General features: G+C 49.2%; 1 protein-coding gene across 2 annotated transcripts; it reads left to right on the plus strand.

Annotated features, from left to right (window-relative positions):
* Nucleotides 1-504: 504 nt before the first annotated feature.
* Nucleotides 505-55436, plus strand: PHF2 (PHD finger protein 2). 2 transcript variants are annotated; one of them, XM_058812850.1, is made up of 22 exons: nt 505-916; nt 24786-24871; nt 31059-31173; nt 33489-33649; nt 34135-34276; nt 36558-36744; nt 37321-37483; nt 38333-38420; nt 38953-39059; nt 39353-39444; nt 39844-39933; nt 40673-41035; nt 41803-41922; nt 42525-42643; nt 42975-43153; nt 43360-43433; nt 44587-44744; nt 49050-49327; nt 50345-50440; nt 51345-51454; nt 52610-52871; nt 54396-55436. In XM_058812850.1, exons 1-22 carry the CDS (start codon nt 819-821, stop codon nt 54482-54484), a joined length of 3177 nt encoding a protein of 1058 aa, XP_058668833.1. In that variant the 5' UTR covers nt 505-818; the 3' UTR covers nt 54485-55436. The 2 variants fall into 2 exon arrangements, with proteins under 2 accessions (XP_058668833.1, XP_058668834.1); XM_058812851.1 differs by lacking the exon at nt 52610-52871.
* Nucleotides 55437-70719: the final 15283 nt, after the last annotated feature.

The following is a 70719-nucleotide window of genomic DNA, read 5'->3' on the forward strand; positions in this document are numbered from 1 at the left end:
ATGCGGACCGGGCGCGCTGTGTGTCTGGCCGCCCCTCCGCACACCCAGCCGGGCGTTGCTCCCGCGGCTCTCTCCGCACTTGCGGCCACTTCTCGGGGCTCCCTCGCCCTTGGGGCGGCCCGGAGCGCCCCGCTCCCCGCTGGGCTCTGCCCGCTGTGGCAGACAGACACCCCGGCGGCCCGAGCGGGGTCCCCCCCTCGGCACAGCCCCCGAGCGCTCCCCGCTCCCGGTGGCCCCGCACCGCCCCCCAGGCCCCCCCCGGCTGGGGGCAGCTCCCTCCCGGCAGGCGGGGGTTAACAAAAACACGCGCGTTCCGCCGAGCCCCCGCCGCGCCCCGGCCCCGACCGGGGAGCCCCGCTCCGCCGCGCTCCGCTCCGCCCGGCCCGGCCCCGCTCCCTCCGGGCTGACGCAAGGCCGGGCCCGCCGGGGAGGCCGCGCCGGGCTGTCACCAGGGGGCACCGCCGCGATCGCCGAGCACCGGGAATCACCATCCTGGAGGGACAACAACAACAACAACAACAGAGAGCCCCGGCCCGCGGCGCCGGCGGGCGGCGGGACCTGGCCATGGCCCCCGGCTCCGGGCAGCGCTTCCCTGTCCTCCGGCACCGCTCGCCCGCCCCTCTGGAGCCCTAAATCCGCTGTCGCTGTTTTATAGCGTTTTTTATTATTTTGCATTATTTCTGTTTTTCCGCTCTCCCCTTCCTCCCCCGTGCCGCCCCCCTCGGCGCCTCGGCCCCGCCGCGCTCCGCTCCGCTCGGCCGGGCGGGCGGGCGGGCGGGCGGCCGCGAGCGGAGCGGATCGGCGCGGTCGGCGCGAACATGGCGACGGTGCCCGTCTATTGCATCTGCCGGCTGCCCTACGACGTGACCCGCTTCATGATCGAGTGCGACGCCTGCAAGGACTGGTTCCACGGCAGGTAACGCACCGCGCCCGGCACCCCGAGGCCGGCCCCGGCCCCGCCGCCCCCGGTGCTCCCGCCGCCGCGCTCCCTCCCGCAGGCCTTCCCGGAGCGGGGAAGGAGGAGCCGCGCTTCCCGGCGCCGCTCCCGCGCTCCCCGCGCGCTGGTTTTGTGTGTTTTGTGGGCTCGGGGCCGGATTCCCGACACAAAGCTGCTCCCCCCGGGGTGACACCGGAGCCCCGGGCTGGCGGGGGCCATTGTGCGCGCCCGGGGAGGGGATGGGGCCGCCCTGCGCCGCCCGCCCGCGGCTCCGCGCCGCGTCCCTCCCGGTGCCGGGCCCGGGGCGGGGAGCGAGGGGCCGCGGCGGCTGCGGGGCTCGGCCGCGCTGTCAGCGGGCTCGGCCCCCGCGCCTCGGCCTCCCGCCCGGGCAGGGCTCGGGCACCGCGGCTCCCGCGGGGTTCCCCGGTGCCGGGGAGGGCCGGGGGCCGCGGGGAGCGCCGCCCTGGCAGCAGCCCCTGGGCGCCGGGGCCGGGCGGGGCGGCGGGAGCGGGCGGGGGAGCCCTCGCTGGCGCAGCGCCCGCCCCGCGGCCCCGCCGGGCAGCGCCCCCGCCCCCGGGGACCCCCGCGCACCCCCGGCCCTGCCCCGAGCCGGGGCCTGCCGTGGCGGGGCCGCGGGCAGGGGAGCGGCGGGCAGGCCGGGCGGGGCGCAGGACTCGGCTTTTCGGCTCGTTTCTCCCCAAAGCGCCTCCCGGCGCGCAGACAATGGGCGGCCGCGGCGGAGTTGCGGCGGGCGGCGGAACTTCGGTGGCGCCTGGTGTGATGAGGGCGAGGGCGGCGACTCGGGGGGCACCGAGAGCCTCAAGAGCCACCGCGCCGCCCGGGCAGCCGTGCCGGCGGAGGGGTCACTGGGCTAAAGGGGGTACACGCGGGGACAGCCCCCCGACAGGACCCCTCGCTCCCTTCGGATGTGAAGGAGGAGGAGGATGGAGTGTCAGCGGCATGGCAGCGATTCCCCAGGAATGATTGAAGTGTAAAAAGTGCGATTAAAATCAGGTAAATCACCTGGATGAGCGCTTTTTACGCCAGGGGTCCGGTCAGGTTGGGCTGTGCTCTTTCATGGCCAGCAGAGTCCCCGCACAGCTGGCGGACGAGGCGGCGGCGAGCGGCTCTGCCCGAGCGGGCACCGGGGCACCCGCGGATCCGCCGTGCGCAGAATAAAGGACTCCAGACGCTTGGCTGTGACATTAGGAATGATGTTCTACCCTTTACAGTAGGAGCTGTGTAGAAGCAGGAAGGGAAACACAGAAATAGACAGTGGCGGTGCTGGCGGAAGGGTGCTCCGCACGGGGCTCCGGGACAGGAGCTCGCAGGAATCGCGCTGGCCCGTGCCATCGGGCACAGACGCTGAGGTGAGGCTGGAGAGAAGCCTCAAGCATGTGCACCTGAAACTTAGACACTTTAAAGACATGAAAATATTACGATTTTCAGGCAAAGTAATGGCAGAGTGAATTGCTGAAGAGTAAACAGCGGCAGGAGGTAAGCTGCCTGCACAGGATGGTGAATTTCCATTGAAACTGGCAAAGAGACCTTGCTTGTAGCTGATCAACCAAATTATCTTGTTGTGGGCAGCTCAGGGTCAGCAGCGAGAGGAAAGGTGTTTAATTTTGTGGCATAAGGGACGGAAATGATTTGTAGTGCTGCTGGGGCTGGGGGGGGGTGTTGTACTCTTTTTTCTTCGTTTATAGTAGTGCCCAGAGATTGATTTTTAGAGAAAGAAAACTGAGTTTACTTCTCAAAGTGTCAAAGCCTGAGATAATTGTATCAGAGAGTTTCATGGAGTATTAGGAGCAAGCAGTTTATCCATGACACTGTTTGCTTTTTTTTTTGTAATGTATAAGTAAATAAATAGAAAAAAAATCAGGATTTAATTGTATTAAATCGCGTCTGTCCCAGACACTCAAAGCACTGATGTTAACATTTACACAAAACTGCAACAAAAATATTCAATGTTATATAGTACTGCAACAAAAAATACAATGTTACATAGGTTCGGCAACCAAACATGAGCCAGTGTGCCCAGCCGCGCCGTGCTCGGGAGGATTGCCTGGTGTTTTAATCACACTTCTGTTTCTTTTTAACATGATGTACAGTGTGCAATTCAGAAAAAAAAGGTGTCATTTCTGGTTGGGTTTTGTAGAAGCAGATCAGGTGTTTTAATGTTTCCCTTCTGACATGAGTTCCCAAATATCTAAAATAAATATTTTTCATGGGTTATCCCTGCAGCAGTCGCAGTCTCCCTTTCATCTAAGGCTGGGCAACGTCTCTGTGGCAACTTCAGCAGTTCTGGTGGCAAATTGATATTTTAAAGTACCTAAAGTGTGTTAAGCTTGTGTGATGTAGTTTAGAAGTTGGGCACAGGGCAATGGAGCCCTCTCCCCTTCTGGGACAAATGCGCTGGGGGCTCTCGGACACTGCTGAAGTGTGCTGAGCCCTGGAGCTGCTGGTGTGTTCACAGAGCCCTGTGACTTCTTGTGGAGCTGAGGTGCGATGATTCCTCTTCTCTCTGTTTGCCTGAGCTGCTCCCACTGTCTGGCAAGGCCAGAGATGATCTTAGAGGCAAAGGACAGAGATGCCACAGTGGGCACAGGGCTGTTTGTCCCCTGTCCGTGTGCGGGTCAGGTGTTCTCTGTTTGGGCTGGGGAGGTCTCACACGCCTCAGTGCTCGGCTCTGAGCAGCCAGGCTGGTGCTCTGGGATGTCCTGGCCCCTCCATCGCCTCTGCTGGCTCCTGTCCCCTTGGGTCCCATCCTGAGCAGGGGTCCTGGTGTTGTTCTGCCTGGCAGCAGTTCTGAGGCAGCAGGGACAGCCAGGGTGCCCACTGGTTGGCATGGGAACTGGCTCTGTGAGGGCCAGGGAAGGAGGAGGAAGAGGGAGAGGTCCTGATGTGTGAGGAAGCTGACATTGAGCACTGCCACGGGTCACTGCTGCCTCAAGGGTCGGCCTGGCTGGATGCAGGGACTGATGCCAGCTGTGCCACAGGGTCCCCGGGCAGCTGCTGGGGCACAGGGGGTGTGGGACAGGGGCGCTCAGCGGTGTGCTGGGGGGAGCTCTGCCTTCTCCTCAGCTTGCAGGTGTGCTGCTGCTGCAGGTGATGTGCTGCAGGTGGTGCTGCACAGGTGTGCTGCTGCAGGTGATGCTGCTGCAGGTGATGCTGCACAGGCGATGCTGCACAGGTGTGCTGCTGCAGGTCTGCAGGTTGTTCTGCAAGTGTGCTGCTGCAGGTGATGCTGCTGCAGGAGATGCTGCTGCAGGAGATGCTGCACAGGTGCTGCACAGGTGATGCTGCTGCAGGAGATGCTGCACAGGTGCTGCACAGGTGATGCTGCACAGGTGCTGCACAGGTGATGCTGCTGGCTGTCCGTGCTGTCCACACTCCTGAGCCTGTGCAGGGGCTCCCTCCATTCCCCCTCCCTGGGGGCAGCTTCTGGGTGCTGGGAAAAGCTGCGCATGGTGACAGCTCTCCAAGTGCCTCATGTGCAATGGAAACTGCGTTACAAGGTTACAGAACCCTGTATCCGAGACAAGGCAAGCCTTTTTGTACCGGTTTGTTCAACTAGAAATCTGTACGGGGCTACTCATTACGGCTGTAGGTGAGGGAAGGTAAATTATTCATTTTCTCTGCAGTATTTTGTTACCTGTTCTTATAACCCACACCTGGTGCTGTAGGGTGGGATCGCGCTCACTAAATGAGATAACAAGTATGGATTTTATTACCCCGTGTATATTTAAACTTTGAACCTTCTTGCTCCAGGCCTAGCAGTGGTCAATAACTCAGTTAAAGGTTTAGTTACCCAAAAGCAGCTCGTGCAGTTGTGAGAGCAGCCCAAAGTGATGGTGGGAGTTACTCAGGATGCCCTGGCACACAGAGTGAACGTGGCTGGGTTAAGAAAAGCTCTTCTCTGCTACACTGCAAGGCTGAACTCGGTGTGTGGGCAGATTTTATGCTCATAACAGAGCATTCAGCATTTTCCCTTTCAAAAACAGGTCTGATTTTACACAGCAGCATCTAGTTCCACTCTTTTACGCAGGCTTATCACTAGCTATGGGCAAATTTGGAAATTTGGGTAAAATTTGAAGATGAGGATATCCTAAAACTAGAATGCTATTTGCTTTGGTTTTCTCACAGCAGAGGGAATCCCTGAGGTTAATCAAGCTGTGCCCAGAATGATTTCCTTTCATGTGCTGAGTTCAGATAGGACCAAAGTGTGTAAGTCTTTCAAATAGCTAAAAATCTCAGGTTATTTCAATTTTTCCTGAAGAGTTAGTTGGGGTGAATGACAGGCTCAGTTTTTCTGGGGGCCTGCCCACAACAGGGATCATGAACGAGCCATGCTAATGCCTGTACTAGAATGCTTTGGAAAATCCAAGTCTAAGTAATACCAAGAGTGGACAGTAGTGTGGAAAGGCCTGCATGAACCTGCTGGTACCTCAGAGCCAGAACAGATCACAGAAGATTTTTGTATATAAAGATTCTTCTAATTCTAGAAGTTCTTACCCAGCTTTTACCTCTGGAAGGATAAAATGTTAGAAATATTAATCACAATTCATGTTTAATTTAAAAAAAAGGACAAAATGCTGTGGTTTAATGAGTTCTGTCCAGCAGCCCAAGCCTTCAGGTGCTCTGTTATGTGAGCAGCCCTGTGGGCACCTGGGTACCTGTTGAGCTCAGTATCAGTGGGATGGCAGCGTTATCAGCCATGTCACAACAGAGAAATGAGTTCTGCAAGCAAAGGTGAACTTTTTCCTTAGTGCTGAATACCTCCATAATAAAGGAAATGGGTAAAGATGTCTCGATAAAAATTATCAAAGGGATGTAACTACATATGGGGAGATACCAGTGAAGAGAAAAAGCCTTATACAATCACTATAAGGCTTTCCAAAACTCAGAGACCACCATCTTTAATATTACCTTAATGTATTTCCTTCCTTCTGACCAATACAAATTTTGTAGTAGCAGTGTAATGTATTTACACTGAAAATGGAGTGTGTTCTCCTTGCCCACATAGCCCTCTCTCGTATGGCAGCCTGTGGGTCTACTGTTCTGAAAATATTTTATTGAAACATGGTTTGTGGCATTGGGGGTGTCCTATAAAGGTGCTCTGAAGCAGTGCTGGAGGCTTGTTTGGGCTGCAGGTGAGCTGATGCTTTGGAATCACGTGGGTTTTTCATAGTGACCATGTCATGCATCTTATCAGTGACTGATAACTCTGTAACGTGGGTGTGCATTATCAGATCTTACACTGGCTGATGGATACCAATAGTAATTCCTTTCCAGTAATTCCTTTATCTGAAAAAAAATAGCCTGTTCACAGTCCATTTTACAACTTTATGCATGGCTATTTTTAGATGTTACTTGGCTGTTGCATCCAAGTCCCTCTGGTATACAATATAATGGCAATAATGTGTTTGGCCAATCTCACCAGGTCTCTCATGAAGATTTTTCCTGGGGTATTGGTGCCCACCCTGTGTGAAGGCTGAGCATCTCCCCAGAAGGGACAGGGCTGTCCTGGGGACCATGGTCTCCAGCAGTGTGCTGTGACCAGGCTGCAACATCTTGAGGCAAATGGCTTCAAGTTGTGCCAGGGGAAGCTTCTGTTGGATATTGGGGAAAATTTCTGCATCAAAGGGGTTTTCATGCCTGGCACAGGCTGTCCAGGGCAGTGGTGGAGTCACCATCCCTGGATGGATTTAAGAGAAGTTCAGACTGCGGCATGTTAGTGCTGCACTTGGCCGTGCTGGGGGGATGGCTGCACCTGATGATTTTAGGGTCTTTTCCAACCCAAACCATTCCATGAGTGTTGTATTCCATATTTCTCAAGTGCCATACTGTACCAAGCTGTTCTTCTCTGCAGCACAGTTCTTCATGTGTCCTCTCAGGGGCTCCTCCTGGGCTCTCGACCCACCCCTGTTTATTCCAGTTACCTTCACGAGCTGCAGCTGCTGCCCAGCCAAGGACTGTGCAGCTGTGGCTCGTTTGGAGTAACTGGGACCCACACACAGATCTTACAGGGACTCTCTCCATAAGGACCCACTTATTTAATACATAGATCTTACAATACATAGATCTTAACAGGGACTCTCTCCATAACAATACATATATTCAGGCCCCACATTCCCCCCCTTTTCTTTTAACAATTATAATATACATACAGTCCCAGCTCTCAGGCTGCCACAGCTCTCAGCTGTCTTGAACACATACAAATCCCTAGATGTTCCAAGGCTCTTTTCCTTAAAGGCCATATTCTTACAGCTTTCTGCTGTTACAGCTCCTTAATTCAAAGGCCATATGATATTCTAAAGTCCCAGCTCTCTGGCTGCCACAGCTCTCAGCTGTCCTATCTTCTGTGATGTCAAGGGGTTCCATACCTTCTTTCAACGTTTGGCTGCATGTTCTTCATCACGCCAGGGTCACCAGTTGTTGTGTTCTTGTTGCATTCCATATTTCTCAAGTCCCACACTGTACCAAGCTGTTCTTCTCTGCAGCACAGTCCTTTGTGTCCTCTCTGGAGCTCCTCCTAGGCTCTCAACCCACCCCTATTTATTCCAGTTACCTTCACGAGCTAAGGACTTCACAGCTGTAGCTCGTTTGGAGTAACTAGGACCCACAGATCTTACAAGGACTCTCTCCATAACAACACATATATTCAGGCCCCCACACACGACCTCCTGCTTTGTTCTGGTGCTTGGTGCTCTTCAGCCCTGGGACCACAGCCCAGGACATGCAGGGATGTGCAAGTCCCTCCTTGTTGCACTCTCCTGGGCCTTTGGAAGAGGCTGACAGCCTGTGCACGGCTCCCAGCCTGCAGCCCATGGAGGAGCTCCTTCTTTTCTTCTCAGGCACATCCCCAAACCTGACGGCTGCTGCTCCTCCAGGTGAGGGCTCAGTCTTGTGCCTGCAGGCAGAGCAGGAGTGGGGGTGCTGAGTTTCCCTGGGTGTAATTGTGCTTCCCAGCCAACCAGGATAGACTTCTCCTGGGATATTCAGCAATTTTTAGTGCTTCATCCATTTGTTTTAGCAAGTAGTCAAGACAAGCAGAAAGTTAAGCAATAGTGTATTTTGACAGGAAAAAAATAAACCAGAATTGCAGAAACAAAGATATTTTTAAGTTTCCTGTTTGCAATTGTCAACCCAGTAATCTGGAACTTTGTGAGAGCTGCCTTATTGTTTTTATGGAATTGCTCGTGGATTTCATAGTGTTTTCCTCTTTTTGCAAAATACACAGTACATTTACTCTCAGAAGCAGCAATTGCCTCATCTGGCAGACTGGAAGGATGTAACAAGTAAAAAAAGAAGTGAAATATTTCTGCTAGATATCAGTAGCTGTGATTTTTTATTAAACCTCCATTATTGCTGTTAGCATCTCAATGGAAGGGAATGGAAATGTGGAAATTGGCTGGAATGCTGTTCCTGTGCCATATGTGCTGTGTCCCTTGTGGCAGCAGCAGCACACAGAACAGCCCAGGATCATTGTACAGGAGCACAGTCCCCACAGCCAGGTTGTAAGTGAGATTTAATGTCTTTATGGAGCCTCTCAGCAAGGCCTGGCTTGGGGCAGGCGGGGGAAGCAAAAGGACTTGCAGTGCTGTTAACAGGGACAGTGTCTCCTGATCACCGTCCTGTCCACCTGGGGTTTCCTCTCCATTCTGATCACTAAATGCCCTCGCATTGATTGCAGCAGTTACTAAGGAATCTGGAGGCTATCTAGTGTACTCTTATTTAGCCAGAAGGAGCAGTTTATTGGCCAGGAGCAGGCAGGACCTCTGGAACCCTCAGCTCCTTACAGGCCATGGGGACAGCGTGTGAGCAGCATATGGGCTCCTTCACACCCCAGAAATGTTTCCCAGGGAATTGAAGAAAGAAAAAAAAGAATTTAAAAAAAGCTGTCCGCCTGATACCTGAATGAGGAGTCATTGAGTAAAGAATGGCAAACACGTGGGGCTGCTGAGTGTTTTGTTCCATGGTCACTTCAGGAATCTGAGTCACAGAGGTGCCAGCAGCAGCCACAAGAGAGCCCAGGTGCCGAGGCTGGGAGGGCAGGAGCCCCCTCTGACCCTCTTCTCTCATCCCTGCTCCTGCCTTGGAGCACTGAGGTGCTGCTCTGCAGCTGGCTGCTGATAAGGGATTCATCATCCCAAAGACTTGACTAATTCCTGCTCTGGCATTGCCTCTCAATGAAACTTCCACTGGAAGGTGAGAAGGTGGGTGGAGGGTTGGAAAAGGTGAGGATGCTCTTTCCTTACAGGTGAATGTGGGGCTTGTTCTAAAAGAGGTGGGTTTGCTCTTGTTGAGATGGCTGAGGAGGTCTTAAAACACTTGAATGTGTTCTGAGAAGATCCTATGAATTCACAGCTTTTACTGCCGAAGTGGTTCTTGGCAGTATTTGGAACTCTTATCCACCAACTCTCTTGCATCAGGACAAACACATTGGCCAAATGAAAGCACAGATGCTCTTGAGGGAAAGGCAACACATCCACTTATGATTTGTCCCAATGTTTATTAGTTTATTAGTTTATTAGTCTAAGAAATTTTTAGACTATTGCACGGGACTGTGACAAAGTTCAGCCCGGTGGAATCACAAGGCGCCTGCGGTGGCTGCACAGCAGCTCCTGCTGAGGGATGCCTGCCCACAGCTCTGTCCTTCCAGCACTCATGGGAGCAGGCTGCACCTCAGCACAGGCAGCACATCCCTCCTGCACAGGCTGCACCTCAGCACAGGCAGCACATCCCTCCTGCACAGGCTGCACCTCAGCACAGGCAGCACATCCCTCCTGCACAGGCTGCACTTCCAGCCCAGCAGCAGCACACTGTTCCCTGCACAGGCTGCACCTCAGCACAGGCAGCACATCCCTCCTGCACAGGCTGCACTCCCAGCCCAGAGCAGCACATCCCTCCTGCACAGGCTGCACTCCCAGCCCAGCAGCATCACGCTGCTCCCCAGCCCTCAGTCCCAGCCTCCCCAGCACAGCCTCTCACCCTGTGCTCAGCTGGCACTGCTGCACAGCCCCAGCTCCAGGTGCTGTGGAAGGAATGGGTGTCTGCCCATGGATGCAGCAATGTCCTTAGAAATCAAGCATTGCTGGAAGGTGTGGGAGTGAAACTGCAGGAGACTATGAGCAATACCAGAGGGGAGAAATGCAGCTGTGTGTGAGAAACTGTTACTATTCCTGATGCTGCTTGTAAATCACAGACTGGAGCACAGAGGCAGAGGCACAGTGTGTCAGGACACTTTGCTGGAAATGGATGGAGAGGGCTCACAAGGACTCAGATGCATTTTTTTTCCTTTATTCTTTGGACACAGCCTTGCACAGGACTGTTAGGAACTGAGCAAATGCTTTCAGAGACACCCCAGCCCCGCTCCTGGGCCCCGCCAGGCTTTGCAGGACCATTCTCCTGCAGCACTGGCATTTTCCAGTTCTATCAAGTTTTACCCTCTTTTTGACATTGCACCAGATTGGCCAGAGAACAGGACAATTGTGCCCAAACACCTCCTGTAAAAGGCAGAGTGCTGAGGCTGGCTGCACAGCAGTGATTCCTGCTCAGCCCCACAGAGGAACACCTTAAATCCCAGGTACCCTGGGGGTTTGGGTGTGACCAGCTGTGTGCTCCTCCTGCACTGTTCCTGCTGCCCATGAGCAGCTCACAGGGAATGTGGGGACATTGCTTTGCAGGCAGGACACAGCCCACTGCCTCTGTGGGATGCTCTGGGAGTTACTGAAATGTGGGAGCTCATGTTTCAGGTTCACTCGTGGCGTTTGCAGACTGCATGGAGAGGGGAGCAGGTCAGGAAAAGTGCGCTGTGAGTGAGGAGATGGTGTGAGGAGCAGTCCTGCACCCAGGGTGGTGCTGGGCAGAGCCTTCTGCTGCCAGGCACCATCTGGGGCTGCCCTCAGCTGCTGTTGGCTGCTACCTAAGTTACCTCAGATTTAAAAGTATACATTAAAGTCCCTTTTTACCATACTGCTAAATTTTTCCATTTAAAAATTGCTGAACTGAAGTAGGTGCTGGAATTCAGTTACAGTCCTACTCGAAAAATACCCAAAGGGCTGGAATGAGCTGGAGCTGGGGTTGTTCCTCATGCTTCCAAAGCAAGAGGCTGTAGGGGACGATCCATTCAACATGTCACTTGCAGTCAGGGCTGCTGCTGCCTGTAGTGTTCAACAATGAGCCAAGATTTCATGTTTTTAAGTTCTCAGACCTAAGCTTTTTCCCAGGAGGATTTCTGCAGGGAGGGTGGGCATGTTTTGTTGTTTAGTTGGGGGTTTTTTGGTTGCTTGGGACTTTTTATTTAGAACAAGAAAAACTGTTGTTTTATGCTTCGTTGCAAGGAAGTTTTTCAGATACAAAGCTCTCACAAATGTTCTTCAGAATAATTATTTCTTCTTTTTTGTGGTGTGAGAGTTGGTGAATGGTTTGAGGAAGGAAAACGTGTGTCAAGGAGGTGTTTCTGAAGAGCACTTACCTGGAATCTCACAGTGAATGGGAGCAGAGCCTGTCTGGCTGCCTGCAGTCACAGCCTCAACCTGCCAGCCTTTGCATGGTTCCTTCTGAATTTTGTGTTTCTTTGCATTCTTGGAACTCTGAAATCCCTCTCAGAGCAGAACTGATTGCTTGAACTGCAAACCATGCTGATGGGGAGGCTCAGTGGCACTGGCCTGCTGGCATTCCAGGTCCTGCTCATGCCACAGGGCTTCTGTGGGACAGAAATGTCACAGAAAATGCCACAACCATTTTTTAAAGGAAGGATGTCTTGTGGAGGGCTTTTAAGGAGTGTCTTATGGAGCACATCCTGCATGGGCTGGAAGGGTTCAGTCAGGTAAGGTTTTCCCTTTGAGAAGAGCAGGGCAGAACTCTAATTTTGTGTTGATAAATCACAAGCAGTGAAAGAATATTAGCACTTCATGTGGTGTTTGTAAAAAGGCAAGAAGAGTATCTGGAGAAAAAGAGGAAATTTATGATTTCCCACAGAATCCCAGAATCCCAGAATGATTTGCACTGGGAGGGACCTTAAACCTCACCGTGTTCCCACCTCCTGCCGGGGTGCATTGATGTGCAGATGTCTGAATCGGCTGAAGACAAGAGCACTTTACATCAGCAGAACAACCAGCAATCTCCACTGCTAACTCACTGCCAGTGGCACTGGGTGGCACTGGGTGTTTATTCTGAGCTGTCGCTGCTCCTCCACAGTGCAAAATCCTGGCTGATAAAGAAATCTGTTGGGGTTTCCCTGTCAGTTACCAGGTGGAGCAAATCCTTACACGTCCATGGACGGAAGGACATCATTTCATACCAGCCCAGTGCCCAGTCTGAATGCCTTATCCAAGGGCACTCATGCGATCTATGGCTGTTGCTACCATGGTTTTCTTTCTAACCACACAGGTTCTCTTTGTTTCTCTCTACCAAGGATGTTGTCCATCACTCCCACACACACATGCCATGTGCTGTGCCAAGCGTGATGGACCATCCCCACCATGGCTGAGTTCACATGGGGCAGCGCTGAGCACGCCGTGGGCAGGGGACCCTTTGCTGTCACCTGGGTTGGTGATGGTGCAGAATGGCATGGGAGGAGCACACAGAGCACAGCATGGACGTACAAAGCCAGTTTGCATCTTGAAATAGGAATAAAATGTGATAAAGCTGTAATTGGGTCATTTGAAATTTGATGTTAATCTTTTGGAACTGTAGTTGAAGTGCTGAAATGAAATTAAGGTACAAGAGCGGGTTATGTGTGTCAACAACAGGGACAGCCAAGAATGGTTTGAAGGTTCTGTTAATAATTTATCATTCTTTAATTGTGTAGTTGTTGGGTTTAATATAGTAAGTTCTTTGTAAATATGACAGTGAAAACCATTCCTGTTCCTTCTCCCTCCTTGTTGTACTATCTGCTCATTTTGGAGCTTCCCCTGTGAGCATTGCAGTTGTTGCAGTTGGTTCAGAGTGTTTGCCATGCAAAACAAAGCATGAAAAGATAACTTTGGGGTACTATCAGGATTGCCATGTGTTTATATGCTTATATGTATCTATAAAGAATACATCAAAATGGTCCTGTGACTGAAAAGGACAACCAACCTGACCAATATTGATCAGTATTTTTAGCAAGATCTGAGCATGCTTATGCAAATTACAGTGATAAGTTACCTCAGATTTAAAAGTAAGTTATATAAATGGGTGTCACAATTAAAGCAAATCAAACACACACAGTACTCAGATTTGTATTAATGTGTATCAATACATACATGGATGTGTAAGTACACAGGTACAGGTAGTTGTTGCTGTACAAAGTCAGTGATGTCTGTGGCTTTGCTGGTGTTTAGTTTATTTGCATTTATCTGCCATTTAGTCGGACACTGCCCATGCCCAGCCTGCTCCTGCTGTACGTGTGGTGTGGATGTGACACGCAGGGGGAGCAGATGCTCAGGAGGAGTGAGAGGGAACATGAAAGCAAAGGAGTGGTGTTGCTCAGAGTGTTGTGGCTTTTGGAGGACAAGTCACAAAATCAGGAATTCCAGAGGGATCCGTGTGTTGCAGGTGTGGGTCTGTAACAGGCCAGTGTTACAGGGGTTTGGTGAGCTGTGTGTCCTGCACAGCTGATGTTCCAGCAGTGGCATTTATTTGCAGTAATGTTCCTGTTGGAGGGAGAAGTGGAACAACAGGGTCAGGGCAAGGCTGCAGTCAGTGTGTAAGGGTTTGCAGGCCGATTTCCTGGAGTGTATGTGCTCATTTTTAAAGGTAATTCCTGGAATTGCAGAGGGCAGAGCATAAAGAATGTTTTACCGAGCAGTGCTTGGTAAACACAGGTTTGCACTGCAGCACAGCTGATCCTGGCTGCTGCTCCTCAGGGCTTAGGTTTAGCCCAACTTTTGGGATTCCCTCTGCTGTGGGGCTCTCCCAGAAAGGTGGCCTGCCTGCCTTGCCACTTGTGGGGTGCCATTCCTGATAGAGATGCTTATAGTCTTCAGATGCTTGGGCCAGCAGAGAAGGCTGAGGTTGAATCCAGTCTCATTGGCAGTGCTGCCACGCTGGGCTGTGGCTGTCAGGGCTCACTCTGCCATGGCCACTCTGCCTTGGGAGTTGGCTCTGTTGGTCTCTCGGGTTCTGATACATCCTGGTTAGAGAGTTGGCAGCTTGTGATGTGTTGTACTGAAACTTGAAACTGAGACCTCATTCTGTAGAGTCTCAAGGAACTGAGCAGTGAGCCCTGGCTGATTTTGGGGGTTCTGAATTCCAGCTCTGAATAACAGATTTGTTGCTGGCATGCACAGGTTCTAGTTAGGCCACATAACAGTGTGATGCTGGCAAAGACTTGGGCTGTGCAGTAGGTGCAGGTTGCTGCAGTCTAGAAACTTCATTTATTTCTGTTTGGTTGATTTCTTTTTTTCCAGGGTGGGTGATATTTCTTTTATACAATGTCACTGGTTGGTTTTTGCTGAGGAACAAAAGGCACATGCTAATAGTAGATATTTTTGTAAAGTAGTTTGACCTGTGCTTGGGAAGAAGGTGCCCTGTGAGTGAAAACACATGAAGCCTGGATTCCAGCACTTCTCTGTGGAGGATGAATTGTGCTGGGTTTGTACAAGGCTGGTCTGACAGGGGGCTGTTCCCAGGGGCTGCCTCCCGGAGCTCTCGTGGAGCAGTGGGCAACAGCTGAGGTGACACATTGCCTGCGGAAGGAGTGCTGAGACACCAATATCACAGAGTTTTGTTGGTCATACAATAATTCAAGGATTATTTTCCCTGAGACAATTCTCTTTCCTACTCCCTTCTGCACTGGGCAGAATACAGCCTGTGGCTTCTGAAGTGCTCATGAAAATCAGTCCATTCCTGGGATCTTTTGCTTCCTGCTGTGCTTGCCTCAGTGTGTGTGAGAGAATCCACTCCATCACTCCAGCCTCCAATTATGTGCAGCAGATAAACGAGGATTTATTTGATCAACCCAAGCACTAATTCCATAGAGAAGTTTTGCAGTATGTTTGGAGATAGAAAAGGAGGTTTTTAGGGGTGTGGAGAGTTGTCTGTGCAGACTGGGATGAGCTGGGAGCCGGAGGGAGGAAGGGTAAAGGGCAGTTTTGTGCATGAGCCCACTTTCCAGTGTGTGGCCACAAACCTGGCACAGTGTTTGCACCTAGGCAGAGCCCCAGGGCAGGACTCCCCTTGCAAGTGCCCTTTGCTCTGTAAAGCTCTCAGTGACCTCGGCAGCAGAACCTTGGTGTGCACCCCATTTGTGTGTAGATCTCAGCCATGGGGAAGCCCCATGGGAGAGGTTACTCTGCTGGCAGAGGCTCTGGTTGGGAGTGTCCTGTGGGGATGGCAGCCTGAGGAGATGGAGCTTGTGAGTGTCAGGCTAGTCCATGGAGCAAACTGGCAACAGCCGCCAGTGCTATGGGCTCCATCAGGGTGTGGAGCTGCTGCTTCCCTTGGGGTGGAGCAGAAAGGCTTTGGGGACATTGATTGGTGGTGGCACTGGCAATGCTGGGGAACGGTTGCGCTCCATGTCCTTCAGGTTCTTTTCCAGTGTAAGTGATTCTGTGATTCTGTCACTCTGCTGGGCCAAGGGTCCTGTGCGGGCCATGGGTGGAGGGGCTGCTGTGTTGGTCCCGGGGCTGAGTGCCTCAGGCTGGAGAGATGAGCTGTGGGCAGGGCCCTGCACTGCCCCTGGCTGTGGCTGAGCTGGGATGTGTGCTGCCTGCTCACTGGCTTTGTTTCTGAGCTCTGCCGAGTGCAGTGTGTGCTCAGGTGCAGCTGTGTGGAGCTGTGTGGCAGCAGAGCCGAGCTGTGTGGATGGTGTCACCCTGAGTGGGGTGGGTGTCAGCTCTGCTGCCTCTGTGGCCCTGGCTGACACCTGCGTGTCAGTTGAAGATGAAATAGAAACCGTACACAGAGAACAGAGGGTGGCTGGTGAAAGGAGTGGGAGAGAGGAAGAAAGCAGCCGAGACAAGGCATGTGCAGACCAGTTCACTTCTCACACCTGCAGCCTGTTGGCTCAGCCCCTGGCCGGGAGCTCCTGCAGCACCTCAGGGCCCGGATGGGATGCCCTGGCCTGCACAGTCGTGTCATCTGCTCTGTCACCTGCCCTGCTCCCAGGCTGGGATGAGCCCTTCTTGCTCCCTGCAGCAGCAGTGTGGCTACCCAGCCTGGAAACAGTTTTGCATGTGGCCAGATTTCTGTTGTGGACCAGTGCCACTTCTTTGAGTGAAGTTACACAAGGAATAAATGAAACCTAACAGAATGATTTTGAGAGGAGAGATATTTTTGTTCCGTTTGTTTAATGGACTTCTTGACCTTTTGGGTCAAGAATTTGGGACCTTTATTTTGGGCTTGGCAATTTTTTCCTTCAGTTTTGTTTTATTCCTGCTTTTTACCACTCTCTTTCTCTGTTTCCCTTCCTCTTGGCTTATTTCCCATCTGCTTTTGGGAAACCCAGTGCTGAGAAGGAGAACAAACATCAGGGCAGCTGTAACCACACAGGGTTGAGCAGGTTCTCTGCTGGACAGGCTGAGCCCAGTTTGCAGCAGCAGCAGCAGCACCTGGCACAGCAGTGGCTCCACAGGTGTCTGTGCCCAGCTCAGGTCTTTCACGTGCCAGAGGATGGGGCTGGCACTGCCAGGGGATAGGGCGGGAGATGTGTTCCTGTGCAAAAAAGGGCATGGGACATTCTCCCCAGTCAGTGGTGAAGGTGTTCACCTCTTCAAGGTGTTGCCTCTGAGGTCATTGAGGATGACAGGCATTGCAGTCAGCTGGAATTGTGTGATGGATTGTTGGGGTCACTCTCTAAGTCTTTAATTATTTTCAATTACATGACAGCAAGTTGAATAGAATTTTGAGTTGACATAAAATAATTAGGGGGAAAAGAGTCTCATCCAGCACTTTTCTACCACGTGTGTTTCATGAGAGAGTCATCTGCCAGCAGTAGGGATCAGGATTCAGAGTGGGCTTCACTTCTGCAGCAGGGTGTTTTTCCTTGCTCTGTACATTCCCTCAGTGAGAAGAGCTTGTTGGAAAATGTAATTCATTCTAAACTAAGCAGTAATTCTCCTTCAAATTATATCTTAATAAAAAAGATAACATCTTAGGTAGTCTGATTTAGGCACACTGCATTTTAAATCTGTCCTAATTATAGTACTCATCGCTTAACATTCCTTTAATGAAGATCCTCATTTATAAGGACAAGGTTGGCAAATAGGAATTAATGCCATTATAACCCGTGAGTCTCCCAAAGGAAACAAATCAAAAGCTCTGTGAAGGAAATGAAACCTTATTATTTATAGCAAGGCAAAGCACAGAGTCACCAGCTGTACCTGTGTGTGTGTGGCTCAGGGGCCTGCAGCAGATGTGCTTTGGAAAGGACAGAGCCCTGCTGCCGTGGGCATCTCCCCAGCTGGGACACAGCTTCCCTTGAGGAGCCCTCAGCCCAAGGCTCCTGTCCTGTAAGTGGACTTTGGCTTTGTTTTGGTCTCAGTTTCTGATTGAAGACAGAGCTCCTCTCGCCAGCCCCAGAAATAACCATAGTGGTTCACCAAGGCCCAGAAATAAGGATGGAAGGAAGACATCCCAGTTGTCTTGGTGGATCTGGAATGTTGTGGTGGATGCACATCTTTGCTGCTGTTGTTTCACCTCATGCTGGTATCAGAACTGCTTGGTTTGAAGGAGCATTGTCAGATTGTCTTTGTAGCTGTTGATTTCGACACACACAGGAGATGGCTCCCTAAAAACCTTGGTCATCCTGAACAGTGTTTCACTGGTGGAATTCAAGTGATGGCAGTGAGAGTTATGTACCAGCCTGAGAGCCCTTAGAGCAGTGCAGACTTGCAGAGGCCCCTGCAGCCCTCACAAATATCTCCTTACTTATTTGGAGGCTCTGAGTCTCTGGTGACTTGAGGGAACAGCTGGAGCTGTGCCAGGGAGGGTCAGGGTGATCTCAGGGCAAGGTTCTTCCCCCAGGGGGTGCTGGCCCTGCCCAGGCTCCCCAGGGAACGGGCACGGCCCCGAGGCTGCCAGAGCTGCAGGAGCCTTTGGGCAGCACTGCCAGGGATGCCCAGGGTGGGATTGCTGGGGGGTCTGGGCAGGGACAGGGGCTGGGCTCCATGGTCTTTGTGGCTCCTTTGAGCTGAGGATATTCCGTGATTTTATGAGGCCTCTGAAAGCCGTCTGTGTGGGCAGCAGAGCTCAGCTCTTGCACAGAGCTGGACATTTCCAAAGCACTGAATGAGAGTTTGTCCATTCCACAGCAGCAGCCTCGGGCCGTGGGGCAGGTGCTGGTGGGGCTGCTGCCTGCAGGGGGGAAACCGAGTCAAAAAGCTGAGCTCATTTCCTGGGATGAAAAGCAGTTCAAGCAATCTGATAAGCAGTGGGGATTGTCCCTGTGCCTGCATCCAGGTGTGGCTGAAGCTGCTGGGCTCCTTGCAGGGACTGTTCAGTTTGCAAGAGGAGGCCTTTTCCCTTTTCCCTTTTCCCTTTTCCCTTTTCCCTTTTCCCTTTTCCCTTTTCCCTTTTCCCTTTTCCCTTCTCCCACCCCTTTCTCTCCACATTTGTGTTTCTGTGAGTGAATGAGAGGTGATGTGAAACCCTGTCTGTCCAGTACAATGAGTTCTCTCTCATTTAGGCCTTAATTAGAGACATCCATGCAGGGCACGCTCAGCCCTGTGCCCACACCAGCGCCTGGGTTCCTCCTGCTCTCCTTGGTCTTGGGTCTCCTGCTGGAGTAACACCAGCTTGTGTCCCTGTTCTCCTGAATGACTCCTGAGCTCGCTGCTTTGCTTTAACCCTAGCTGACAGCAGTCCTCAGCTCTCCAAAATCTCTATTTCATGAAAACATGTGACTGATTAGATGAGACAAATCCTTCTGCTTAGGAAAAAGCTTGTTTGTTTGCTCTGGAGACACTGGAGAGCACACAGGAGAGAGCTCTGGTCAGAGTTCTCTCTCACCCTGTAAAGCCACCAGGACAACAGCCCAGAAGACATGAACTCATGGAACAACTAATTTCCTTGCTCTCAAAACAGCCTCACTCTTTCCCCTTTTGCTCTTTTATTAACTTCTCTTGTTGGCTGTTGCATTTCTGGGTGCTGGGATGGACACTTAACTTTGGCCTGGCATCAAAACATGAAGTGTGAGCCTGTCCACTGCTGGACAGTGCTGCTTCCTGCAGCACCTATGGCTTTGTCCAGGTGATAGGGGCTCCTGGAACTGGACAGGTGTCTTCTGTAGAAATTACAGAAGTGAAATTGCACCTTGTTAAGGAGGAGCGTTATTGTGCACGCTGTGACTGGTGACACACCCAGGGACGAGCCCAGGGTAATCACTAATTGGGACCTGTAAAAATGCTGTGAGCTCCTCTGAGCTTCAGAGACCTTTGATGATTTGTCCTCATGAGCTGGGATGGAGAAGGGAAGGGAAGGGAAGGGAAGGGAAGGGAAGGGAAGGGAAGGGAAGGGAAGGGAAGGGAAGGGAAGGGAAGGGAAGGGATATTAGCCGATATTTTTTCTTCAGCTCTATTTCTGTTTTTCTAGATTGGATTTTCTTCCCCATCTAAGAGTCTTTTTCTTGTTTATTTTATTTTTCATATTTTTCTATACTGTCTTCTGGTTAATAATGGAGGTGACATGGTTTGGATAGAACAGACACTATGTGGGTTAATTTTTCTCCTGAAGCTACTTAAAATGTCACCTCCCTGCAGATGACAACCCAAGGTTGCCAGAAACATTCATGCTGTAAAACCAGTTTAGTTTACTTACCTTTTATTAGTGTTGCCTGCATAATAAAAAAAATCATTGTTAACTTTATCAGAATATTGAAACTTGAACATCTCTTCACTGCAAACACAGAAGCAATTTCATTTTAAAGTGGCAAAGGGCAGAGTTTCTAATAAAAATGTAATTTGTAGCCTCTGACTGCAAAAGCTTCTAATGTGCTAATTCTCCTTTAAGTCTGTGTAACGTGGGTGAGATATCAGCTTAAACAGCTGCAATATCAAAGCCTTTACTTGTCATTATTATTTTTTTCCCTACAACAGTTTTGGTGAAATTTAAATACAGTTTTAATAATATTTCCCTTTTATCTCATTATCAAATTAGTCTTACACTCCCTCAACATGAGTTAAATCACTTAACGACCATTTAAAAATCAACCATTAGGTTGGTTGAAATTGTTCCAACAAGATTCCTGGATGCAGGACAATTAATCTCTTAGGCCATCTTTGCTGTGTTTGGGCAGAAAGGCTCTTTGAGCTGTGAGAGGTGGTGGTGGCTGCTGCTCCAGCATCCCGCATCCCTGCCCTGCACTGCAGGCGCATCCCCAGCTCCTGCTGGCAGGGCTGCAGCCCCTCAGGCATCAATGGCCACGGCACAGCAAGGGAGGGGCGTTGTGGGGTGTCTGGGAAGGGTTTTCTCTCACAAAAGAATTATCCAGCCCTGGCACAGCTGCCCAGGGCAGTGCTGGAGTCCCCATCCCTGGGGATTTAACAGCCCTGTGGATGTGGCTGCTGGGGACATGGGTCAGTGCTGGCCTTGGCAGTGCTGGGGAATGGCTGGACTAAAAGGTCATTGAGGGCTTTTGCAACCTAAACAATTCCATGGCTCTGTGGTTCTGTCCTTAACCAAGCAAATTTTTTTTCCTTCTAACTCAACAGTACTACTGAGAGCTTTTCTCGGTTCTTCCCTGACAGTGGTAATGCACCCAGGTCCTACACTGACACTGTGGGATCCTGCTCCTGAGCACACTGCCTGGATCCTGAGCACACTGCCTGGATCCCAAACACACTGCCTGGATCCTGAGCACACTGCCTGGATCCCAAACACACTGCCTGGATCCTGAGCACACTGCCCAATCCCAAACACACTGCCCGATCCCAAACACACGGCCCAATCCCAAACACACTGCCCGATCCCAAACACACTGCCTGGATCCTGAACACACTGCCCGATCCCAAACACACTGCCCGATCCCAAACACACTGCCCAATCCCAAACACACTGCTCAGGTCCCAAACACACTGCCCGATCCCAAACACACTGCCTGGATCCCAAACACACGGCCCAATCCCAAACACACTGCCCGATCCCAAACACACTGCCCAATCCCAAACACACTGCCCCATCCCAAACACACTGCCCGATCCCAAACACACTGCCTGGATCCCAAACACACTGCTCAGGTCCCAAACACACTGCCCGATCCCAAACACACTGCCTGGATCCCAAACACACTGCTCAGGTCCCAAACACACTGCCTGGATCCCAGACACGCTGCCTGGATCCCAGACACACTGCTCAGATCCCAAACACACTGCCCAATCCCAAACACACTGCCCGATCCCAAACACACTGCTCAGATCCCAAACACACTGCCTGGATCCCAAACACACTGCCCAATCCCAAACACACTGCCCGATCCCAAACACACTGCCCGATCCCAAACACACTGCCTGGATCCCAAACACACTGCTCAGATCCCAAACACACTGCCCGATCCCAGGATCAAGCACTGGCTGTGATCAGGCACTGGCTGTGATCCCATCCCAGCTGCCTTTAGCCCCATCTGATCATTTTCAAGTGCTTGGTTTGGGTCTTTTTGATGTTTCCCTTGAGCAAATGGGGCTGAGATAAAAGCCTGGAGGGACCAGAGTGAGTGTTCCCATGGGAAACCCCAATAGCTGCAAACCACAGAGTGCCAAGTGTGCTGCACCTCAGGGGCCGAGGGGGAGAACGCTGTTCAGTCACTGTAGGTGACTTGGCTTTCTTCAGCTGGAGAAATGCTTTCATTCTAGATTATTGGTGATTAGCCACCCTGAGAAAAACCAGTAAATTGGGTAGGAGATGCTTCAGAACTAGGCTCTGCTTCTACCACAGCTGGCAGTCCCCTTCTGCTTTTTGTTCCCAGGTGGAAATGCACAGACCAACCCAAGGGTCTCAGTCACGGCCCCCTGCCACCCAAATCTTGGCTGTAAACCCAGCACAGGCAGCAGGGAAACAAGGAAACCAACAAGGAAACCAACAGGGAAAACCTTGTTCCTCTGCTGGCAGGAATGCTTGCCTGGGCTGTCTGGCAGTCTGGCCTTAGCTTTTGGTGGGAATTTGGTTTCCTGTGCCTATATCCATGTGGAAGGCACCAACAGTCCTGCTGGAGGCAGTGCCTGGAGAGCCCAGCTCTGCTGGCTGAGAGGAGCAGCACAGCCTGGAGTGGGTTGGTGTTTTGGTTCCTGATGTCCCGAGGCAGTTCAGCTGGGAGATCCCTTGGACATTTCCCAGTTTCCCACACAGAGAGGGCAGCAGCTTCTCCCTGTGAGGAGCTGTAAGTGGCCAAACCTTATTCCAAAGCCATGCTGTAGTCGGAAAAGTTGAGTGTGTCTTGCAGGGGCCCGCTGGAGTTTGAGGTCAGTTATTTTTACTTCTCTGGTTGTTCTGTCAGATGTTTGACTCTCTCAGAACAATGGCTCCCACCATGCTGCAGCCATTGCCCTGTGCCACAGCTGCTCTAACCTCCTCCCGTGCCGTGCCAAGGATCTCATCTCCTTACTTTAGCTAAATATAGCGTTTTCAAGCTCTTGTGGAGAGCCTAATCCATACCTTTACTGAGCTTAGCCAGCTGAATCCAGGGGCATAAGCAGCTGACACAGCTTTGTGGGTAGAGGAATCTTCTACATTCTCTTACACTTGCCCTAATCTACCAAGGTTTGTTTGATTTTTCTACTGATTAATCTGGTATTTTTCTACTATTTTTTCTGGTATTTTCTACCCATCTGATTTTTTTCTCTATATATGTACAGGATTCTGAGGACTGGATAGTTGTGATGGTGATTTTTCCTGTTGGCAAACTTCTGTGCTGGCTTCCCAAGGACACACAATAATTTTGTATTTTTTCAAATAAAAAATGCTGCTGTTTAATGAAAAAAATTCCAAAATAATGTTTTCTGTTCCCAGTGTGACTTCACAGAGATGAGAGTGTCTCTGGCTTTAGTTGCAGAGCTTCTGTCACCCTGGGCTCTTTGTTTTGAAGGGAGCTGGCTCCCACACTGACAGTTGCAACAGGGGCACCATATCTACCAAGGTTTCTGGCAGGATCTTATTCTGACACAACAGTCACAATGGATATAAAAAGGATGTGCTGCTGTATCTTAGCTAGTTTGGCCTCTCCCAGCGTGGTTGCAGCCCTGGTGTTGTTGCTGCTGCTCTGTGCAGCAGGTGTGTCTGTGGTTTGCGATGGTGACGTGCGCCACCCAGGGCCTCGGGGTCAGCAGGGCTTCAAAGCCACCTCTGGCACGGGGGGCTCGCGTTTGAGCAGCTGCTGCCCTGCCCCAGGTGCGCTTGTGTTGGCTCTGGGACACCTGTACACCCTGCCAGGGGCACCCAGAGCCCTCAGGGAGTGGGTCCAGGACTCTCATGGGAGGGTGGGCACAGGATTGTGTGTTATCCTCCTTTATCATCACCCAGGTCATGGCTTTCCTGCTTCTGGACCAGCACCAGGTGCTGCTGCTGTGTCCACCCTGTGTGAATTTCTCCCATTGCTGAACGATTTTTGGACATACTGGTGTCCTGCAGGGCTTGAACGGAGCAAGAATGCTCTGAGAGGTTGTAGGAGGTGCTTGGTGGAACTGGCTCACTCTGCTGCCTGGCTTTGGGCTGGAGCAGCCATCCTCTGCTCTGCTTCCTCCGTGCAGAAACAGGAACCATAAACTCTGAACTCCTGCTCTCGTCAGTGCTCAGCCCTGCTGGGGAATGCCAGGAGACAGAATGTGGCCTTGTGCGTGGAGGTGGCACCGTGTGACCCCTGCCCATGCCTTTTCCTTGGCAGAAAAGCAGTGCTGTTGTTCTCTGTGAGCTGAGGGGCACTGAGAGGTGCTCTCTGCTGATTCAGAGCACTGGCAGCTGTTCCCTGCTCCCTGCAGAGCACTGGGGAGGCATTTCAGGAGATGGAGAAAGCCCAGGAGAGCTCTGGGCACGGTGTGATCCAACCTTCCTTGTGCAGGAGCTTAGGGTGCCTCTGATGCCCCTGGTGGGTGATCTCACCTAGCTAAGCTCCCACGGAGCCAAGGCACAGGGATGGATCCCACAGCACCCCACAGAGCCCTTTTCCCCTTTTCCCTGTGTGGTGCCCTGCAGCCTGGGCTGCTCCTGACACAGGCAGCAGGGGCAGAGCCCCCTTTGCCCTTCCTCCGTGGCCAGGACAGTGCCAAGCTGCACCTGGATTCTTTGGCTGGCTGCTTGGCACTTGGACTGTGCAGCAGCTTCTTGTCCTGGGTGCTTCAATGGTCAGCTGTGTGCCTGGCTCCTCCCCAGCCTGTGCTCCCAAGGGATTGTCCATGGGCATGCCCAGGGCTGCTGCTGGTGTGTCCCATCCAAACCCACCTCGGTGGGAGTGCTGGGCTGGGTGTCTGCTCCACCTCCTCATCCTCCTGCATTGCAGCAGAGGTGGGACCTGTGGAAGTTGTGCACATGGTATCCCTTGCCAAGATCCCTCTGGTGCTTCACAGCTGCCCACACATACTTTGTGAAGGTGTGTTTGTTTTGTTAATCGGGTTTGTGTGGGACGGTACTGGGAGAACTCTGTGCAGGTGCAAAATAGTCTCCTTGGGGAAAAAAAAACATCTGTGGGTCTCTCTGCTACATTTTCATGGAGTTCCACAGTGGGCCACTGGGTGGGCTTCTGGCTGGCAGCTTTTGGAAGCCCTCAGGAATATAGGCTACAAAAAGCCAGTGTGTACCAGTGTACAGGACCCCAAAGCTGGTACAGGGTGCTGCTTGTCAGTGCAGCTACGTGGCAAACACGTGGGGCTGTATTCTTTATTGGCATGCTAGAGCATAGTCAGACTGATGTCAGATTTACCTTCTTGTGTTCCAGCTGTGTTGGTGTGGAAGAAGAAGAGGCACCAGACATTGACATCTATCATTGTCCAAATTGTGAGAAAACCCATGGAAAGTCGACCCGTAAGTACCCCTGTGAGCCAGTCCCTGACATGCAGCAGGGTGGGGATGTCTGAACAACAGGAGCTTTTTGTTTTGGTCGTTACCAAAGGCACGCCTCAGTATCATGTGCCACAAATATTGGAATTCAAACCAGGAGGTGAAGAAAGATGTTGGTGGGAGGAAGCTGCAGGTTGGATCATGGAGCTTTTGCTGCAGCCTTAGGCACGTGTGTGAGCTCATGCAGGCACTTACCTGGAGAACTGCAGTCCCCAGCCCCACAAAAAAACTGAGGGTCCTTCCTTGGTTGAACTGTGCCCACACTCAGTAATGTGGGCTAGAAAAACCCTGTGGAGGCAGCTAAGTGCTAATACAGGGAGTTTTGGAACCTACGTGGGGTTTTCTGTCTGCAGAGGAGAAGAGTAAGAAGCAGTTTGTTGTGCTTGGCCTGGATATAAAATTGCAGCGATTTCAGTGTCAGTCAAAATTGTAGGATACACTGAGGGTGCCAATTCTTGCATTTCTTTTATAGGAAAAGGATTCTCATGAGTAAAAGTGACAGTTGATCTCAGTGGGTGTTTTGTCTGGGAAGGAATCGTGGGATGTGTTTGCTTTGGTCAGATTAATTCACAAATTCTTTCTATTATACAATGGAGAAAAAAAAAAGAAAAGAAACCAATCCCTGTGAAAGATGAAATGCTTTGCTTGAAAACCAGTTATTATAAATAAGAAACACTGCCAGGGATGATCCTGCTGCTCTGCAACCTGAGGGCATCCTGCAGAGGAAGAGCACCGTGCTCATCTGCTGGAGCTGAGGGAATCCTGATGACCTTCTATTTAGTGTGAAATAAGGGATGACTGGGAAGTGACTCCTGTTGTGTTAAAATTCAGAACTTTTAACCCAAGCAATTATTTCTATATTGCCTTAATTGTTAAAGAAATTTCTAGTGGGAATGGGGTGGAGTCTGAAGTGTTTGTTTTGTGGGCAAAATATGGAATTGTATTTCCATGGGATTTTTTAAAAATCAAATGTGAACTGGAAACCTGAATGACCTGCAGCTGCTCCTGTCTCCCAGAGGGTCCAGCTGAGAAGCTGGCAAAATTGAGAAGCTGGCAAAATCCCTGTTGGGGGGGCTGGTTCTGAAGGACTTAACAAAATCAGGATGTCCCTACAGAATGTTGTGGTTTGAAAGGATCAGCCTTTCTAGTGTTTTGTTTTCCTGGTTACACAAATAACCACAAATCATTTTGAAGTGAATGATTTGGGATTGGAGGGGGTGATTTCAGGCACTCCCAGACTGTTCCTAAGCCAGGAGGGAAGAGGCAGCACAGGATCTCCACCCCCTGAGTCTGTCAGTGCACAACACTGAGATGGGTCTGATACTTTGATTTCTTTCACTTAAAAAAAAAAACATAAATTATGAAAGGCACCTACTTTTCAGGGCAAGGGGGAAAACCCAGTCAGAAGCAGCAAAAGCCTATAATCAGGAATTGAATATCAGTTCTATAAAAACTAGGGTGCGTCATCCCAGAATTCAAGACATGGCAGTTTTGATAAAAAGATTGCAAGTTTAATATACCAGTTATGATGAAGAGAGTTGAATTGACAACAACATTCTGATGCTTTTTAAAAGGTTTCTGTCTATCCAGTTATTTTTATCCAACTAAAAATCCATGGATGTGTCCCAGAGCATTCAACCCAGCAGAAAGTGCTGCTGGAGCAGAGTTCCAGCCCTTGCCATGGGCTCAGACACCTCCCACTGTCCCAGGCTGCTCCCAGCCCTGCCCAGCCTGGCCTTGGGCACTGCCAGGGATCCAGGGGCTGCTCTGGGCACCTGTGCCAGGGCCTGCCCACCCTCACAGGGAACAATTCCCAATTCCCAATATCCCATCCATCCCTGCCCTCTGGCACTGGGAGCCATTCCCTGTGTCCTGTCCCTCCATCCCTTGTCCCCAGTCCCTCTCCAGCTCTCCTGGAGCCCCTTCAGGCCCTGCCAGGGGCTCTGAGCTCTCCCTGGAGCTGCTCCTCTCCACATGAGCACCCCCAGCTCTGCCAGCCTGGCTCCAGAGCAGAGGGATCCAGCCCTGGGAGCAGCTCCAGGGCCTCCTCTGGGTCTCTCCAGCAGCTCCATGTCCTTCCAATGTTGCTGCCTGCAGATCTGGGGCAGCTCAGGGTCTCAGAAGGTTTCCCTTGACCCTCTTCCCTCTGGGGATGCGGCATGGTGGGAATACAGAGCAACATCCATTCTGCAGGACAGCAAGGACACTTCCTTTTCTCTCTTTGAATACAGCATAGGCAGTTTAATGACATGCAACACCAACATCAAAAAGTGAAGCGCAAAAATTTTATTTAAATATAAATCATTGCTATCCTTACCTTGAGTTTTGGTGACAAGGTCACAAGCTGCATAGTAACTCTCCCTGCTAATGTGTAGAGTCGTGGATTCTGTGGAGAAAGGAGGCTGTTCTACTCTAGCCCATCCTTGCAGGGTACACCAGGGGAGTTGGAAGCTGGAGGAAGTGAAGGAGGGAGCGGCTTGGCTGGTGAATTCCATCTCTGGAATTTGCATGGAGGATATCCTGCTGCAGGGCTTGGGCACTGCTGGGAGATCGCTTCCTTTGCTTATTAACTGCTCCAGAATCTGTTCAGACCCGTTATCCAGCACTATCAGCTCTGCAAAGGAGTAGGAGTTGTTCCAGCACCAGTAGTTCATGGTAGGATTTAATTATTGTGAGATTAGCAAAGGGAAACACAGACACCAATTGTCTGTTATGCAACTTGTCTGGATTTAAAAATATACATGTATTTCTGGAGCTTGCCTTCTACCAGATATGTTTTCCAGATGTCAAATTTAAAAATCGTTTTCCTCTCCTTACATTTTTCCACATTACCACTGTGGCCAGTGGCTGCTCTCAGAAGATTGCTTCCTGTCACATGGCATTTTAAGCCATTCCCGCTTAGTGAAATGTGTAGGGACTTCTCTTTGGGAAAAATCATCCATACTCATCCAACATTTTCTGACATCATTTCAAGAAAATGTAAGGGCTTCATTTGGGCAGGCTTGGCTCATTTTCATAGCACAGTCTGAAATGCTGGGTTTGATTGCTGCCTCATTTGCCACAGTGAAAATCAGGAGAAATCCTTTGGAATCGGTGGAGTTACAGAGCTGCAAGTGAGCCAAAGGCTGTGGCTGGCTTTAAGTGCTTCCAGCCTTGGCTGTTGATCAGTGGAGAGCTCACAGGGTGCTCCTGGGTATCCCTGCTCTAGGGAAGCTCCCTGGTCATGGCTAGAACACCATGGGCTTTAAAGCCAAGCAGTCATTTAGGTTGGAAAAAACTTCAAGATCACCTAATTCAGCCTGTGACTGATCACCAGCTTGTAAAGACCAGAGCACTGAGTGGAACACAGAGTCCTGCAGTTCCATGAGCACTTCCAGGGATGGGGACTCCACCCCTCCCTGGCAGCCCCGTCCCATGCCTGACCACCCTTTCATTCTCTCCAAGAATTCAAGTTGATGATCCCTTCTACACAAACAGCTTTGAAATAATATATGTATACCTGTGAATTACTCATTTTAAGATACAGTTTTGTAAAAATGTATTCCCTTTTTCCAGTGTTGGACCTCCAAGGTTAAATCTGGATCAGAAAGATCTGCAGAAAAAGAAATCTGTGATAAATTACAAAAAAAGTAGCTTTTCTGGCCCCAGCTGGGATCTGTTGCACATGAGAATGAGCCTTTAGTCCTTACTGTGGTGCTCATGGCAAAGACAAAGTATAGAAAGTGTGGCAGAAAATGGCCAAGGTCAAGTGTTTGATGCAGTGTAATGGACTCCAGCTGCTGTCCAGGAGACAGCCCCTCCTGGGGAATGCTCTGGGGAGAGAATCCAGGCTGCCTCTGCAGGAGGGCTGGATGGGAGAGCTGGGTGGGAGAGGTGGATGGCAGAGGTGGATGGCAGAGGTGGGTGGGCAGAGGTGGATGGCAGGGCTGGATGGCAGAGCTGGATGGCAGAGGTGAATGGGCAGAGCTGGATGGCAGAGGTGAATGGGCAGAGCTGGATGGCAGAGCTGGGTGGCAGAGCTGGATGGCAGGGCTGGATGGCAGAGGTGAATGGGCAGAGCTGGATGGCAGAGCTGGGTGGCAGAGCTGGATGGCAGAGGTGAATGGGCAGAGCTGGATGGCAGAGCTGGGTGGCAGAGGTGAATGGGCAGAGCTGGATGGCAGAGCTGGATGGCAGAGCTGGATGGCAGAGGTGAATGGGCAGAGCTGGATGGCAGAGCTGGGTGGCAGAGCTGGATGGCAGAGGTGAATGGGCAGAGCTGGATGGCAGAGCTGGGTGGCAGAGGTGAATGGGCAGAGCTGGATGGCAGAGCTGGATGGCAGAGCTGGATGGCAGAGGTGAATTGGCAGAGCTGGATGGCAGAGCTGGATGGCAGAGGTGGGTGGCAGAGGTGAATTGGCAGGGCTAGATGGCAGGGCTGGGTGGCAGAGCTGGATGGCAGAGGTGGGTGGGGAGGTTCATGGGGAACTTGGGCCCCTGCCAGCTCTTGGTGCCAGGGCAAAGAGCTCCCCAGAGGCTGTGGCAGGTTTGGTTTGCCGTGGATTTGTTCGCTCAGCACTGATCCGTCGCCTCCGTTTCCCGACGGTCTGTGCTATCTGGTGTGTAATAAAGGAACGTGCTTAAGCTCTCCAATTTTCCTGTGGCAAGTGACACCTCTTTCCCTGGGACTTGTACTCAGAGTGCAATCAGCACACTCGAGGTGTGGATTGGGATGTGCTGCGAGGGGGAGGCGGCGGAGGGTGGGAAGGGAGAGAGAGGAGGAAGGTTTGGCATTCAAGCCAGGCTTGTTTCCTTTGTTACCAGGAGCATTGAATTAATACACTAAGCCTGAGAGTCATTAAGATAAAGAACTAGCAGCTTTAATGAATATCTCCAGCTAGGCTGGAGCCTGCATGGAACTAATAAACCCAACATGCTTTGTGCAAAACCTGGGATGGACTCCCTGGGAGATGTCTTTCCTTGAGTTGTTCCAGGGCTGTGGTTGGGAAAGCAAAATTTGCTCTTTCCAAATTTCATGTGTTATATCTCTAGCCTCCAGACTCCTTTCTTAATGGAAAAGTGTATGGATCTGTGTGTGTGCAAAGAGTGAGGAGTGGGTGCCATCCGTGAGGAGTCTGCTGCCCTTCCTCACTGTTTTGATAGGAGGTCTGGACTTGGGGTGAAACACTGAGTTTCATGATGTAAAACAAGGGTGGAAAATGAAAGTATGTGACATATGAGAATTTTATTAACAGAGGCTTTAAATGATACAAATGAGGAAAAACCTGGTTTTGTACCAAAGTGAGTTTCTCTGCGCTCACTGTGGAAGCAGGAACAGCTGAGGGAGATAGTGCTGACTCAGGGAAAAAGCAGGACCAGTTTTTCTTGCTTTGTGTTATCTGGCTGTCAGAGGCAGGGCAAAACCACACTGAAACCTGACTGGCTCAGGTGTGCTCATTCCTGCTGGCCCTTTGTCCCTGATGGACTGTCCTGTGTGTCCATCCCTCACTGGGAGCACCGTCAAGGGGCCTCAATCAGCTGCAGCTCTGAGCCATAAGAAATTCCCTTCCCTTGCACTTCTAGCAACTACTTAATTTTCCTTTTCCTTTTCCTTTTCCTTTTCCTTTTCCTTTTCCTTTTCCTTTTCCTTTTCCTTTTCCTTTTCCTTTTCCTTCCCTGTCCATGCTGTGTGCAGGGCACACTAAAATCCCATCAAACTTGGTGTCAAAGGCAGCACTACTGGACAGAGGTTTATGCTGAGGTGATTCCTGACGAATGCAGCAATCCCACAGAATGGTAATTCCCCCAGATCCATCCTGCAGGTTGTGCCGAGGGGATTTCAGGGAGTTTCCTGGTGAGGATGAGGGGCAGTGTGAGAGCCCAGGGTGTCCAGAGCCAGTGCTTGTGTGAGGCTGCAGGCACTGCAGCTCAGCAATTACCCAACTGCTGCCCTCTGCTCCAAAATGCTCACTGCTCGCTCTGTAATGGATTTTCAGCTGCACCACAATTGTCTAATGGGGCACTGAGAGCAATACTAAAATCTGCAGGGCAGCGTGGCGGGGGTTCCCTCCACTCTGCTCATGAGAAAAATTAAATGAAGATTCATCCTTCCTGCCAATGTCTTAATAATTACCTTCAACTTAACACAGCTGTCCAATTCATTCTTTTTCAGTGAAAAAGAAAAGAAATTGGCATAAGCATGACACGGGCCAGCCAACGGAGGTGAAGCCTGTGCAGAACGGGAGCCAGGTGTTCATCAAGGAGCTGCGGAGCCGGACATTCCCCAGGTGGGTTTGCTGTGCACGGGGTGCAGGGGCAGAGCTGGGCTCCTGGGAGGCTGGGGATGCTCTGTGCTGGAAGCATTGAACAGTATTGTGATTGAATCAGTGCTGTTTGATTGCAGGTGTCCCAGGCTCTTCCCCTTTTCACATTTGTGCAGCTGTATTCAGATCTCCTCTCAGCTGAGCCCAGTGCCTGTGGATTTCCATAGATGCTGGGGTTTGGGAAGGCAAGGATGATGGAATCAGAGAATGGTTTGGGTTGGAAGGGACCTCAAAGCCCATCCAGTGCCACCCCTGCCATGGCAGGGACCCCTCCCACTGTCCCAGGCTGCTCCCAGCCCTGTCCAGCCTGGCCTTGGGCACTGCCAGGGATCCAGGGGCAGCCCCAGCTGCTCTGGGCACCCTGTGCCAGGGCCTGCCCACCCTCACAGGGAACAATCCCTTCCCAACACCCAATCTAAATCTCTCCTAGTTTAAAACTCTTCTCTCTTGTGCTATCACTATCTGCCTCTGGAGAAACTCACTCTTGCTGTTCTTTGTAAGCCCCCTTTAGGCACTAAAAGTGGATCTGGGATCTCCCCAGAGCCTTCTCTTCTCCAGGCTGAACCAGAGTGTTCTTGGCCCCTAGAACATCCATTTGCATAAGAAACTAACCCACTTATTGCGTAGAATTCTCCAGTTCTTAAAATTCTACCGACTTTGCTGAAGCCTGTGCCCATCTTGGGCAGAACAATGACATACTCAGTCGCTGGGTGACAAAGGCTCTCTCACTGGGCTAATGAATGGTGCTAATTGTTAGGTGACATGTCCCACATGTTATTAGGCTGCTCCACAGCCATTTGCAAGAGTGATCATTTTCTTTTGGCTCTTTAATGTAGGCTGTAGCCAAATAAATCCTTAATTATTAATAACTAATTATTTTAGAAGAATCCTTGGAGACTGGCAAAGTAAACACAGAACTTCTTCCTCTTTGTGGAGAATTTAATTTAACACTTTATTTAAGATACTAGTCTTAGGCTGCTTAAAGAAAAAACTGAAAACAGTCCTGTAAAGTATTTTGCAGCTTATACAGAGTGTTTTGTGTTTTGCTGAGCTCAGGATCCAGTATTTTTACTTGCCTGGCTATTTTCATTGGGGCTTGCAAGGCTTTTTATCTTTGTTGTTTGTCTTTTTTTTTTTTTTTTTTTTTTTGTAATTTGTAATTTGACAGGTTGCCCAGCTCATTTTAAGAAAGATTTATGGCCCAGGCAGACTGATTTCAGTAACCTCAGGTGGCCTCTGCAGTCACACAAGCAGTATCTCTGAGTCACTCCAACATTGTTATAAATAATACAGCCCCCCATTTTTTCTCTTTGTTACTCATTAATGTATGCATAAGAAAATCCTGCTGCCAAATGAAATCTCCTGAGACAGGAAGGTCTGTAGAACAAAGAAATGCCTGCAAGATCCAGGACTCAGACACAAAGTCTTGTGGAGGAATTTTCTCCCGCAAAGCAAATGAATGGGATGTGCAGATGGGACAGACCAGGCCCCAGCACCTGGAGGGGACAGGGGGTCACACCAGGAGCATCACTGGTGACCCCCAGCATGAGGCAGGGAATGACAACCCCAGTGAGTGCTTGGGAGGGGCTCAGGTCAGAAGGAACACTGAAGGGAGCAAAAAGGCAAAAAATATTATTCATGTAATTCTGTTCTAAAACATTTAATACCAAAATAGTGCTGGAGTAACAAGAGTAGTAGTGAAAACAATTAAATTGATTATTCTCTGTGAGGGTGGGCAGGCCCTGGCACAGGGTGCCCAGAGCTGTGGCTGCCCCTGGATCCCTGACAGTGCCCAAGGCCAGGCTGGACAGGGCTGGGAGCACCTGGGACAGTGGGAGGTGTCCCTGCCACTTCAAAATGATCTGCAGAATACTTCCTGAGCACATTATTCAACTGCTTTACAACTATTTGCAAAGCATTTCTAGGGCCGTTTATTTGAGATTGGGTAACATTTTTAACCTCATCTTCTTTAGAGTGAAACATTTAACACTAATTCTTTAACACTGATCACTGGTGGCTCGACTGATGCTACAGCTGAGGAATATGGTCTTTTGTCATAAGCTGTTATTTCAGGACTTCCCAGTAGCTGGAGCATAAGGCTCGAGTGATTGCATGATTTTTTGTGCCCTTACTGCTTTGCAATAAATGGGGATTTGGCTTATGTACCTAATTTGCCCACAATTCCTTTTCCCCAGTGTCTTCCTTTCAGCAGTGAAGTGCAGAACATCCCAAACTCGGCGTGGAGCTCCTCGCCACTGAATCTGTGTTTGCTTTTGCAGTGCTGAAGACATAGTGGTGAAGGTGCCAGGCAGCCAGCTGACAGCAGAGTATCTGGAGGAGAAGGGCTTTGCTGAGCCCATCCTGGTGCCCAAGAAGGACGGGCTGGGCCTGGCTGTGCCTGCCCCCACCTTCTACGTCAGCGACGTCGAGAACTACGTTGGTGGGTACCTGGCACTGCAGTGCTTGCAGCTCAACTGCTCCGCAGAAATAATTAGTTGTGTGGAAAATCGTAAAATGCATTCCAAAATATTGTCTGTGCCGCGAGCCGTGCTGGTCTCGGTGCAGCTTTTTAGGTAGTGGGAGGTTGTTGTTAGCAGTTAAGTCATTCTTGTTTTGTGAGCCAGCCTGCACTGCTCTCCACAGCTCTGCATAAGCAGTACAGCCAAAGTAGCATCAAGGAATGGTTTTCCCAGTTTCTGGACCACGAAAGCACCATTTGATAGGTATTTATGTATATGCAGGCCTTTCGTGCATATCTATCTGTGTGGGTGCATACAAAAGCAACAGGCAGGATCCAAGGGCTGAAAAGGTCAGAAAATCAGAAGATTGAGATGTTTCTGGACAGGTTAACTCACCCCCAAACGTAGAAAAGGGGGCAAGGCAGGCTGTCCATCAGCCTGTGCTCTCCACTGAATTCACGTGCAGGGCCGGAGCGGAGCGTTGATGTCACTGATGTCACCAAGCAGAAGGATTGCAAGATGAAGCTCAAGGAATTTGTGGATTATTACTACAGCACAAACAGGAAAAGAGTCTTAAATGTCACAAACCTGGAGTTCTCTGACACCAGGTAAGGTTCCAGCCTGATGCACAGTAATTACTACAGATTTATTTTGATTTATAATTTTTATTTAATCTATTATTTTGTATATAACATACTTCTATATAATAACATAGCTGTATACTATACTACCCTATGTGTTTATTTTTGAATTTTATTAATATTGCTCACATAGAATTATATATATAAATTATAATTTTAAATTACTGGATCTCACATTGCATCTGGGATATGTGGCTGGGTTCAGCCTCTGCTTTCCCCAGTGCTTTTCCTCCTTAGGGAAAGTTGTTTAGCAGCTTCTGGTTGCTCTGACTTTAGGTGTAGTGTAACATGTCACTGGATGTCCTTTGAGGAGAATAACTTTGGAATTTTGTTATAATTCTGTCATCCTACAGCATGTGCTTTTGCCAGCTAGCCTGTGATCTGTCTGACAGCAGCTCAGGGTCAGGGTGGTGCTGGAAGTGATGGTGCAGATCAGAGGGATCAGATGTTGGGAAGAAATTGCTCCCTGTGAGGGTGGGCAGGCCCTGGCACAGGGTGCCCAGAGCAGCCCCTGGATCCCTGGCGGTGCCCAAGGCCAGGCTGGAGAGGGCTTGGAGCAGCCTGGGGCAGTGGGAGGTGTCCCTGTCCAGGACAAGGTGGAAATGAGCTGCTCTTTGAGGTCCCTTCCAGCCCAAAGCAGCCCCTGATTCCATGATTAGCTGATGCCAATGCTGAGGGCACTGCCTGGTGCTCTCTGCAGCTGTGCTGCCAGAACTGAGCACTGCTTTCCTTCCAGCCGTGGGCAGGGAGATACTCAACCCCAAAAGATGTGCAGGTTATTTCCACAGGCCCTGGATCCTTTGGGGTGCCTGGTGCCTCCAGAAGGGAAGCACCAGGAAAAGGAAAAGATCCTTTTACACACAAACACACTACACAGATGATAATGAATGTCAGCAGAAAAACAAGGAATGGTTGTTGTGGGAGCATTCTGCTTCAGCACGGAGGCTGGAAAAGAAACCTGGTGGATAATGACAAGCTCGTTTTTCCAGGCTGGGGTTTAGTGGCTCACCCCCATCACTGCAGAGAGCAGCTCTGCTCACTGCAGGTTTGAGACCACCGGGATTCTCAGCAGAGATTTTTTCAGCTTTCTGCCATTTCCCCCAAATAATGGGATGTCTTTTTTCCTGAAGGACTGCTGCAGTTGTCGTTCATACTCCGCTAATCGAGACATAAATAGCAAATATTTTATTTCTTAGCATAGACAGTGACAGTTTAATTGAATGCACAGCTCCATCTCCCCTGCCATGGAAATGGAGTTATTGTCATTAGGGCTTGACACTGAGCACAATGACATGTGGGAGCATTTAATACTGACTTGAAGTGCAGATACTTTTACTGACATGGTATTTTAGAGTGCCTAGCAGTGAATCTTCACCTCCTGCACTATCAGCCCAAATTTTGGACTATTTGAATCAAAAATTTAGCACATTCTAGGATGAAACATTTAATATCTGGTTGTCATGCCACTGCATTGTCTTAGCTGTGATTATAGTATATGTTATGTATTTGACAAAAACATAATATATGAATGACAAAAATAAATAAATAGGAACATATGTTCAGTGTGAATGAAGATAACATTTTGTATAAATTTAGATACATATCCAGTAAGGGTATGTTCTTAATGTACATAGATTAATTAATATAAATTATAGAAATATGTATTATATATCTTATATTTTAAATATATTCACATCGTCAACCCAAGTTAGACCTTTTCCTTCTTCTGAGCTTTTGATATAACTTACTCCATCTAAATAAGATTGCTGATTTTCAGCATCAGATCAAGAGTTATTTACTGACAAGCATTAATGTTGTTGTTATTTGGAATATTAATATTAACCTTGACTTGCTAATTGTTCCTGTTTACCTGAGGAGTTCTGTCCAAGTGCACACATTTCACTTTCTGTTCTGGAGGGGGCTGGGAAGGTGACTGTGATCACAGCAGTGTTGGTCCCTGAGCCTGGGTAGCAGGGGCTGGAAAACTACAACCATCACATATTTGATCATAGATGATACTGCTGAAAGAAGGCAAAGGATTGTTGTAAAGTCATCACACTTAAAAAACCTTAAATCTCTGTCTGCAAACAGTTTCCCCTAATTTTCTGAATGACGAGCAGTTCCACTGCCACAAGAGGAGCTGCTCCAGTTCACCATGCAGGTTTTGTCACACTTGCTTCTTGCTGTACCAGGGTCCCGGTGCTCTGTTTTTTAAAGCTGCCTGTCTGTTCTCCACTCTGTCTGTAAGGATGTCCAGCTTTGTAGAGCCTCCTGATATCGTTAAGAAGCTGTCCTGGGTGGAAAATTACTGGCCTGACGATGCTCTGCTGGCCAAACCCAAAGTGACCAAGTACTGCCTGATCTGCGTGAAGGACAGCTACACCGACTTCCACATAGACTCTGGGGGGGCCTCTGCCTGGTACCACGTGCTGAAGGTGAGGGAGCCTGGCTTTCAGCTGGAGCTAGTAACAAACTCCATTTTATCCACAAACGCCATCGTAGAATTCTCTCCAAAATTCAGTTCTCAGCTTTTTTCGTCATTGTCCTGTTGCATCTGAGCCTTAACTGCTCTGAGTGCCCTCCCCGAGGTGCCAGGGTCTCCTGAGTGAGAAAGCACTTGGAGCATGGAAGTCCTCTGTGTATTTTCTCTCTATTAGGATTTTAATATTTGTTTAGTGCCTTCTGCGCATATATCACCCTAGGCCTTAAAGATACCACGTCCTATTTTTGCAGTGTGATGGAACCTGGCACTGTAAACCTTTTGTACCATCACTCCTGCAAATCTGAGCAGATGTAGTCAGGTGTGATTTCATTATTTCAGCCCTCCTGTAAAAAGCTGACTAATTAATTTTATTTAAATACCGCCAAAATACACATACATGTATATTTAGATAACTATTTTTGTGTGTGTGTATGTGTGTGTGTGTGTGTGTGTGTGTGTGTGTGTGTGTACGCCAGTGCAGTGTTGTTTCATTTGGCTGCTCATTGCTAATTTTATGTTTCTAATTCAGGGAGAAAAGATCTTTTATCTCATCAAACCAGCCTCTGCAAATATTTCTCTCTATGAACGCTGGCAGTCAGCAGCAAATCACAGTGAGATGTTTTTTGCAGACCAAGTAGATAAATGTTACAAATGCACTGTTAAACAAGGCCAGACACTCTTCATCCCATCAGGTGAGCAGCTGGGGCAGGAGGGCTTTCCTCATCCTTTAGAGCAGCACATCCAAAATGCCAAAGGGGTGGGATTTGACAACCCTCTCTGACAAAGTACGGGGAATAATTCTCAGTAGAGGTATTATTGAATGTCCTTACAAACAAAACAAATCAGAACTTTTACTGCTTTCTGTTAACATTTTAGCAGCCTTTTAAAAGTTAAATTTGTAGGGAGAGTGTCCCACTTGTGGTCTAGCTGGGTTGTAGTAACTCATGAGTTCTCTTTCTGTATCCACCATGGCATTGGTGCTTTCTGACATGTAACAGATTATTTACATGGAGTGAATTTGACCATGCATTCTGTCCATGACACCCCCAAATCCTTGTCACAGACATTAATCCCCTGTGACACTGAGGAACTAGAGGTCACTGTGTGTGAGTAGATTCCTACACCAAATGTTTACACACTTGAATTTTACCTTGGGTGTAAGAAGTGGAAAGTAGGTGTTTCTCTTATGACCATCTGTGGAGCAGAAGGTGGAACAAACACAGAGCAATTTACAGAGATTCACAAGCTTGAGTAGATTTTTGTATGAAAAGACATGTTTGGAAAACACCTGATTCTGACACTGTGATAAAGCACGTCAGGGCCGTTTCAGGTCTTTGTGGAGACAGGAAAGCAGCTGCCATGATGTAGCAAAACAAAGAAGGGACCAGAGGCAGCTCTGTTCAAAGTGTGTGTCGTTCTGGGGCTGGGTGTGTGGGTACCTATGGAGCAAGGTGTCAGTGAAGTGTAGACATCATTTGGGATTGAGGTCTGTGCTAATGGCCTTTGAGTTCTTGTCTTGAGGACTCTTCTCTCTCTTTTAGGCTGGATTTATGCAACTCTAACACCAGTAGACTGCCTGGCCTTTGCAGGACATTTTCTACACAGTCTAAGCGTGGAAATGCAGATGAGGTAATCTGTCTTTGAGATCTCATGTTATGTAGAGCTCATTTTTTAATAAATCAGTAATAATCAATCACTGACAGTAATGCTGGTGTAGCTCTTGGGCAGTTTTGTCCCCTCTGACCGTGCTCCCTCGTGCTGACTTGTCCTGAGCTGTCCTTGCAGCTGCAGACAAGGCACGGGAGGTGCCTGAGGGGCCTGGATTGATGTGGCCCCATCCTGAAGGCAGGTTACACCCTGCCTGGAGTTTTACCCTGGCACCTGCCACTCGCTGCTTGATCAGCCCCACCTGCTCAGCTGGGCTCTTTGCCCAGTGTAAGGCAATGCAGTGAGTTCTTTACTGATTCTGGGCAGATAATGCAATAAAACCATCATACATCTGTATCTCAGTATTTTACCAGTGCCGTCATGTTTTGCTTTTGGCCTGAGGCCAGCCTGTGTGGCAGCAGGACAAAGAGGGAACCCACTGCAAAGTGACCCTGGCACTTGTGTGGCACATCATGCTCTGCCATGCTCAGTTTCCCGTGGCTTTGTCTTGCAGGGCCTATGAAGTGGAAAGGCGACTGAAAATCGTCAGTCTGACCCAGTTCCCCAACTTTGAAACGGCCTGTTGGTACATGGGGAAGCATCTGCTAGAGAAATTCAAAGGTAAAACTGCGTTTCCTTGCTTGCCCTGATGGCTCAGCTGTGGGATCTGGGGCAGCTCCTCTGAATTTCAGAGCCACAACTGACAGGAGCACAGGGTGGGAAGGCTCAGCTGCATTTGGGACACAGTAAAAGCACTGCTTATTACCATGAGGCAGTAGTAGGGATTCATTTGTGGCATCAGCTCTCAAAGAGTTAACTTCAGCTTTCCCAGTTAAAATTTTCAAATTAAATGCTTTCTACAAACAAGTGGAGCTGTCAGTGGTTGAATGACACTGGTTTTTTTCTTTGCTTAGGTTTGCATAAAGCTGGACAACAACCTCCTGCTCATCTCCTTCAGGGAGCAAAGATTCTCAATGGTGCTTTCAGGTCGTGGACTAAAAAACAGGTAGGAGAGGAAGCCTGGATTAATATTATGTGTTTGTCAGTTGCCGGAGCAGAGAGAAAATTCTGGAATAAATAACATCTCCATTGAAAAACATCCAATTCTAAGATGCCAAAGAGAAGGAGTTGGGAGAACAGGGGGTGAGCAAAGTGATGTTGCGGTTGTGAAAATGAAATAATATCTGGAAAAAGATGATTGACTTTGTTGTTCTCTCAGGACAACTTGTTACAATAACATCCAGAATAGGAAAAAACCCATTTTTTTCTCATTTGAATGTCTAATGCAGTCAAGATTGATTTAAATACATAGGGAAAGATATGGACAAGTCACTTCAAGAGATTTTTTTTTTACTTTTAAAGAAAACATGCACAGAAACAGCAATTTTACTTTGTTGTGTTTCAGGCTTTAGCAGAGCATGAAGATGAACTACCAGAAAACTTCAAACCAGCACAACTCATCAAGGACCTTGCCAAAGAAATACGATTAAGTGAGGTTTGTGCTGTTTTTATAACATTTACTGTATTGGGGGTCCAGGCTATAAATGAGGTATCACCCACTGAGTGTGGTACCAAATCCTGCTGGGTGGAGATGTGTGACAGGAAAAGGTGACCAGAGCTGGCTCAGCTCCTTCAGGAAGACATTGTGCTGCATTCCACTCTGTTCCTAACCACATCCAGAAACCTCAACACTTAAACCTATCATGTCCTTTGATCCTCTTTGATGTAGTATTTAAGTTTTCTGATTGTCAGAATAGCAAGTTAAGCAGAAAATAATTTATTTTTAATTAGTCTGTGTTAATTTTAATTGGGCAGCTATTTTACTGCTAATTTTTCCTGAGGGCTTGAAATGTGATTCTGCTATATTTATCACATCAGAATTAAATGGAAAGGGTTTTTGCTCGAGCCAATCAGCATTTTAAGCAGAAGGCTGTTCATTTTATCCATCCTGTGTGGACAGGCCACGTGAGGGTATACAAGCCAAGCCTCTGGAGTTACTGCAGGCCAGGCTGGAGGATGTGGGGTGGGAACTGGGGGTGGGGATGGGCGAGCAGAGCGTGTTTGTGGCCTTGATGGGATCGTCATTCCTCAGTCAGACTGACCCGTGCTGCACATCCCCTCCACCACATCTTTGGGCATCCTGGGGTTGTTTCCCCATCTAACAGAGGGTGCAGGTGAATACCAAAAGCAGGATAGGTGTGCTTGAACCCCGTGTGCTTTGTGCCCCCCCACAGAACGCTTCAAAGGCCAGCAAAGCAGACACGAGTGCCAACCCCCCGGCCGAGGAGATCTGTCCTGTGCAGAAGGAGGAGGCTCCGTCGCCCGTCCAAGCCGCCCCTCCAGCCCCAACTCTAGAAAAGCTTCCTAAAAAAAAGACTCCCAAAACTGTGAAAACCCCCAAACAACTGAAGCCATCCAAGCCCCCGAAGCCTCCCAAACCCCCCAAACCTCCCAAAACACCGAAAGTGAAGGGAGAAGGCAAAAAGAAAGGAAAGAAGGCGAAGGAGAGCCCACCACCAGCCATCCCCAACCTCGACCTGCTGGAGGCACACACGAAGGAGGCTCTGACCAAGATCGAGACGCCAAAGAAGGGGAAGGTGGGTCGTGTTTTAACCTCTCCCTCTTCTCCCACCCTCAGAGAGACACAATCACTCTGTAAGTCTCATGCAAAAAATGATATGCACTCGCATTGTGAAAGCCTGGCTCTGCAGAAGCAAAGGAAAGGTTTGTAACTGCTGGCTCATTGCCCTTCTCTTCCCCAGCTGCTGGGTTTGATTGGTTGTTCATTGATGCGGAGCCTCCCAGAAACCCACTGATATCAAAAGGGATCAGTGATGAAAGAACTTGTTTCTAAAGTGTCTCATTTGCTTGAAATGGGTGACTGGAAACAGAACAATAGTTTTCTTCCACTTTTGCCCATGTAGGACAAGTTTCTTTTTGATGCCCTTTAATTCTGATGCCCTGTAATTCAGCATGAACTTTGCTGCTGATTTCAGTAGGGGCCAGGATCCATCAAGGCTCTGACAGAGGAATTGTTGTATGCTGTTTGTGAAGAAATATCCATGTTTATGGAGAAAAATCTTTCCTAAAATGATTCTGAAGTTCTAAGAGTTTGTGTGCAGTTTGTGAAACCTGTCATGGTGTGACAGACAGGGAGAGGAGAGTATTGGTGTATCAAGAAGTGCAGCTGCTATTCTGCACACTCTGAAGGAGCAATATTTAATTGAACCTTAATTTGGGATTCAAAAAGAATAAATGGGAGTTTTCAAAAATACGTCATGTTATCACCCAGATAAAGCCCATGTTTCTGACATGCCAGCACTCCATTCTCATTGAGAGGACTTTTTCTTGACTTTTTTCCCAGGCTGCAAAGAATGTTTTAAGTGTTCCCAATAAGGAATCTGCGAGCAAGCAGAACGAAGTGGAGAAATTTGAAGTTCGAGAGCAAAATAAAAGCAAAACAGAGGCCAAATGGAAATACAAGGTAATGTCTCCTGTTAAATTGTGCCACATGATGATAAGCCAAGGGTAGGGAAATGCTTGTGGCTCTGCCTAAGCATAGAGAATGAGGCACCAATTTTTAGTTCCCAAAGAAAAGAAAATTAAGCAGAAATAATAAATTAATCCCAATTAAAGGAAGAGGGGGTGGATGGATTCTTCAAAAGAATGTGCTGAATTGTCCATTTGTCCATAGTGACACCAGAGTTAAGAGTTAAGAGTGAGATGGTTCAGTGTGATCCTTGCTCTGACATAGTCCTACTAGTTTAAGTTTGAAATCAACAACTAATGAAAAATCAATAACTAACTAATGGCTAATAATCAATAACTAATTTTAATGGCATAAAATGATAGTTAATGAAATCTGAATTATGCCCTATGGATTAAAAGCTTGCCTTTTTTGAGGGCTAATGCAGGGTGAGTGAAATTCACCCATGGAATAGAACACTTTGTCTGCAGGGAAAATTTGATAGGGTTTTTAATAAAGGAAAATTGAACAGGTTAGATTCTGAGGGTACCTGGGATGCTGAAACATAAAGGACTCATTTAACTGATTTATTTATTTTGCTTTGGTCTTTTGCCTTTCAGAACAGCAAACCTGATTCACTTCTAAAAATGGAAGAGGAACACAAATCGGAAAAGACGCCTTTGTCAGGAAATAAAGACAACAAATTCACATTCTCTTTCTCTAATAAGAAGTTGCTTGGGTAAGTAAAAATATGACAACACACATCAACTGGAAAAGGAAATTGAAAGTTCATTGTTTATATTTTTTTATACAAGATGATGAAAACCTGCCTTTCTGGTCAATGCAGAAAATACCCTCTCATTAAAACTTCTAGTGCTCTAGTCAGAGTCCTATTTTGAGATATAAATAGTACATTCAGAGATGTGTTTGCAAAATTATTCCAGTTGATTTGGAATTCCCCTGAAGGAATTCAGTTTGACTGAGATTTCTGCACAGAGATACTCATTGTCTGTCAAGTCACAAGCTGTTTTCTACTCAGAGTGTTACTGATTTGTAAATATTTTTTTCAGTTCAAAGGGAGTCAAAACTCATCTGAATACCAGCGTGTTTGGGTCACTGCAGAATTTTAAAGAGGACAAAGCCAAACCTGTACGGGATGAATATGAATATGTGTCAGATGATGGTGAACTAAAAATTGATGAGTTTCCAATCAGAAGAAAGAAAAACACTGCAAAAAGAGAACTGCCCTGTAAGGATATTTCCTGGTTTATCTTTATCTGCTCAACCAAGTCTTAGGTGGTGATTGTCCAAAACAATCAATATCATCTTTAAAATCTGTGTGATTTAGAATAAAGAAAGCCATGTCTTACCTATCAGTCAAATGTGAGTGGAACAGTAGGGCTGGTTTTTGAAGGGAAAAAACCCATGACTTTTTGTTTCTTTTTATTTGTTCAGTTTTGTCAGATAAAAAGGAAGCCCTGCATCACACTCCTGTCAAGAAGCCAAAGGTGGAGTCGGTACCATACAAGGTATGAGGTTCCTGTACCTCCACAAGGAGACACTCCTAGAACATGAGGTTCTTTAAGGTCCTTTCCAACCCAGACCATTCTGTCATTTTCTTCCTGTCATGTAGCAACTCAAGTGTTTGCTTTGTGCCATTGGCAGAGCCCCTGTGCCCGTCATGGGCTGACTCCAGAGCCCTGCTAGCCCAGGTGAGCCCAGCCCAGCCCCTGCAGAGTCAGAGAGCCTGGCTGGAGCTCACCTGCAGCGTGGCACAGCCCAGGTGTCAGTGTGCCCTGTGTCTGAAGCTCAGTGCTGCAAATCAAAGTACATGGAAATGAAACGTTTTGCCCAACTGTGGTTAATACAAATTCATAATACCAGAATAAGTCAGAAAAAGCAAAATAGTTTGTTAAGACAGAACCAAATATGACCAAAGTGTTTGGCCTTCAGTACTAAGGAGTTCCTTTCACCCTGGTTTGTGTCTGGGACATTCAGGGGGAAGTACAGACCTCTGTGTGAGTCAGTACCTGAGGGCTGGGGCTGTGCAGGAGCCTAAGGAGAGCTGGAGACAGGACTGGCACCCACAGCAAGAGGGGCTGGTGCTGCAGCAGCCTGAAAGCAGGGCAGGAATTGGGGAGAACTTGTGTTCTTAGGCACCAAACTACAGTGCCTAGAAATCTGAGCCCCAGAGAGAGGGCCAGATGTGGGCAGCTCCCTCCCAGAACCTAACATGACACTGCTCTACATGTCTGTCCCATTCCTCTGCCTAACATGGCACTGCTCTACATGTCTGTCCCATTCCTCTGCCTAACATGACACTGCTCTACATGTCTCTCCCTTTCCTCTGCCTGGGGAATCCTCCCACTCTGCTGCTGTGGGGATGGAAACACCGCTGGTAAAGGGAATAGAGCCCATGAACAGGATGAGATCTCAGAGCTTTGGACGGGAAAAGAAAAACTTACCATGCCTTCAGGCTACAAGGAAATGGATTTTTACCATGTACTTGGTTTTTCTCTTTTTTTTTTTTTTTTTTTTGTTTTGTTTTGTTTAAAGAAAGCAAATTCCAAAGGCTAGGCCTGTGTCTTTGGAGGAGCAGCAGGCTGCAGAAATCACTGTGCTGTTCTTGGGGACCAGCTCAGTGAGTTTCCACCTTTTTTAGCCCTTTCCTTGTTTTTGCAGAGTGAGGACTCATCAGATGAAGATTTGCTTCACATTGACACAGAAGCAAAGCCAGGACGCAATTCCAAAGTAAAGAAAGAGAGTGGAAGTTCAGCAGGAATTCTTGACCTTTTGCAGGCAAGCAAGGAAGTTGGGGGTTTAGAGTATAACACCAACAGGTATGCACCAGGGGATGCTTTTCCCTCTTACCTGTGAACAAAATTGCCCTTTTGTGGTTGTGTGTGAGTCAGAATGAATTTTGCAGCTTGGTAACTGCTTTTTCTCCAGTAAGCAAACTTTTCCTTTATCCTGTGATCTGGAGGGAGAGGGAGGAAAGATTTTGGTGGTATAATTTGAACAGAGCATTTCACATCTGTAGATGCTGAAGATCAGTTTTAGCAATAATGCTGTATTAGATGAATAATTCAAAAGAAGGAAAGAGTTCAGTGACTGCAGCTTGAGGGTGGGAATTAAGGTGTTTAATGTAGTGATATTGTACTAAAGTTATCTAAATGGCATTTCTCCCATAAGGAACTCTAAGGTGCCACAAATGCCAAGTGTTTGAAAGAAGGATATGGGAAACTGTCTGCTCTCCCTAACCTCCCTCCCTCCCTTGGTTATCATTCTTCTTCCCACCAAAAAATAAGGCTTGGGGAAAAAAGCACACTCTTTTGTGCCTATTTCTGTACCTGAAATGGAAGTGTCTGCCTGGGCTGAGTGGTGTCTGATGTGGAATGTGGAAAGTGACACTGGATGTTTTGGGCTATGGCCAGTAAGGTACAGCACCAGATCCTTCAGTGATCCAAACAATGAGCAGTGGAAAGAAATAATCACATTGACACTTGTCTGCTTGACCATCCCTGTGAATTCCTTTTCCATTCTGCATTATGGTCCATAATGGGATGAGTGTTTGTGTTGATGTTACAGTTACATTTTAGCAGGTGATTAGACACATCAAAAAGTAATTAGGTGTGTCTGACACTGTCATAAAGTTGCTGGGTTAATAAAACTCCCATACTGGAAGTTTGCTATAAAAAAAGGAAAATTTTCAACTATTATAAGAACTCAAAGAAATCTTCCTTGGCCCTGTGTACACTGCTGGCCATTCTACGGATAACACAGCTCACTGCATGCTTTAAAATGGTTCTTGACAATTGTCTGCCTTGCTCAGGGTGTGTTTTGCTGTCTGCAAGGGGTTAAACCAGAACAGAGGTTAAACTCAGGCCTTTGCTTTCCCCCCTCAGCCTGGGTGCTGTAGCCAGGGTGTTGGGAGGCTCTGTGGTTTCTGGAATCAAAGTCCCACCCCAGACTCGGCTGAGTTACTGCTCTGTGTGGGGTGGTTCAGTGGGAATGTGTCATATCAATGCTGGCTCTGGGATAAACACTGGCTTTTGGCAGTGTGTGCTGCATCCTGATTGGAAAAAGCCCCTAGTAAATGTAATTGCTGTGTTCCATTTCATAATTAGGCTTGGCTTTCCCAATGGCCATAACGTGGTCTTTTTGAAAACGAAGCGGAAGAAACGCGATGTGCAAACACACTGTGTCACAGCATGGGGCCAGCGTGGTCATGTCTGACTCTCAGGAACAATTCCCACCTTCCTCTGCTTGCAGGGCAGATGAGGGGTAGGGAATGTGGGTATTTATAGATCTGTATGTGTACATTGTGGGTGCTGTGTGCAACCTTATGTCACTGTGGGATCTCCTCCCACACAAGCAGCCAGTGCCTGCACCCTTGTCAGACCAGTGCTGGGTTCCCAGGTCAGGGCTCTTTGTGATAGTGGCCTTATCTGAACCATGGCAAGCCTTATTCTGTAAAATACTGAGCTGTCACTAGCAGCTGGCTACCCCAGAGGCCCTGATGGCATTACCTGAGCCGCAGCTCAACTGTGTGTGTCAGCAAGACTGGAGAGGGAAGGACAGGGCTCCTGCAGAAAGGCTGCTGTGAGGGTGGGAACGGGCTGAAAGAACTGAAAGGGAATATGCAAAAAGCTTGTAGGGCTGGTCGTCACCTGATCTTGAAAAGAGAAAAATTACTCGTGTCCAGGTCTGACTCAAAAATGGAAGAAAACGCTGGGTTTGTGCTTGAAATTGTTAAAGTGACTTCCCCACAGCCACTGCTCAACCAGTAATACTCTTCTGAAATATTATAAGTTCAGTTTCTAAATATGAGGATACAAGTAGGAGACTCAGTAACTGCTGATGGAAGGAAGGAGATGATCTGCCTAGAGAGGATGAGAGAGATGGCAGTGGCAGAGTTGGTGGTGAAGAGCATGGCACTGGCTCCCTGCACAATGTCCTGCATGATGGAGGGTGCTGGGATCACTCCTGTGCCCTGCTCACTGAGGAGGTAAAACCTGAGTCCATCAGTGCTTGTTCCTGTCCCCAGCACAGCTGTTTTCCTGCTCCAGCTGCTCTGGCACATGCCAGGGACAGAATGGCAAACCTGGCTACCACAGTCTCCCCGAGCCTCCTTTTCTCAGACTGAGCCCCTTCCCCATCTCCCTCAGCCACTCCTGGTGCTCCAGCCCCTTCTCCAGGTCTGCTCCCTTGTCTGGGCACGCTCCAGCCCCTCAATGTCCCTCTTGTCACGAGGAGCCCCAAAGTGGCCCCAGGATTCCAGGTGGGGCCGCAGCAGTGCCAGCACAGGGGACGGGCGCTGCCCTGGGGCTGCTGCCACCCCAGGGCTGCCACAGGCAAGGTGAAGGCACAGAGTGCTGCCAGCATGTCTGTCAGAGTGCCCTGTACCCCCACAAGAGCAGCTGTCAGCCCCACACAGGACAGCAAGGCTGCTGGGCTGGAGGCAGCTCTGGGCTATCCCCCAGTGCCACCTCCTGCGTGTTTGGAGACGGCTGTGGGCATACAGCAGGGACAGAAGCACTTTGTTCCTGCTCCAATGCTCTTTTAAAATGTTTTTCTAAGCCAGAATTGTAACTCACTGACAGTTTACTTTCATAAATGTGGTTTTTAAAAAAATCATTGCTGAAGCTACAGAAAGGGGATATGGTTCTTCCAGAGCTTCAAAATTGCTTCCTGCGTCTTCTTGAATTTTTTTTGGATTAGAAAGCTGAAATACTCCTGATGGAAGCACTCCAGAGCACATGCCCTAATGAGAAACACTCTGCCCCATGTGCAGCTCTGAGACATTTCCCCCTCTTCAGGTTGGTGTTTGAGTCTCAGAACCACCGGTTTTGATCATATCCCACTCTTTATTTCTTGAAGTTTGTGTTGCTTAAGGCAGTTCCTCTCTGATTTTCCCATTTAGTGGTCAGTATTTGATGGTCTGTTTGCAGTGTTTTGAGAGTCCAGTGTTTGAAAAAACAGTTCAGGGGAAAAGGCTGGAAGAAAATATGATAATTCCTTGTAGATGTTGCAAAATATTTCTTTGCCAGGGAGAAGGCAGAGGAGAAGGCATGATATCGGAGGGATTTAAATGGCTCTTTCCTAAATAAGGTTTTTGATGTTCTTCTGTTTGTTGACTTGTGAATAAGTCTTAACTCATTTTCAGGATTATGACTAAATGCCATTAGTGCCCAGAAACTTCCCTTATGGTTTTGTACATTACTCTATTCAGAGCCCAGATTGAGCTCAAGTAGGAGAAAGTGACATGGTGCTGTTAATTTTCTTGTACGTTTGTGGCTTCTATTGCACAACAAATGTATAACTCTACAAATATTATTGCCACAACAATAATATTTCTACAGTTATATAAAAAGTAATATTTTTTTGCATTTCACTACTTGCCAAACTCCAAACTTCTGTAAATACTGAATGATGTGTTCTGCCAGTCTCAGAATTAATTTCCAGCAGCTCCTGGAGTGGTGACAGCCCATGATGTGAACTGGGACCAAAAACTTCCAGGCAGTTTTGAGTAGAGCCCCCCACGACATTCCCCACCAGTGCTGATGCATAAGCTCTCCTTTTACAGAAGCTGATAGTGTAGATTATAAATAATACTATTAAAATATGATGATGAGGAGGAGGATGATTTGCTAGTACAGAAAAATAACATTATTAAAGATAGATAGGTGAGATGGATAGATGGATGGATGGATGGATAGATAGATAGATAGATAGATAGATAGATAGATAGATAGATGGATAGATAGATAGATAGATGTTTAAAGGTGATGGTGAGGAGGAGGAGAAGGAGGAGGATGATGATGATAGTTGGTATAGAGACACTGCTCTGTCAGGGATTCTGCTGTGGGCTTTGGGAAGTTTCCTGAGCTCTGCCCAGAGTGCTGACAGCCCCAGGGACCTGCCCACGTCTCCCTGGCTCCTGGGCCATCCCCCCACATCTGAGGTGCTCTTTGTGCTATTGCTGTCCCATACAATTTCCCACTGGCTCTTGTGGTATGTGCAGCTACTCAGAGGAATCAGGGGGTCTCTCCTAGCACAACTGCCTGGCAGGAGCAAGCTGCCTGTGAGGGGTTGGTGTTTCTGGAATCACTGAGTGCTCTGGCATCTCTCCCTGTGCCCCACAGCCAGCCGCCTGCCTCCCCCAGCACGCAGGAAGCCATCCAGGGCATGCTCTCCATGGCAAACCTCCAGGCCTCGGAGTCCTGCCTGCAGACGTCGTGGGGCACCCATCAGGCGAAGAACAACTCCCTCTCCACACAAAACTTGAAGAAAACTGGTGGTGGTGGCAGCAAAACCGCTGGGAAGCGGCTGCTGAAGAAAAGCACAAAGAACAGCATCGACATCGAGGACTACGACGAGGACCAGGACCACTTGGATGCCTGTTTTAAGGACTCGGATTATGGTGAGTAAGGGGAGCAGAGTGAGGCTGTGCCTGGGACACACCTGTGCCTCTTGCTGAATGTCCCTTTGCTCCTGGGTGCTCCCTCCTGCTCTGCCACCCTGGGATCAGCTGCACGGGGAACAGGGACCTGCACACCAAAGGGAGCAAACACATGGGGCAGCAGACTGGCTGCAGAGCCCAGGGTCACACAGCCACCCAGGCAGGCTGGATTTGAGGCATGGCACAATGAGAAACTCTCAAGAAACATGGAGAGCCCCAAAACTGCAGCAGTCAACCCAGAAATGGGGGACTGTCCCAGAAATGTGGGTCAGGTACTGCTACTTGTGACAGAAATGTCCTTGTCTGCACAGTAGCAATTAAACCTCCAGCTGAGAGGAGTGAGAAGTTGAATTTGTACATGGAAAAGGGATCTAATGCTGTTTGGAGTTTTGGCAGAGAAGGCAAGCATCTGCAGCAGAAATGGACACAAAGACAGTTTACAGCAGTTACATCAGTTCTGCCATAATTATTGTGGAATCATAGAGTGGTTTAGGTTGAAAGGGACCTTTAAGGGCCGTCTAGTTCCACCCTCTGCCATGGGCAGGGACACTTTCCACTAGATGAGGTTGCTCCAAGCCCTGTCCAGCCTGGCCTTGGACACTTGCAGTGATGGAGCAGCCATAGCTTCACTGGGCAGCCAAGTTGGTCTCGATGATTCTTGTGGCTCCCTTGCAGCTCAGGATATTCTGTGATTATAGAGGAATACAGAGAGCCAGTCACAGTTTAATGACAGCAGCTCCCAACACTAATGTGTGGATGAGAGCACAGGAAAGTCCCCAGAGTGTCACAGCTGTGACAGAAGTGCTCAGTGACACTTGTGGAGATCATCTATCTATGGATGATATCTATAGATATCACAGATAGACATCTATCTATCTGTGATGACTGTGGTCACTGCACCTGGACAGAGCAAGGGTCCTCTGTGCAGGGTAGAGCTGTTTCCTAAACTGAAACTCTTGCCTTTGTTTCCTACTGTAGTTTACCCTTCTCTCGAATCAGATGAAGATAATCCAGTATTCAAGTCCCGATCAAAGAAAAGGAAAAGTTCAGATGATGCCCCTTACAGTCCCACGGGTAAGTTGGTGTGGTCTGTTCTGCCCAGGCTAAGTCATGCAAATCTCTAAATTTTTCAAAGAGTGTGGAAACTGTAACACACGATTAGTGACTTCTTTATCATGCAAAGTTTAACCCTTTCCAGGGCAGTGGGAGGTGATCCAGGCACTGGCATTCCTGGCAAGCAGTTTTAGCCTTCCTCCTGCAATCGGCTGGCAGGAGAAAGTAATTCCTTGGTTGGTTTAATTTTTCCTCACACTCTTAGTCATAGATCATTTGGTTGCCACCTTAGCGGTGGTGTAACAGTGAATCAAGCCCTGGACAGCTGAGTTGCTGTGGATTTCAGGTGTTGACTGTGGCAATAAGTCAGGAATAGTCTCCTCCAGGAGAGAGAGCAGGAATAGTTTCCTCCAGGTTCAGCCGAAGCTCATGACCTGGAAGGATTTGGTCTGCCCTGGGTTTGTTGGAGCTCACCAGGGGCAGTGACAGGCAAGAGGGCCCCTAGACCCCTTTGACCCCTGTGGCCCACGGGCAGGGCATGCTCTGTGTGTGCTGTGTGTGACAAGCAGCCCATGTGTGCTCTCATCAGCTTGTGGCCCTGCATGTTCTCCTGCAGCTGCAGGTGAGCACAGTGCTTTGGAGATAACTCTCATCATCCAGGATGTGGGCACAAACCTGCGTGGCTTTGGCTTCAGGTGGCTGTGGAGCTGCTCAGCTGCGTGCCGTCTCTATCAGCAGCTTCTGCCCGTGCCACCGTGCCCGGGGGCCGCTGGCTCTCGTGCCCTCACTGGTCCCTGGGGAAGGGAAGGGCAGAGGCTGTCCCCATCTCTCCTGGCTGGGCAGGGTAGAGCCCGCTGCCCTGTGGTGGCTGTGCTGCTCCCTCGGGCACATTCCTGCCCCTCACCTGCCTCTGCTCTCCCTGCAGCACGGGTTGGCCCCTCGGTGCCCCGGCAGGACAGACCGGTGCGAGAAGGCACGAGAGTCGCCTCCATCGAAACGGGACTCGCCGCCGCCGCCGCCAAGCTGTCGCAGCAGGTGAGAGGCTGCCTGGGGAGTAGGAGCTGTCAGGAAAGCAGAGCCCTGTCCCCAGCAGCAGAGCTGTGCTCGAGCCTGGTGCTGTGCCAGCCCTGCCTACTGTTTGGTCCTGCCGGTGACATGAGGCTCTGCAGTCTCAGGGAAATAAACGGGATCCAAGCCCAGCGGTGTCACAACATACCTGAGCATGGCACAGGGTAGCAAGGGACAGAGAAAAGCATAGGGAAGGATGGGGTGGGGGGTTGAGAATGGCTACTGGAATAGAACAGGAGAAGGCTGCCTCAAAGGAGTGTATTTGATGTGTACCTGAGAGCCTGACTGGTGTGATTGCCTGTCTGTGCAGATTGGCTGCTGGGAAGTGTCAGGGTTTGCTTCCAAAGGATTGGTGAACTGAGAGCAAAGGGTAGTTTAGGAAAGGAACTGGAGCAGTTTGGATGTTTGGTAAGTGTCTGGTCTCTGAAGGGGTCAGAGAAGCCCTGTAAAGGTGACGTGGTGAGATGCTGAGGTGACAAGGTCTGCTGGAGCGAGGTTGGTGAGGCACCTCAGCGAGCTGGCGGAGATGCAGGTTGTGGTGGCCTCGGGCTTCTGCGATGTGGACTATTGAGTAGAAGAGCTTTAAGGATGATGGCAGGGTTCCAAGAAGAAGGAACTGAAAGTAGACAAGGGACACAGGGCAGTAGCAGGCCTCTGCCATCCCAGTGTGCATGTCCAGGTGCAGTTACAGGCCAGGAGATGATGTGTGTGTCCTAGCAGGAAGCAGAGGCTGAATCAGTGGGATGTTTAATATCCTTCATGCTGTTGTGCAAGGGTGTGAAGATCCCCGAAGATAGGAGGTGCCAGTTTTTGTGGAAGATGGAAAGCTTTGCCCATGCTGACCACGCTGCTGTGCCAGGGCGGTGTCGGTGCGGCCCCGCTGCTCCCGCTCGCCGCAGTGTAAGGACGAGGAGGCCCCGCACAGAGCGAGGATGTAGAGGCACGAGAGGCAAACGTGTGTGTGCAGCTGTGAGCCAGACGTGTGGAGCAGCCCCCGAGCGCTTGTCCGTGGCCAACTCCTGGCGTGTCGTTGTATCAGGACCCTAAGCAACACCGCTGGCCCTTGTCCTAGCTAAAGGTCTTCTGGGGATTAATCTGAGCTTCATCTTTGTCATTTTAAAGGAGGAACAAAAAGGCAAGAAGAAAAAAAATACCAAAAAGAAGCTGTCAGCCCCCAACGCAAGCAAAGCGGCTCAGGAAGGCAGCTCCCCCGAGCCGAAGCTGGAGTCACAGGCCAGCAGCCTCACAGATCACGAGTACACTGCAGGGGCCAGCACCTTTGGGGTCGCCCAGCCTAACAGGGGATCGCAGCCGATGGCACCCGGTGTTTTCCTCACACAGAGGAGACCCTCATCATCCTCGCAGAACAATGCCTCCGCCAAAGGTACCAGGAAACGCCTGGCTTGTGGTGCAGGAGTGGGGAAGGGTGAAGGGCCATGGAACCCGAGCCTTCCGCAGGGCCTGCACTGCAGTGTGTGGTGTGGGCACGCACAGGTGCAGCTGTGTGGATCCAAGTCGGATCTGGTCAGGGATAGGACTCGTGGCCGGGACTGTCCTGGCACTGCAGGGCCAGGCAGTGTGTCTGTGCTGGGCTCTTGGCTGCAGGCTGTGAGGTGTCCCTGGCAGGAGCGCTGCCCAGCCCGGCCCCAGCTCAGGAGGAGCACCTGCAGGGTCACATCCAGACAGCCTGGCCACGGGAGCCATGGCCAGGGGAGGATGCATCCATGAAGGCTGTTCTGCCCAGGGCTGGGGCAGGCACTGTGGTGTTGGTGCTGCTGTACACCAGCTCTGTGCTGGCTGTAGCTGAGGACAGTGCTTGCAGGACTTGTAGAGCAGGGCACACTGCAGATCTCTCTGGAGGGTTGCTGCAAGGAAGCAGAGGAATATCACACCTTGGGAGTAACACAACTACAACCAAAGGCAGGAGAGAGGAAGAGGTTGGTTGCTTTCTGTCATAGGGAAAGTGTGAGAAAGCTGAGGGTCTCAGAGTCTAGGCTGGGACCTCCTGCTCTCCATTTGAACTTGGCTCAGGAAGTGTAACTGAGGCAGGTGTGTGGGACAGGCACTGCGTAGCATGAAAATTGTGTGTGATCCCACTGGTAAAGGCCGCAGTGACAAGTGAGGCAATGTGGCAGATATTTCCTGAATTCCCTGTATTCGAGTGGAGCAGATTAGAGGTAGTACACAGTACCTGGTAGCTTGGATGGCCATAGGGCAGGATGTGTGTGGCCTGTGGTAGGGGCTGGGGTCCTACCAGGAGCTGGTGGTACCTGTGGCTCTCTGCAGGGCTGGAGTGGAAAGAATGCATTTGCCTGGAATTGTGCTTTTGTGGTGAAATGGTGGGAAACAGGTTCAAGGCAGAGAGATAGCCAGGAGCCTGGAGCTGCGAAGAGCTGTAGAGCATGTGTCTCTGTGTGTGTGTGTGTGTGTGTGTGTGTGTGTGTGTGTGTGTGTGCAGCCTGTCCCTGAGGAGCAGAATGGCACTGGTGGGGCTGGGTTTGACTGTCACCCTGCGGGCAAACAGGTGACCATGAGCAGTGAGCCAGGGCAGGTGAGGGTGCAGGGCAGCAGGGCTGGCACTGCAGGGGCAGGAGGGTGCCCAGCAGAGCTGTGGGGGCAGGAGGGTGCCCAGAAGGGCTGTGCCTCCCCGGAGCAGGTGTGGATGTGTCCATGGGAATGGGTGTGCACTGTGCCCTGGCTCAGCAGGGCTGACTCTCCAGGGGCTGTGCTCCCAGCCAAGCCCTGTGGCCAGCAGCGCCGTTCCTGAGGGGTGCTGGAGGGTGTCCTTGAGGGTGCTGGGCAGGGCTGGTTGCAGGGCTGTGGAGGCAGGAGGCGGCTGGAGGGTCTGTGCCTGTGGGGTGCTGTGGGGTGGGTGTGGGTCCTCACCCCAGCCCTGCTGTCCTTCCAGGGAAGCGTACGAAGAAGGGGATGGCCACGGCCAAGCAGCGGCTCGGCAAGATCCTGAAGATCCACCGGAACGGGAAGCTGCTGCTCTAGTGGCCCCGGGGACACTGCCACCCAGTTCTGGGCCACCACCACAAGAATCCCTTTAACTTTCAGCGGTCAAACTGTACAGAATCCTGCTATAAATATTTTTTAATATAGATGTCCTTTCTCAGAGTGCTGAGAGCGACTAGCCGCAAAAAGTTAATACTAATCTCGGCCACGGAGGAGTGCGCCGGGCCCCGCTCCAGCTCCGGCCTCGGGCCCCTCGTCCCGCCCGGCGCACGGGCAGGGCAGGGCGGGCGGCCGCGGGCCCGGAGCGGGAAGGCCTCGAGGCCCCGTGGCGGGAGGGGAGCGCGGGACTCGAGGCGTGGGGCGGCCAGGCGGCGGGCGCGTTTCTCAGGCACCGCCGCAGCCGCATGCCAGGCCCCTTTTCCTAGAATGTAGCTTGTACATAGCTTTTGGAATAACCACCGCCGGGTTTTTATACGGGGAGGGTCTCTCCGGGCGCTGCCCGCCGGTACCAGCTCTTTGCGTAACTTCTTGTACGAGGAGGGAGACAGTTATTTTACTAGCACCTTGTGGAGTGTTTCCGTGTTTTGTGACGACGTAATTTATTAATGTTTGTAGCTTTTTATATTTGTACATTTCTTATGGGCTTTGTTTATATACACACATTACTGGGGCGCGGCGCCTGCGGGAAACCAGAGCCACCTGCCGCCGTGTGCCAGGGCCACCGGGGCCACCACCAGGGCCACCACCAGGGCCTACAGGGCCGCGCCGGCCCGGGCGTCGCGCCGGCTTTTTTTATTATGATTATGATTATTATTCTTAGTATTATTATTTTTTCGCGACATGTACATTTCTAACAAAGTTTATCGTGGCTATCTATCTATGACGGTGTTTTATTTACCGATTCATATCAAATGCTCTTGTATCGACTTCACAAAATCTTAAGTAAATCTAGAGCAAAGTTTAAAAAAAGAAGAAAAAAAAGGAAAAAAAAAAGAAAGCAAAGTAAAACTATTTCAGGTTTTGTACACAATTGCCTGGGCCTGGACTTTTTGTGGGGTTGGTGAAGGAGGGGTGGGGAGGCAGGCAGGGGTCCCTGAGGGTGGGTGAAGGAGCGAGCAGGGACCCACTGCTGGCACAGACAGGGGGTGGCTCTGCTGCCACTGCCCCATCTGTCACCCAACCCCATACTTGCTTGCTACATTACCAGGAGAAGCTCCGGTCAGTTTGGCATAGTCTTGAGTGTCCCGGTAAGACACCTACCTCATGGTCCACCCAAAGGTGTCCACCCACTGCCCAGCCCATCATCCACCTCCCATGGACAAGCACACACGCCTATTTCCCTCTGCCTCCTCCCTTTTGGGGGTCACCAGGTGCTCCAGCCTTTCCCCTTCTCTGTGCTCACTGAAACATGCAGCATCTCACCATTTATTCCTGACCTTCGGGGACACGTACAGCCTGCGTTTTTCTCTTTGCTGATGCAAGGCCATTCCCACCTCTCACTCTGCTCTTGGACACCTTGTGCTGGCAGCGGCCCGGTCCCTGCAGCCTGCACGGTTCCCTGTTCCCTCCGATGGCCGCAGCAGCCCCCAGGGGCAGCCCCGGGCTCGTCCCCGGCTCCGCGGCTTTGGGGCAATCCTCGCAGCCCGTCCAGCAGGGACATTCCGGGCGGGCTGCGCTGGCTGCCGGCGATATCGAGCTATCGCCAGCTGGGGGAGTTCACAGTTCAGAAACAGCCGCAGCCGGGAAAACGGGGCCCGTCGGAGAGTAGCCTCGCCAGCACCTCCCGCGGCTCGGGGACACGCGAGCAGCCCTGGCTCATCAGAAAACATCCCGAGCTGGAAGGGACCCGCGAGGACCACCGGCTGAGGATGCGCTGGGCGAAAGCGAGCAGCCAGCCAGGGTGAGCACCCAGCCAACCAGGGCACCCACCCAGCCAGGGCACCCACCCAGCGAGCAGCCAGACAGGGCACCCACCCTGGCGAGCACCGCCGGCTCTGCCCCGGCCCCGCAGAGCCCGGCCGGGAGGAGCCGCGCCTGGAAAAGCAGCGCTCAGCTCCCATTCGGGGACAAGGGGGCACAGCCGCCGTGCCAGCCTCCCTGGGCGGGAGCCCGGGGCTGCCACAAGGTCCTGAGTGCCGGCCCAGGACAATCGGCTCACCTGCAGTGAGTGGCACCTGCGAATCCACAATCGCGCTGCTCCATGTACAAGGGATGGATGCCCGGGCAGGGCGGTGCTGTCTGTGCACACGGGCAGAGAGGCAGGCTGCTGGCCGCTCCTGGTGAACCGCTACTCGCAACATTCATGTTTCTGTTGTTTCTGTCTTTATACTGACAAGAATCACTCCAACCCTGCCATTTGGCACAAGCACACCTGAGTGTCACAGAGCTCACATTCACCCTTCCCCTGGCCGGGGCAGGCTCTGCCCGGGCTCTGGGCTGGTCCAGCAGGGGCCCGATGCCATCCCGGGCTGCAGGCGCCGTTCTTGCCATTCCATCCGCCACGGACCTCAGTGCCCGCCCCACAGGACTCACGGCATTTGTGTAAACTGTTTGCAAGTTTTTCTCTGCATATCACAAGAGAAAGCCTGCTTCTCATCTTCTCTTGAAAGCATAATAATTATAATGAATTCGATTTTCTTCTGTTTCCAGCCTGCAGGGAAGACACGCTTTGAGATTCATTTTCAGATCATTCTCGTGTCAAACTCCACATACTTCTGTGCCCCAGCTCACTGTATTTGCTAAACATTGAGCTCCACCGTGCGCTCCTCCTCGGGGAGAGGCACGGACCAGCCTGGGGCTGTCCACCTCCAGGCTCACTCCCTGGCCCACCGAGCCGGCTCCTGGCTCACTCCTCCCATCACACGCTGCAGGTGTTTGCAGACTGTGTGCGACCACGAGTCTTCCTCTCACCTGCAACTCAATCAAATAATCAGCAGTCACTTAGGAGTCAATTAGGTGACACATCTTGAAAGTCTTTGTGTTTACCCGACTTCCTCATTTATGAGCTCTGTTTAGCAGCCCAAGGGAAACCCTTTCTTCTTGAGGTCACCAGGGCACCCTAGGTTCATCTTTGGGCTGAAGAAGCGTTCACACTCATTTCTCACCACTGGCTGGGCAGTGGGCACCGTGGGCCAGACCCCTGCTATGGCCACAGCTCTTTTGCTTCGCGGTCTCTCAAAACCCACTGTCCCTTCATAAGGACCCTGCCCTCCTGCTGTCTGTGGGGAGCATGTGGCTGTGCAGTAGAAACTCCCCTCCACTGGCCATTCTTTTCCCTTTCTTTGCTGAACTCAGCAGTTCCAGCCCACAGCCACTTCATTTGCTGCCATAATACATATTTAGTGGGTTGGTTTGGAGAACAAACCTTCCACACGATGTGGAATGCCAGATGTCTGAATCCTGAGGATACAGAAAAGGAAGAGGGGGTGAAGGTTTTCTAGAAGCACTTATGTATGAATTTATGGGAGCAGACCTTAAAATAGGACCCAGAACAAGTTATACAATTAAAACTGTGCACTAATGCTGTATGGTTTACATGTCCCTTACCCAGGGTTAAAGACTGCAGCAGCTCCTTTCAACATACTTTCCTTATTCCAGATCACCAGCCTCAGTACTTTGCCTCAAAATGTGCAAACCTTTAACTTCCCCCAAGGGATAACTCAGTCTGAGAATGAAATATTAATTAGAGCCTCGTCATCCGCCATCACTGTGTGGCCTCTCAGAAGCCTGGGGAAGCCAGACACGCTCCAGCCCCAAAGTGCTCCCTTTGTGTGGGGCTTTTGTTCCCCACATTCCACCCGTGGGGCCCTGTCACAGTGGATAAGAGCTCCCCGGGCCTGAAAGGGAACTGTCAGGCTGAGTGTAGCTGGCTGCTGACAGGGAGTATCACCATTAACCAGCTTGTTATCTTGAGTGGGTTTGCACAAATCGCTCCCTGCCTGGCTTTTGGTATCAGTGGTGATGACAGCTCTTTGACAGATGCTGGTGAGGAGTGAATAAAGATGCTGTGGCTAAAGACCATCTACAGGGATTAAACCTTCATCACATTCGATGACTTTTCTGCTCTTGAGACAAAGGGAACCTTTCTTTTTCCCCAGTCCCACACCTTAGTTTCTCCAAGAGGCTGTTTCCCTGCCAGACACTTCCATTGCAGCTTGTCTATCATGGAGACGTTTGAAAACCACCTCAAACTGACTATTTGCACATTTAATCCATGATTCTCTCTAATGCTTTTCTAAATCTCCAGCAACAACCCTCATTGGACTCGTTCAGGAGTGCTACAGGTAGTTGCTGATAGCAGTTAGGGCCACCAGCTTCCAACACCAGCCACAAAGGTCAAAAGAGAAAGTGGTGTGTGACCTTCAGAGGCATGTCTTTCCACCTGAGCCATGTGCAGAGACGGAGAACTAAATCACCAAGAATGTTGTGATTCTCCATCTTCTGAGCAGGGACACAAATGTGATTTGAGTAACACTAGAACCGTGGAATCACAGAATATCCCGAGCTGGAAGGGACCCACAAGGACCATTGAATCCAGCTCCTGGCCCTGCACAGACACCTCAACAATCCCACCCTCTGCCTGAGAGTGTTGGACTAACACTTCTTAAATAAGATTTGCTGTTTAAAACAAGGAGAATATTAAGTCTTGAGTTTGTTTGTCCAATGCTTAAAACTGAACAGGGAATTAAATAGACCCAAGCAAAGCAATTAACTCCAGTGAAGAAACTGCTGTTTGTTTTCAGTATGTTTTTGCTGTGTGCAGTAGCATATGAGGAGGAGGAAACAACATCAGATGGGGATGTTTATCCCATGAAGTGACTCAGTCCTCATGCCTGATGCTTCTCAAAGCATCACGTCTCGCTGCCCTTGTTGCAGTCCTGCTTCCATTGAGCTCCTGATGCTCACTAATGCTTTGCACTCTTATTCTTTCCAGAGCCCTGCTGGGTGTGTTCCAGGTAGGACTCCCTGGATCCCTACAGACCTCACACTGACCTGCTTGCAATAGAAAAGGTGTGAGGGTGGTGAGGCCGTGGCACAGGTTGCCCAGAGAAGCTGCAGCTGCCCCATCCCTGGAAGTGTCCAAGGCCAGGCTGGACTTCTTCATTGTGTAGTCAGTAATAAAAGGGCCCTGACTATGCTAGCTGTCTTGTCAGTAGTAATTTATTTTTATCGAGGAGATTTCTGTCTGAAAACTGTTTCCCTCTGGCCCCAATGGTCAGTAACTGCCTGGCTGGACAAGGATCTTCCCACACACCTGCCTGTCCTGGGAAGCCACGGGAATCCCATGCACAGAATGGATTTGCACATGCATAAATAAACAGGCAATTCTGGGCTGCAGGTCTCCAACCCAGCCACATTGTGCTGGATGAGATAAACCTTGGCCCAGGTCCCTTTCCTAAGGCAGACCCTGGCTCAGGCACTGAGGTGAGCTCAGGAGGTGAGCAGGGGCAGGAATTATGTGTTTTCCATTCAGCAATTCCAAGAGGGAGAAGTGTTGCTCGTGCTGCTGGTGAAGGACTTGCTCTTTCTTGGAGCATTGCTCTTGCCAGCATCCCATGAGCTGATTCCGTGTACCCAAGGCAGGCTGGCAGGACAGAGTGGAATTCCTTCTGGAAAAGTGTGCTTAGCTTTCCTGTGAGCCAGTTTGTGACTGGTGGATCCCTGGGCAGTCAGTCTGGCTGCACCCCTTCTGCACAGCTCTGTGGGGGAATTCTTGAGCTTGGCTCTACCTATGGATTCACGAGACATATTACACTTCTTCCTAGGCATTATTTTCCAGAATGATTTGTTGAGAAATCTAGAACAGTTGGAGGGTTTATCTGGAAATGCATCACTTTGTCCTTAGGTATATTCATTTAATATACAGATATGCATTTATTTATATGAAAACCAAACCAACCTTAGGCAATAATAATAGCTAAAAGCCAAACTTGCAATTGTTATTCATTGTTATTGCTATTAAGCGGCTGTTACTCATAACACAGCCGTACATACTTTGGATCTTAATCTCCTTTTGTGGTATTAAATGGGCCAAGCAGCTGCTAAATGGAACAAAAGTGTCATCCATCAGGATCATTGGGATAAACATAAACATCCCATTTCCTTGCAGACAAACATGGCATGGGCTGACCAGCTTGCTTTGACCGTCAGAATGATGTTCCTGGAGCTCCAGCAGCATGGAAATTTGGGGTGTTAACCTGACCTGAGCCTGGCACGTGGCACTGGGGAACTGGGGGCTGTAAAGGGCTGGAACATGTGATGTCCATGCTTTTTGTGAGGATGGGGCTTGGGAAGGATGACTTTGTAAGGTGACCTGGGGCTTGGCTTGCACTGCCAGCTGTGCCAGCATTGGAGGGTGCCCATGAACCCTGGGGCAGATCCCTGCACTGCACACAGTGCTCAGCATGGGAAGCACCAGGGCTTTGACTCTGGCACCACATGGCACTTCCTCTTTATCTAAGCAGCCAGACTCTTGCAAAAGAAAATTATCAACAAGGCAGCTCAGTAACAGATTTTAGCATATCACAAGTGGGTGCAGGGAGCCTGTGTGCCTTGACCTACCAACATCCAGCCTCAGAGCTCCATTCGAGAGTGATCAGCTGTAGGGAAGTAATTGGAAAAATATGGCATAAATTGTGTGTGTACACGTGCACATGAGTAAAGCAGCTTTCATTAAACAGCATTAAACACAGAACCATATGCCAGATTGAAATCACTGAAGTTTCCTCTGATTACTACAACCAGTACTGGGCCTGTGGAGCAGGACCTAGCTTGGCTTGGTGGTGGGCAGCCCTGGAATGTCCCAGCAAAGGGGTGAAGTCAAAAATGAGAGGTGGCTGGAATTTTGGGGACTGACAGCTAAGATCTGTGGACATTCAAGCGGCACATGACCCCTGTGAGAGTGAGACCTCCTCATCTGCTTGCAGCAGTGGTCAGTGCAAGGTCTGGTGAAGATATAAACTGATTACATTCAGTGACTGTTCCACCTGTACCTGAAGGTAACATAAATTGCGTTTTTCCTACTTCAGCTTCCCCTACACTGAATTCTTTCCCCTCCCCTCTCCTGTCTTTTCCAAGCTGTTCCAAGGACACGGGGTTTGGAATGTCCCATGGCACCATAGACACGTCAAGGAAAGGGCTGAGAGCCACTGCAGAAGAGACAGGAACAACCTTTGGAGCGGGGAAAAATGCTGTCCCTGTAATGGCCCTGTGATGCTGAACATTTAGAAACATGAACCCAAAAAAGCCAGTAGGTTTTTTTAATTGGGAGTGTAGAGTTTTATTATTTAAAAGGTTTTATAAAGAAATTTTAAACAGACCATGGAATTGCTGTAACAGGTTGCGTTTTTTCCTCTTGGAAATTACTCAGCCATTTGGTTTCTATTCTTGCACAAAGCACAAGCTTTTGAACAATCATTTGATATGCTTGTTGATGCATCACAAAAAGGAGATATGCTTTGAATTCTCCTTAAAAACCCCACGTAAACACAAGGTTTATGGAGCATTGCAACAAAATACCATCTCCTTACTGAGTGCTTTCACATGTGATTTCCTCCCTGACTACTGCATGTAAACATACTTATTGTGTTTGGGAAATTCCAAAACCTCTGACACGATCAAGCTCAATAGCTCAGCAAAGGCAAGTTACAGGTTTAAAACGTCCACATTTTGCCACAAGATGCCTGGATGGTAGCAGAGGAAGGAAGAGGGGGGCATTTTAATACAGCAGGGTGGATGGATAGCCCCACTTTTCACTCCTTGGAGTCATAGGCTCACCCTGCACACACCAGCAGCATCCTCTGCACCCAGGGACTGCTGGTCCATTGTCTGTAGGAAAGACACCCAGACCCAGGATCATCATTTCACACAAACAAGGGCATGCTCCTCTCCAGGCCTTTAACTGTCCACTGTTTCTATCTTTTTGTACAGAAAAGCCTTTCATACATAGGGGTTGTGGTCCTTTTTCTTGCATTGATGTTTCCTTAAGGCTTTATATTAGAAAAGCCATAAAGAAATAAGCAAAAATACCAGGACATTACACAGGTGAGAAGAAATAGCAACAAGTGTAAGATTCAGCATGACAAAAGACTGTGATAAAATTATTAAATACGCCTGAAATAAGTGGATTTTCTTGTTTCCCACTGTGCACATGGCACACTGCAAGCACAGGGGTGATCACTGCAGGACTGGGCTCCCTTCAGCTTGCCCTAGAAGTCAGCCAGGATGTGCACACCTCTCCCAGTTCCCAATCTTCAGCGTCCCGGTGGAGACCAGTGAGGTCTTTTTAGTTCAGCACATAAGCCACTGCCACCTCCCTCCCCACAGCTGAGCCTTCTGGAAAAATTGTTGAAAGTTTAAATCCTACTAATTTGTAAATGAATAAACATGAAATTCTCTTTGGTAAGTTTTAAATCACGATTTGTGCCCCTAAGGCTGTTTATGGTTACAATTATAGAATCATCACGGATTGGTTTGGGCTGGAAGGACCTTAAATATCATCTTAAATATCCCATGATGGGCAGGGAGACCTTCCACCGTCTCAAAATGCTCCAAGCCCCGTCCAGCCTGGCCTTGGACGCTTCCAGGAATGGGGAGCCACAGCTGCACTGGGCACCCTGTGCCAGACCCATAATGATCATATAGCATATGATCATTTTCCTCTGCTAAAACTGATATTCAAATTTAAACCAGACATCTCTCCACCTGTACCTGAAGGCGACTTAAATTGGGTGTGTGCTTCTGCAGCTTCCCCCACCCTGAAGTTGAGGCTGTGGGCTCTGCCAGCCTTGCCCCAGGGCAGAGCAGGAGCTCTGTCCATGCACAGGCACTCACCCCAACACTGTTTTAGGGCAAAGATCTGCGTAACGTGAGTAACCTGCAAAAACGGCAGGGCTGCAGTATGAAATGACTCCCCCCTTCACTCTCTGTATATTTTTTATTTTCAAATTTGTTTCTGCTATGCCCTGATTTATCAAAGCCCTAAAACACATGCTTGACTTTAAATACCTCACTGCAGCTAAAACTAATTGCATACTTAGTCTTTGATGGCTCAAGGTCATAAAGAAATCACTGGCTTTTCCAAACAAATACTTCAGTATTTTAATTGCTTGCAAACCAGATCCCACAGCCCCTGCAGAGGTGGGTGTAGGACTGTGTGCCTGACTGGAGGGTGAATGCCTGGGATTTCCCTGGCCAAATTCAGGCAGTGCAGCGTGTCCAGAGGGGTCGGGCCAGGCTGGACTCGGGGCTGGCCTGTGACAAAGCACTGGGAAGAACCTGTGGCTGCCCTGGTCCTGCTGGTGGGAGATGCCTGCTGTGCCACAGTTACCTGAGCAATTCTGGGAAGGCCTCAGCATCTCTTCAGCAGGCATTTCCCATATCGGGGAACCATAAATAAGATATGAATATCCCCACTGGGAATCTTGTTAGTGCATGTAAGTAACTACATAAATATATAAATATGGAAATCATATAGAGAATCTAAACTTGCACATACATAAAGAGGTGGAAGCAGTACTGTACGAGCAGAGTTCCCATCAACATTCACTCTGATAGCCTGGGGATATTCACTCCCTCCCTCTACACTGGCTGCTTTTCCCTCCAAAATTCTTAGTAGAATGATAATATTTTAACATTTGCAGCTTTAAAAACCATGATTATGACCAATCATTTCTCCCAGCAATTGTATATTTAGCAGAAGGGAAAAATTAAACTTCCCAGGAATGAGGTTATTTAGGGCATAAAATTCAAGGAAATAGGTATTTAGGGCATTGTGGGCATGGTTTTTATTTTCCCTAATTTTCAGATTACTTTCAATTAGGGTCTGCTCAGAGTGGAAACTTCTTGATGTGAAATAGATACTATCTAAATCATTAGAGCTCATTCATTGCCATGTGCCACCTTTTAGAGCAATTAAACCTGACCTTGGGGTTAGGGAGCTGAGCACTCACCGACCCAGGGCACTTCCTCTGAATATGAATAAGCTCGGAGTACAAATACAGTGGGGCAGGATTGCTCCTGGCACAGATAATGCCTTTGTTAGAGCAGGGCTCTTCGGGCTCTTAACTATGGAGTCCATTGATTCAGAACATTCACTGGTGGGATCAGTTCTGGGAATTTTTTCCTGTCTTTTTTTTTTTTTTTTTTTCCCTTTGACATCTGGAGTCTATCTCTTTGCCAGCCTCTCAGCCCTCCACTCAAAAAGAGAAAGTGAGGGAAACAGATGGACAGGCTCACAAACACATAGAATAAGTACCAAAAAATCTGACAAAAATTTTTGCAAGATAAAGAGGGAAAAGAAGAAAAAGAAAAATGTCTAAATTTTTAAGTCTTTTGGACATTCATTTTTTTGCCAAGTATTTCCAGATGAACATGAGTTCAGTCTGAAAATCCCATGATTCTCACCAGAGTGGTTTTTTGTCACTTTCCAACTCTCAGTAGCTCTTCCAATGGCAGTGCCCACCACCTGCCCACCACATTTGGAGTCCTGTGATTACAAACAATGTCCAGGGAAAGGACTGTCCAGGATGGATTGGCTGATCTATCCCTAGGAGTGCTTCTGCTCGTTTGGCAGAAACGATGGGGAAGCTGCCTCTACTTGCAGGACACAGAAAAGGAGATGCTGGTCAACAATCAGGTGGGGTCTTCTTTAGAGAACAGAGCTTTTCGTGCCCTGCCAAGCCACGTTAAACAATAACTGTCAGAGCCTGTTAGAAGATGGAAAATTGGTATTGCTTGGTACAAACCCAATTCTGCTGGGGTTTGTTCACAGACTGCATGGCACTTTTAGTCCTGCTTACCCCACGAGCTCTCAGCAATCCAAGACAGCTCCAAATGCTTTTCTTTCAGCTTTCATCATGTGCTAAGGAGGGGAAAAAAGCCATCTGGCATTCCTTCACCTGGCAGGGCCACTCCTCATCAGGCTGCTGACCTAAAACATAATCTCCACCATGACCTATGGAGAAATGGGCAGGACCCACCTGCAAAGTAAAAGCCCCTTCTTGAGGCACAATGCCAGATTCCTGCTGGCTGCTGTGTGCACGTCCACCTTTAGGAGACTTTGTCAACTTGTATTTCATTGCCACGGTGTGCAAGTGGTTTCCAAGCCAGTCATTCTGCTCATTTGCAGGTAAAAGTTAAAGATACTGAGGGAACTACACCAAACCTCCTTGTTCCCCACTGACTTAGTCCAAGAGGACAAGACACGGAAATACTCTGTGTTGCACCATTTCTGAATTCCTTTACACATCTTGTACACAGCATGAAGAAGCAAAGTCAGGACTTTATGTTGTGAGGGCAACATTTTCCCACTACAGCCTACAAAAGTATAAAGAATTAGGAAATATTCTCAGCCATAGCAGATTGAGGGATTCAGACATTTTTTGCAGGTGTAATTATGAAAAAAGATCATTGACACTATTTTAAATCAGCTTTATCTAAAAATTTCTTCCCAAGTAAGCATGCAGCTGAACTAAGTTGTTGTAAGAAACCAATTTCCTGTGGTGGCTGAACAGCTTCAGGGTGAAGTTTTGGCTTCATGTACGAACACGGAATCAAACCAGCCATTATTATCCACTTCCAAGTGCAGCACTTGAGTTCATGAAAACAGCACTCTTCTCCTCTTGGAAGTTTCTCTCACGGTACATTCCCATCTTCGAGGGAGCAACTCATTCTCTGTGTTAACGTTTTATTTGAGAATCATGATGTTCCTGTGTAATGAGTGTAAGGAAATGCCATCCATGCTGGATATCACACAGAGATCCACACCACTGTCATCCTTCACAGAGAGCCAGCAGAGTCAGCAGGATATGAATGAAATTGTATCTGCTCGGTTAAAATTCTGCAGTTTTACTTGATTAGCTGACTTTTTTCCATGGGCACAAAAAAAAAGAGGTTAATTAACTGACTACAAAATTGTACTTTCCATGTCAATATGTCAATACAAAATTAAATAATTAAAAAAAAAATTGAAAAAATGAGTACCACCTGCTCTGTCCACGAGGCAGAAAAATGAGGCCATTATCAGAAAGGAGCTGCAGAAGGAACCTGTACCCTGAAAGGGAGACTGAGAAATATGCCTCAGTGGGTCATAAAATCACAGAGTGATTTGGGCTGGAAGGGACCTGAAAGCCCCTCCAGTGCCACCCCTGCCACGGCAGGGACACCTCCCACAGTCCCAGGGTGCTCCAAGTGTCCAGCCTGGCCTTGGGCACCGCCACAGCTGCTCTGGGTGCTGTGTTCCTGCACAAGGAGGGCAGATGAACTCTGGCTGGAGTTTATCTGCCAGGGAAGGCAGGATAAATGTACTGCCAGTCTAATTCCCTTTAGCTGAATATGGCAGCCCCAAAATCACCCACACGAGCTGGGAGTGTTGGAAAAATGACAGACTGCAGCTCACTGGTATTTTAGGGGCACTGCTGGCATCCATGTGTTTATAGTGGCTTTCCATCACTTTTTAAACTAAATTACATTTTATGTAATTAATTAATTGTAATTAATTGTAATTACAATTTATGTAATTAATTACTTCCAGTTTGGTAAGTCCTATTGCTGAGTAGATCTCTCCTGTTCCAGGCACAGAACCCCTGCTTTCATGGGAGAAACAAAGCAGAAAACCCTGGTTAAAGCCAACCCATTTCTTGCAGAATTTGAAATATCTCACTTGCAACTCTGGCTCCCCTTTTCCACGTGCTGGGAATGGGGGCTGCAGAGTGAGGGCTGGCTGTGAGCAGGCAGGGGGCTGGCGGCAGCAGGAAAGGCAATGTCTCCAGCTCCACTCTGGTCATTAGCAAGAGCAATTTGCCCACAAACAATCTGGAAAGAGTTTGCTCAGATTACAGTAAAAGTTAATGGAGTTGGAAATTCCTTCTCTTTTGGATCAGCTCATCCTTCTCTGTGCAGCCCTTAAGTACATAGTGAAGTGAAAGGAAGGTTTGGTAGCAGCAGATGCAGCTGAGAGCGTAAAGCCCATGGTGAGGGGGTTCCAGAATTCCTGGATCTCCTTACTGCTCCCATCAGTCCAGGTGGGAAAGCTCAGGACCTCCCTGTGCTGGTGCCTTTGGAACCAAGGGGAAAATTAAAGCTCTTGTCAGCTGATTCTGCTGCCACTGGTTATTTAAGGAGGTGAGGGGAATTGGAATAAGCAATACAACTTTAACAAGACACAGCATCATCACTTTCATATTAGGTTTTGCTGACAGTCAGAGTGCTGAGCATGGAAAAAGAATTTGAGAGGACAGACAAACAACAGACAGCAGAAAATGTTCATTCTAGGTTAAATAAAACTGTTGGTTTGAGCCATTGAGCCAAAGCCCATTAGGTGACACAGATTAATCACAGCATTAGAAACCAGCTCACTTATCCTGCACATCAGGTTCTTCCATGAATCTCTGATCACAACATTATGGATTCTTCAACTCATCCTTTCCAATATACCTTTAGGCCTCCTAGAGCTCTTGTTATTGTGTCAAAGTAACCACTTTTTAAAAAACTGAATGTCATCCATTTATATCAGAAGAAAATCACAGCTGAACTGTGTTTACACTTCGTACATCTTTACTACATCTCTGATTTGATTTTAAAAAAGTGAGAACACTGTGTGGTCAGCAAAGACTCTTTCCACTTAGAGGTCAGCAGAATTTCCCCACCCATGTGTTTTACTGTCCCATTGCAGCTGATCTGAAGCTGCCCCTTAAACCCAACCAGCCTGGAAGAAAACAAGTCCCCAGATAAGAGAGGGATAGGTTGGGTTCAAACCCAAGCAAAGGCATCCAAGCCTTTTCCAGCTGAGCTGCAGACACACCACTGGCCAGCGCTGGGCAGAGAGGTCTCACCCAAACAACTCCCTGAGCCTGGGAAATCCAAACCCCAGTAAGGGGCAGCCCATCAAACTCCTGGCTGTTTGCTGAGGTTTGTGGTGTGTCTGTCCTTCTCCACCCCATGACTCCACACAACACTTTACCACCAGAGGAGAGCCAGCAGGGAATAAATGAAGAGCTGCTGGAATCACCTCTGCCTGCAGAAGAAATGAAAAAAAATGCTGGTGCACTCTAGTTAAAAGATGGAAATCTCTTGCGCTGCATGAACTTGAGCCAAAGCCTGCCAGAGTCATTGCTGCTCACTGAGGTCACAGGGCTCGAGGTCTATCTCTACAACAGGACATCTCTTCTTCACTTAATCACCAAATCAGATGAGGCAGAGCAGGAACAGGCACTCATTCTGCTTGAAGCCAAGTAATGTTCACCCGGGATGAGCCCACAGACAGAGGTGACCCCTTTCAGTCACAGCTGGCTCCTCCTCAGGATGGATGGAAGCTGCTGAGGACATATCCTCCCTTCTTTATCCCCACCTCCCCTTTCTGGTTAAGTGCCATTAATTACTGAATAAATACTAATAGTTAATGAGTGCTGCTTAATCCCGTCCTCTTCCATCTGTGCCTCTTTGCAGCCTGACACCCCTCCCGTCCCAAGGCCATGGAAAGCACAGGGTGTTTAGTGTCCCCAGCCAGGCTGTCCACATTCCTTTCATTCCCAGATTACATCTTGTACCCACAGTTTGTGTGTGGGGAAAACCAAAGCTGCCAGAGCTGCTCCCAGGGTGTGCACGGTGTGCAAGGTGCCCGGTCAGGGGGCAGGGGCCCTGACCCCTGTGCTCACCCAAAAAATGGATGGGGGGGCAGGTTCCCAGCCTCCTGCAGCAGTAATCATGACATGCACAAGCAATGAAAGCAATCTGTTGTTAACTGCCTGAACAGGCTTGTCCAGAGACCCCAGACTTCCCTGTTCAGGCATGTTACACAATGGCAATTTTCTCTTTAAAGGAGGGGGAAAAAAAACCTCAACGGGCTAAAAGATGCCTCCTCACAGCCTTCCTTCCCCAGTCCAGTGCTTCAAAAACAATTGACAGAAAATCCAAGGATGAAATTTCAGAAACCATGGATTGTAATGAAAGTGGAATGCCTGAAAAGTCCTAATGGACTAGGAAGAGTTGATGACAAAAAGCATTTCTTTAATATTAGTCCTTCACCCAAGCTCATGGTAATAAATCTATTGAGTTACTGACATTCACTGTCCTGGGAGGGGACTGAAGTCTTTAGTTATGTCTGAGCAGGGTGTTTGTGATGGATTGAAATGGAAATACTTCTACAATGGATTTGGGGGTGCAGCTTTCAAAAATAATTCACGGGCAACAACATTCTGTATTTTGGGTGTCAACCTAGACAGCAGGCAGCAGGACCAAAAACTTGCTGCCTGCTGAATTTCAGCTTGTCAGCAGCAGCACTGGCTCATCACATCCCAGTTCTGTTCTTCAGTACTCACTTGCTACCAGTAGTTGCATATCAACTATTTTATTTGTCAATTTAGCATTAAATTAAGCATTCAGTCACAGAAGGAGCAAACACCACAGGATTCCTGCACACAGATCTGCTGACCCCACATGGCACTGCCTGGCTTTTGACTTCTGGTTGTTTTTAGCTTCAAAAGTGATGCTTTACACCACAATATCTTCAAAAACCATGAAAATGAAGATTTTTACGAGTGTGTCAGTAAAGGACAGGGCAGGGAGTGCCCAGCTAAGCTCATGGGCACCTGAGCCCCCCAGCAAGGCAGATTCCAGAACTCAGGAAATGTGGGTGAGAGCTCAGGGCAGGCAGCAGTTCTTTTTAGTTCTTTGAAAAATTAAATATTCACCCTCAGAGCAAATGCTCTTTTTTTCACTGCAGGAACACCACTGCTGAGGATATCAATGGTGTTGCTAGATAAACCTGTCAAAACTGGTGTAAGAAAATATTTTGTGAGGTTTTTAAGCAGTTTTCCCCAGTGGCTCCTCTTCCAGCTTGGCCAGGGAAATGCTGCTCAGTGCCTCGGTCACCTGAGGAAAAGGCCCTGTTATTTTATCAGTGGAGTGAGATGACGCTATCTCTGTCTTCCACACCTCTGCAGCTTCCTGTGGCTGCTGGTGCACAGGTATTTCGCAGGATTGAATGACCTGATGTTATCGAGTGTCCCTCTGATCAGTGTGTCCCCTCTTCAGCGCCCACAGAAATCCCATTGCTCATGGCACACGCCAGGAAACCTTGTCAGGCTAGCATAAACAGATATTTTGACAAGGAAATTTAGGTTTTCCCTCTGTTATTTTGTCTAATACTTCTCATGTTTTGTCTATTGTATTGCAGATTGGTTAAAACGGGAGTGCAGGCAAGGGCAAGATCCACAGAATGCAAAGGTAATGCCCACTCCATTTTCCTATCAGGCAATACTCAGGCCTTAAAAGTC

The sequence above is a fragment of the Ammospiza caudacuta genome, chromosome 12, assembly GCF_027887145.1.
Source record: "Ammospiza caudacuta isolate bAmmCau1 chromosome 12, bAmmCau1.pri, whole genome shotgun sequence".
NCBI lineage: Eukaryota > Metazoa > Chordata > Aves > Passeriformes > Passerellidae > Ammospiza > Ammospiza caudacuta.

What these genes read in the sequence shown, in the direction of transcription:
- PHF2 (XM_058812850.1), top strand. Translation starts at nt 819, where the DNA reads ATGGCGACGGTGCCCGTCTATTGCATCTGCCGGCTGCCCTACGACGTG. An exon ending in TTTTAAGGACTCGGATTATG is followed by an intron (nt 49,328 to 50,344) that starts GTGAGTAAGGGG and finishes TTCCTACTGTAG; the next exon opens with TTTACCCTTCTCTCGAATCA. An exon ending in GAACAATGCCTCCGCCAAAG is followed by an intron (nt 52,872 to 54,395) that starts GTACCAGGAAAC and finishes CTGTCCTTCCAG; the next exon opens with GGAAGCGTACGAAGAAGGGG.